Below are 52797 nucleotides of genomic sequence, written 5' to 3' on the forward strand. Positions count from 1 at the left end.
TTTCGACTTGAAACCAATGGTTGTGGACACGTGCAATGCAGGCCCTTTTGACTTGAAACCCTGGTATGTTCTTGAAATGACCTTGATGTTGCTATGATTGTTGATTAGACTTCCCTTTGCTGGAATTCTTCTGGAATCGATGCCAAATCCAAACTTGACTTGCCTGCACTGGTTATTTCAACTGGAACCGTTGCCAATTGAACACTAATTGCTGTTTTCGGTACGACGGAACTTATCGCCACGTATTCTTCTGTGTGTTGAACAGGTGTTTTCCGTTCGCCCTTGCTTCTTGTTGATCTTGTACACGTAATCCGGCTCGAAGGACCAATGTTTTGTATGTGTAATAGTTTCTGCTCGAAGGACCAATGTTTTGTTTGTGCTGGACTAGTAAAACTGCCAAGTTTGTGATTTTTCTGTTTATTTTGCTCGGAGCATCTGAACGTTGTGTGTTGCTCTCGAGCTGACTTAAAAGTAAGTAACTTAAAGCTAATTCACCCTAACTAACTACGGGGAGGGGGTTGCGCATTAGACGTTGCCAATGTTGACAAATGCTCTAACAATGATGATATTTCAAAAACAAGAGTCACTAAAATTATTTTTTACACCTTGATCGCGATTTTTGATAATTATTTAAAATTATTATTAATATTTAAATAATAAATAACGTTTATTTAATTTTTAATATAGAAATATTTTTTTTTTTTGTGGTAAGTGCAGTAGCATCAAAATTAAAAAAGAAATAATGTTATTGGTCTTGGAAAAACCACAACACAAAATAACTAAACATTATTTGTAAACTTGATTTATAAAGCAAAAATGTTAATGGTAAAAAAACAAGTTAAATGTTGTACTTATTTATTTATATTTATGCTATATAGAATTTGAGTTTTCTTTAAGTACCTCCCTTTCAATGGCCGTAGCGAAGCAACGATTCCAAAATTGATCCATACTGTGATACAAATGATTTTTCACATGAGTCAATGAGTGGTTTTCGTCTGGATAGCTCTGAAATATTATAAAAATTATAATATTATATTTATGCAAATCTAAATGTTTATTTAATTCATAATGTAGCTTCTAGGTGATATTTCAATTAGATATTCTTTTTTTGATATGTATTTATAAGTTGTACCTGTTGTTGAAATAAAATATCAGCTTGTTCCAAAGCACTCGACAGTACCATGGACTGTTGATAATGAACATTATCGTCAGCATTTCCGTGAATCAAGTAAAACGTTTTGTTTCTAAAACCTTCCACTTGCTTTGTTAAATCTGTGTTATTGTAACCAACGGCGTTGTCATCTACTGGCAGTCCCATATATCTTTCTGTGTAAATTGAGTCTGCAAGATCAAAACCTTAAATATACATAGGTAAAATGTACTTTAAAATTACCATAGTATATAAAACTTGTAACTGGCGCTACTGATATACCACATTTAAAAACATTCTCTTTGTCTTTCACAAGTGTCCAAGCGGTGGCGAAACCTCCATAACTCCAACCCCAAATTGCAGTGTTATTTCTATCAATAAACGCATATTTCTCTTGCAAATATCTGAAATATTAAGTTTTTAGATAAATATATTTATTTACGTATAATAACTTACTTGGTTACTGCAATTTGATCCTCTATCTCAGCCGTGGCAAGATTTCTATATACTTGGAATAACTTATTTCTACCATCCTTACCAGATCCTCTACCATCAATATAAATATACAAATATTTTTTACCACTAACCAAATAATTTTGGAACCCAAAAGTCCAAGCATCAGAGATTTGATTCGAATTTGGACCTGCATAACTAAATATATAATTAAATAAATGTGCTCATAAATTTAGTATCTATACTTACACATTAACGATAGCTGGATACTTTTTATTTGAATCGAAATCTTCAGGTGTTAAAATTCTTACTCTAGCATTAAACCCATTTGCAACTGGAACTTCCAAATTTATGACTCCTAATGTTTCTTTTTGAGCTAATTTCTCCAATAGTTCAGAATTGTCTTCCCATATGTACTCCTTTAACTAAAACAAAACCAATTGTATCACTATTTATGGACAAATCATATTATTATTATTATTATTATTAAATATATTAAATACATATAAATAATTATTATAGCACTGATGCTCGAATAAAAGGCAAATGGATCATACTATATTAAAGTTATACGTACATCTTTCATATTTTTAACAACAACCTTTGTAGGATTAGGTCCTCTACATACAATTATCATGTATGATAGTTCTTTGCTAAATGCTGCAGCAGCGTAAGTACACTTTTCCCCATTTACTTCAACATCGCATGATAGGCATGTATCAGATGAACCATCTGTTTTAATAGAGTAAATCTGTTGTTGATACGGAAAATCTTCTACAGTTCCTCCGTAATATCTAAAGTATAATAATAATAAATAAATTTACAACATGTAATAAATTACTCACATTGTATCAGAATCTTCATCCCATCCGTAAATATCTGTAACAACTCTTCGCCCTTTTGTTAATCTCTTGGATGTTTTTTTGGCTATATCAGTAAGGACTAAATGATCAAAGAAATCATTACCCTCACTCTGAGGCAAAATTTCTATTTTTTTACTACCATCGATACTATATTCGGGTATTTCTGGATCCAGCCATCCATTTTCAGATTTATGAATTTCATCATCCTGAATCATATTTTGTCATAAAATTAATGAAATAAAAAACTGTGAAATATGTTAAATAACTAATATATCACCTCTTGTTCACACTTTCCATCCAGTTTGCATCTAGTTGTGACCGATTTGTTCTGTACCCTATTAGTTGAAATCAATGCTACCTCCGTGTCGGACACCCAAGTAACATCATACAAAATGTAATCATCTTCTTCGTTTTCTGGTTCGATTGCTGGTTTTATTAAAGTTGAAGATTCCAAATCATACAAGAACAATTTAACTGTAGGATTAATAGTGCCAACCTTAAATTAAAAATATTATTCTTGGTCTTGAACCTCAGGATAAGAAAGTACTTTAGGATACTTTATGGTGACCGGTTTAGGATACAAATCATTTCCATATATAATGTAAGTAAAGTCCTGAACTTTTTTATCACTAAATTGAGCAAATGCAATTTTATTTCCATCCGGAGAAAACCACAGAGCTGATCCAGAAGCCAACACTTCCTCTAAAATATGAATGAATGAATCTCACGATCTGTAAGTTATTTTAATTTTTCAGAAAACTACCTTCGTAAACCCAATCAGGAACTCCGTTGTAGACAATATTTGGCTCTCCATCTGTAGTGATCTGTTTTGGATTTGTTGCTTCAGTAGGATTTGCTAAGTAATATATATTATTTTTGTACACATAGGCTATTCCGTGACCAGAAGGATCAAACGTCGCGTATTGAAGAAGCTCTTCATTGTGTAGCTTGTAATCTAATCTATGAGAGTTATAATTATTATTCTAGTTATAAATCATATTTTATTACTTACTTTTCCGCAATATCATAGACAGCAAATTTAGATGTTGTTGAGTGTCTAAAGACCTAATTATTCAGTTTAATATTGTTTTTTTATTAAGGTAATTAGTATACTTACAGAACTTGTGTCGTATTCTATTAGAACATATTTATGATCCTCAGATAGTTTTATTGAGGCTCCATTATATTGATCCTAAAATACAGAATTAATTTAATTTTGATTAGTAGAGATGTATTATTCTTTAAAATGTATGTCAATAAATCGAAGTTATATCTCATTCATTATTAATTGCCAATTAATTTACAGGCTGTTATTACAGTATTATTCAATGTCTAAGAATTTTATAATAATATTTTCAATAAAAGCAATAATTTATCAACTCGCAGAAATACCACTTAAACATTTGTTTACTATCATGAATATTATTTTACTTTACAAAAGAAAACGTAAAACAAACACAATGAAACGTAATTTTAAGTCTCTGTTTAAATGAAAATGTTTTAGAAAATGCAGGATTTGTTTGATATATTTTTTAAATATATGTGTTGATACATACCAAAACTGCTTTCTCCAAAAAAATTTCATTTTTCTCAGATAAAGCGTCAAATTTCATGACATCGCCATCAATGCTTTTATAAAGGATTTCTGAATCTAAAAATTAAGAAAATTAACCTTAATTTATATGATAATCGGCATCTTTTTCTAGCAAGGCATTCCTTGGTATTTTATTTTAATCAGTAAAAAATCAAATATCTATGATGAAAATAAGCTGTTCACCTTTCATAAAACGTCAATAATCGTTTTCAAGGTAAATAATTATCATGTTTATATCATTCAAATTTATTACATTAAATCTGATAACTTATATGCACAAGTTTTTGTACATATAAATAATCCACGCTTTTTTATACTTATTAAGCACTTATTTTATAAAAAAATCAGATACCAATTAAAATAATTTAATTTATCATTTTATTGAAAATAGATATTTATATGTATATATGTTTATATAATTAATTCAAATATGTTAAAATAAAAATTATTTATTTGTTTACTATTTTCTATATACTATTTTTAAATAAATTAGAAAATAAAAATATTTGTAACAATTAATGTCAAAAATTCTTCGAATTTCATAAAAATTCTTTAGAATTTAATTTCGGTAACAGTGTTTTAATACTACTACTCTTTATATTTTACAGGAAATCTAAAATTTATAATTTATTATTTTTATTTTGTTTTATTTTGTTTTGATGATAATAATTCTTATTCAAAAATACTCATCTGATATAAAATATCTCCTGAATCATTTCAACTATGTATATGTGTGGGTACAGATAAATACATAGTTGTACATAATAAGAAGTCTCTATGATATCACCATCGATTTGTATACAAATAAATTACAAAATAATTTTTATCTTAATTTAATAGTTTCTCAATTTAGATAATAAATACAATAACTTTTTATCTCTATATGGTAGTCAAAAATCACATAATCCCTAATTGGATTATAAAAGGATAAGATATGCAATTTATTTGTAATAAATACTTTCTCTCTGTAATTAAAAATGTACAAATGAATATTTTACTTAATCTAAAAATCATATTTACATATTTAATATATATTACAATTATATTATTTAAAAACACTATTTGGATTTCACTGAAATTTTTGTGTGTAGTAAGTAGTACTTCACTATCTTTCTTCTGCGACATTTTTCATATGTTTTTACTAAACCTGTAAAAAAGCATAATCTTTTTAAAAACACAACGACTATTTCTTTATATTCTTTATATAACTCCGCCAAAAATTGACCAAATAAAACACTTTTTCCAAGCTATTCATTTTTGGAAAAACAAAAATTTTAAAATATATATAATTTCTTGAGAAAATTAATTCAAAAATTTACAAAATATTTTATTTGGTCTCTTTTTGATGTAATTATTTGAAGAAATAAATATCCTGCTTTAAGAAAATCATTTTTCGCGGTTTAGTGAAAAAAATTAAATAACACGAAAACATCTTTAGTTGGATTCTATAACACAAAAATTTCAGAAAAATCCAAAAGACGAAAGTGCTCAATTTTATATAAAAGATGTGTGTGGATATATGTACTTACATCTGATTTGTGAAAGGAACTTATACCCCATAAGTATCAAACATTTGTTGTACTTACCCGATATCCAAGAACCGTTAAAAGACTTCGCGGAATATGTAGAATTTAGAAAATCATCAAGTTCAAATCGGGTTTTAGTGTCTTCTTTTTTGACTGAATATGTATCTACCAATGTCACCACCAAAAGTGCAATCAATGCTATTCCCACCTAAAAATAATCATATACATGCATTAAATTAGAAAATTTTAATTTTTCTTTGAAAATAAACTGTGGGAATTACAAACTATAAATAATTATTTATAAGATTAGAAAAAACTATTATTTCATCATACTGCAATATTGTATTAAATTCCTAATCGTATTACACATAAATTAATAAATGTAAAAAAAACCTTGCTGGTTTACTACATTTCAAAATAAATATAAATAGCAAGGTTAACATTAATACAAAACAAATGCACCCAAATAATGTAATTCATTTTTAATTAATACCTGCACAAAATTTCTTAACGGCGCGGTTACGGTCAATAAAAACCTTAAATTAAACAATAAAAATAATATGCCAATGAACTTAAAATGAGCACAGGGACATTACATTAAAGCGAAACGTTACACTTAAAATAAAAAATCATACTTACACCACACATGATCACATAGCTAACAATACCAATAATCTTCGACTAAAAGAAGGAATCATATAGTTAATATGATTTGCGTAACTTTTATTCTTTTTTGTAAAAACACGTTTTTTATTCACTCGCATAAATTATAAATATAATTAGAGGTTATCACGTTAATCAATAATTTGAATACATTTTCTCATACCTTGGTCCATGACATCATGGTGACTGGCTCTTCATTACTAAGTAAATATTTTCCGTATTTTCAATTTATTTTAATAATCTATCTTATCTTTTACATAAGGCTAATTAAATATGATTAAAAATGATATTCTGATACTAGGCAATTACTGCAGATAAGAAAGAGGTAATCCCATACAATGTATCAAATATTTTCCTTTATTTTTATAATTTTTGTATATTTTATTTGTAGCTGCATAGTATAAGCAGTTTGAAGTTTAGACAAATTAGACAAAAATTACCGAGTTTAAATCCACTTACCGTTTTAATTTTTGCTTAAACTAACAGAGATAAACTACATAGAAATTCATATAAGTATTCCGAAAATTTAATAATCCCTGTTCCATTTTATTCTTATCAGACATTATTACATTGGATACTCACCTAGAATTAAATTGATTTCTACTAGAACATTATTTATTTGATATTTACTTTACAATTACAAAACTATATTTTTAAACATAATTTTCTTTTAACATACCTACTTAATTTAAATTATAGTAATAATATTTTAGAATATTCTCACAAAATTTAATTTTAGTAGTAAAAAGTTTAGTAAATTATCTGGAGAAGACACTTTTCTAAGGTACAATATTATTAAAATTTTTCCAACCATTTCTTTTTTCATTTCAAATTAAAATTAACAATAAAAACTTATGTAACCTTATTTATTTACGTTTTAAATTTCATAGCTTGAATGTTAGTGTAACTCTAGAATAAATACAAACCTTATTTAAATTCCATAATTCCATAATATAAAAATAAAGCACCGCAGCGCACCGTCACATACAAACAACTACCCTTGATATTGGCGATTTCAAAGTTCCCACCGCACAAAACCCAACCCGGACACCGGCTCAATGTGTTTACGAAAACACCACACTCGCAGTCTGAAACACTTTGTTTTGTTCCATTTGCTTTTACGTCCGTCAATTTCAAGTTTAATTCGCAATAGATTGATTGCATTAAATTTGTCTGAGGCTGAAACAATTACGATTTTAATCGAAATAGCAATTACATTACAATGCCAGCACGATTTGCATATGAATGTTAAGTTGAATAGCATCATCGCAATTCTGCAAACTTGCCAAAATTATATTTTTAAACATTGTGCAATGTCTTTTTGTGTAAAATTTAATATAAGAGTCAAAAATTTTAAAATAGATATTTTTTGATGTTCAATAGTATCGACGGAATTAATTCTAAGTGCAAGTTTATAAAAATGCAAATTGATTAGTGTAAATAAATTTTCACAGAATCTATTACTGATATAAGGTCTAATTGTGAATTGTGTGAAAAGTGAATGTGATAAAAATTAATGCAGATTTTTTTGTTCGATTCTAGAATATTTTAATGCAATTCAACAAAATTGTTATTCTAATAGTGAAATAAAACACACAATGCGTTATTGGAAAATATTTGAAAACGTTACTAAAAATTTTCAATCGTCAATTTTTTGTATATGTCTTTATCTGTTAATAAGGAATTTCAACTTTTTCATTAAAACGTTCTTCCCATCCAAATTTTTATTTTAAGAAGTTTTATTATTTATTTATTCCATTTTTACATAAAAATAGAGCTTATATTTGATACAAGTTTCACCATAAACATTAAATTTATATTAATCTGAATACAATATATCAAATACGTTTGATCGTTTGAATCTAGAGAGAGATATCATGTAATGCAGTGACAGTAGAAGTCTGTCCAATAGTCTGTCTCTGTCTGTGTTCTGTCTCTATCGTACATAATATAAGTACGTCTCTTTCAGGATTCAGATCATTCAAACTCTTTTCCTACTATATATGTACAAACTAATTTTCTTCGGGTACTTAGTAACATACTCATTGACAAAGAAATTGCAAAACCAAGAAGGGGGTATTCAAATTTTGGTAAAACATTGATGTTATAGCAAGGGGTAAACGATTAAAATTAGGAAACAAAATATCAAAGATTTTTTAAATAATTTAGTTAATAATGTGTTTGTCTATTGAGGTTATCTAAACCCTCTTCAACAATTCTTGGCATTGATTCAATAAGGTGATCTATTTCCTCTTGAGGTATAGTATTCCAAGCTAGTAGTACTTCATATCATAGAATCTCCAAAGTCCGTGAGAGTTGGGATAAATTTCCTAACTTTCTACTCAACATATCCCTAACATGTTCTATGGGTGAAAAGTCAGAGGATCTGGCTTAAGTGATCAGATTCACATAACCCTCTTCAAAAAAAATTAAACTAACCCTGGGCGGCGCATTATATTTTTGGAATATTGGATCCCTGGGCTGATTAAGGTAAGGAAGAACATACTGCTCCACTATTTCCTGAACATCATGAGAAATAGAGCCCCATACCATAACTCTTTTTCGTCCCTGATATCCACCCAAGCAGAATTGGAATTCATCAGAGAAGGCGACTGGATGCCATTCCACATTTCAATGGTGTCGTTCTCTACACCACTATACATCAGCCAAAGATGTTGTCGAAAATCGGTCTCTGAAAGCTATTAGCCTTAGACGACGATCTTGAACTACATCTGTGCCCCTTCGACATCCGGTGCTTACTCCTCTCCGATTTTGGGCACTATCAAACCACACTTGACAACATTTCAACAGAAGTTGGATTTGTGTTAGTACGATTACCGATTTATCGAAAAGAAAACTCCGCCACCAATAGACTAATGATTACCAAATTTTAATCGTTTACCCCTTACTAAAACATCTATGTTTTACAAAAAGAATATTAAATATCCCCCTTCTTTGTCAGTGTGTAGGTATATATATAATAATATAGACAGTGCTGGACTAAAATAATTATATACTCAATATTCATAAAATGACTTAAAAATTGTACCTCTGTTAAAAAACTAATTATTGCAATTTTTTGTGAAAGAAAACATTATTTATCAGATGCCTTATCATACTTAGCTCATGATATTCGATCAAATTTTATTAGTCTTTGTTTGCAATTGTATCACGTGCAATATTTGTAATCATATAATTATTTTGAACCATTATTTTCGTGTTAATATTATTATTATTACCAATATAATTATACAATATGTACTACTTATTATTAGAAAGTACTAACAAGTAAATCCGTTGTACGTTCATTACTATAAATTACATAAAAACAATAAGGTATATTCATAAATTTTAAAATTATGATCTATATTTTTTTTTATTAAAAAGATATACTTATGTGAAGACAAGGTATGCACAACTAGCTTCTGTTGCGTAATCCGGGTTGCCTATATTTATATTTTTATTTATATTGAATTAAGTATATAAAATAATTCTGTTTTCAAATAAATTAATCCAATTTAATAATTCTATTCTCATAAAAATGATGCCAGTATTTGATAAGTTTCACCTGTGGTAAAGTTACGACATTTACATTTGTTTACAAATAAAGGTTATCTTCTGTCCTATCGTCGTTTAGTTCGGTTCTTTTACAAATGATAAATAATGTAAAAAGGGTTATGAATATTACAAAGTATATGAATTAGTGTCAGAAGTGTCACAAAAATGGATAAAGTGGAATTAGATTTTGAAAAAATTTGTAGGATATGTTTAAATGAAGGAATAATGATGTCGATATTTAAAGTAAACGTATTCAAAAAGATGATGGCTTGTGCTTCTGTTCAGGTAAATTAGAAAACTTTTGTACTAAAAGCATGAAATAATAATATCATTTGTAGGTTTGGCAAAATGATGGTCTGCCAACGCAAATTTGTAATAAATGCTTGGCAAAATTACATATATCATTTCAATTCAAGAAACTATGTGAAAAGTCAGATTCTAAGTTGAGACAATATTTAGTCAACATGCCTCGACAAGAAAATATAGTTGAAATAGAACCTCACAATAATCAACCTCAAGTAGACAAAACATCTCAAATAGAACCACAGCCAGAAATACAATCTCAAAGTTGTGTTTTCATTGAATGTGAACCTGTTTTGGTACAAGAAGAAACCTATACAATAAATAATCAGACACAACCACCACTTACACAAATCAATTATAATATACCTGGACAAAATCATATGCAACTAAATTATAACATACCTAATCAAGTACAAGTTTACAGTACACACTATGGTGTCCCAGTAAATCAAGGTAAATGTAAACCAACTGCCCTATTGTATATTAACTTTTTTGAATTTCAGATGGAATTTTACACAACCTGTTAACAAATCCTGCCCCTATTCAACAACAACAACAACAGATTACACAACTTCAGCCTATTGTGCAGCAAACACAACAATTGCAAGATTATAGTAATGATGATAAAGACAAAGTGAAAAGTGAAATAAAAAATAAATCCAAACATGTAGAACTTGAAAAACAATGTCCCACATGTAGTAAAGTATTTTCTACAGGTACAAAATTATCTAGGCATATGAAAACTCACTCAACAGATTTGCCATATAAATGTAAAGTGTGTTGTAAAGCCTTCTCTCACAGTGGAAATTATAAAATTCATCTTAGAATGCACACTGATGAAAGGCCTTTTCGTTGCACTGTGTGTAATAAAGGGTGTCGACAGGCACAGGATTTGGAAAAACACATGAGAACACACACAGGTATGTTTAAATATTAATTGATTTGCTTATTACGTTTTATTTTAATCATTACATCCTATTATTTATCTTAACACACTATAGGCGGGCAGCAAAATAGTCCAAACTAAGTTGTTGAATTATAACAAAAATTAAGAGATAATTCTTTCAGTTCCGTATGTAAACCAATAGAGTAAAATTATCTCACTCCACTTTTAAAGTAAGTACATTCAAAAAGGTAAAAATTACCCGGTTCACTAACAATCAACAGTTCTCGATACGGGTATTTTTACCCGACCCGCTTATAGTGTGTTAATATATAATATAACATCTTATCTTTACATTCTTTGTTCTGCTAAGTCTTTCATGCCCTACTGGTTTATATAAGTATTAAAAATAAACAAGCAGAGACATCTGGTAGATTATAAAATAGTAAATTAATTATTTTTACTAATTATTGATAAAAAAGGTTTCAATGTCTTAAAAATTGTTATAATATATATTTGTAGTCAAAGGAAAATGTCTACCTGTGTATTTTATGTATCTTAAAACATCAATAATTTTGTTATTTTAAATGGAACACCATTCAATTAAATTGAATATTAAAAAAATGAATTTTATTAGAGATTTTACCAAACCATCAGTAGTTTAAATTAAGTTATAATTTCTATAAAATTTTAAAACTATTTGACTGATCCTAATTTAATCCTGATAAATTATTTTAATATTTAAGAAATTAAATTAATAAAATTATATAACTAAAAATCATTTCATATTTTATTGTAATATTGTTTACTATATTATTACAGGAGAACGACCACACAAGTGTAACTTATGTCCCAGAGCTTTTTCGACTGGATCCAATTTAATAGCACACATACGAACGCATACGGGAGAAAAACCGTATGTATGTTGTGTGTGCCAAAAAGCGTTTTGCCAATCTAATGAACTAACGAAACATATGAGGACTCATACTGGAGAAAAAAGTCATATTTGCAATATTTGTCATAAAGGTACTGACTATCGATAATTTATTAAATTATTATATAAATCGTTTATAGGTTTTAACGGATCAAGTACACTGATCGTCCATAAAAGATCGCACACAGGAGAACGTCCGTATGTATGTCATATATGCAATAGAGCATTTGCACAATCCAGTTGTTTAACGATTCATTTGAAGAGGCACAGTGGTGAAAAGAAATTTACATGCACTCATTGTGATCGAGCATTTGTTACTAATGTTGAATTGAAAGAGCATATTTTAACTCATTCCAAAGATAAAGTGTTTAGTTGTAGACTGTGTAAGAAAAATTTTGGTTTATTGGTTGAATTTAATAAACATGTTGATGCTCATACGAATGGTGAGCAATTTAGTTAACAGTTAATATGTTAGTCAAATTTGATCTCATTTAAATTGGAATATAGTTTAACGTGCGTGCCAATACATATCTAAAAATATTAATTTGGTGTAAAATAGTAAGGGCAAATGGCAATTTGACTACTTAAACTATAATTTCTCTATAATTTGTATTTGATATAATCCAGTATTTGTATAATATAGTAACAAATGTATCAGGTACTAACAAGACAGCATTTCTTGATATAAAATTAATATATATTACCATTTAGTGCTTTATTTTTCCCTTTTCTCATGAATACGTTAAAATCAATGACATATCAACATTGACAAAAGTTAAAAATAGAAGTTATTGGATAAAATATAATAAAAGTGAGTCAAATATAATATTTATAACGCATACGTTCTGCTCTCTACCTAATTATTCTGCTCATTTCAACACAAAAGGAACTTAACAAAACATAGCCATCATATTGTTAAGCTTCTGTATTTTTGTGTGTTAACAAAGAATAATGATCATAATGTAGATATTTCCCAACGTCAAACTGCAATAAAAGTATTTAGATATTGCAAATCTAGATGTTCAACTAATAGGTGTGCTTTTCACAATAATAAATATCAATTAAATTCTAAATATACCTTTTGGATTACACAAATAAGTAAGAAAGCAATATAATATTTTTATGATATGTATCAGTCTACTCAGTTAAGGCAGGTGAACAGTTCCTTAACTATCAAAATGATTTTGTTGACATAACTTATTATTAAAAAATACATTTTTTATATTTTTATTCTTTAAAATATAAAATAACTTTTTGTTTAAACTAGGGTAGAAGGGTAATATGTTATAAAAACGGACAATTGAACACACAATAAGTGGGAAGCTGAGGGGGGCCTCTAGCCAGTGACATAACTCCACTGGTGGATTCAATTATGGAAAGGTTTTCAATATTGCATCTCAACTTATCAGATGGCGTCAACCAGTAGTAACTTGATTTGCTAATATTATTGTTAATACAGAAAAAATTAAAATCATTCATCAACTTGAGATTTAGTTTTGTTGAAAATATTTTATGTCGAATATACCAATCCTAGTAAATTAGTAAAACCAGTTAATTATCGTCGTCTCCTTTTATTTAAAATATCAATCTCTTTTTCGATTATATATCGTATATTGTCAAAAGAGGTTACATTGTTTAGAAATCTAACGCATGAAGAGTATGCTCAAATTGTTTTATAAGTGACACGACAGCCTACAGGTAGCAATTTCTCGAATGTTGCAACGGTTCTTGGTGAATAGTGAGCACACCAGAAGATGGTTTTTTGAAGTTTTCAACTTTAAGACAACGGGTGTAACAACAAGATTATTGAAATCGTAATTACAAAACATAAAATGCGTTCTTTAAGTATTGAATTATTTCAACAACGTTAATTTACAACCCCCTTTTCTTGGCCGAGAGCTGACATTTACCGTGGATAAGTAAGTAATGCTGAGCGTAGTTATATTTTAGATATTCTGGAAAAATATGTCATACCATATGCCAACTTTTTTTATAAATGTAGGATAATAATAGACCACCCCTTGAGGCTGTAATTTAAAATAAAGGTGGATAACCCAAGATTAAATAAAGTAACTAACTTATATAAAAAAGAACGGAATATATTAATATTCCATTTTTAAAATTAAATTGTTTTCATATTTTCTTTGTATAATAAAGTTCAATTTTTCACTAAGAGTGTATATTTTACTAAAAGATAAACTCCAAACTTATTCGTTTGTCTGTTTTCTTTTGTTATGAATGATTATTTGCATATTATTGAACAAAATAAATGATAAATGATTTTTGTAATTTTATTAAGCAACATTAGTATGAAATTAAAACATATTTAAAAACTAAAAATTAACTTACATAACACCTTATATTCTATATTATATAAACAAAACACAACTTAAACATTATGCCACAATGAACTTAAATTTTATTATAATATCGATCCTTATATTAAGTTTGTATTTAAAGCGTATTTAACAATATGAACTTGGTGATTTTGCTTCAACACTACACAAATGCTACAAATATACAATATTAGCTCAATATTTGTTTTTCTTTTCTATAATTTATAAGGAAAACTCATCACATAAGCTAGTATAGATAATAAACGGTTTAGCCTGTTCAACATATATGAGTGCAATCCCATAAATAATAGTTGAATAAACCTAAACTATTAATGATTATCTCACAGCATGAAGCACAATTTCATCAGTCATACCAAATGCGTTCATACAAAAAGGCAGCATTATGCGGTAAAATTTAATAATCTTAGCTGCAAATAATCAAATTCTTATATTATATACAGTTGTGTAAACAGAAAGCAAACCTTATACGAGTATCGAGTTTGGTAAATATGTAAAACACTCTTATGTAGTGATTTACAAGCAACGGCAGTATTGAAAATCGATTACTATACTAGTCCAGCATTATCAAAAATAAATGAATGACGATTTGCATTAAAGTCGACATTTATTTATTCCTGATATGCATGAGGACAAAATATAAACGGCAGCTCGGTTATAACAAATTTAAGTAACGTCAAAATCTACAAATTTTAAAAAACGTATTAACTCTAACACCACATGTCCCAATATGAATATTAAACAGATGTTTACTTTCAACTTACAAATATTTTTCTTAGCCACATCTCTTTGTAACTATAATTACACATATGGCGGTAGAACTTGCTGACTTTTTGTTATTACTTACTTACTTCCGTGTCCGACAATTCGTCAATCATAGAAACCTTGTACATCTTTAAAAAATAAAGTTATCTTACAATTTTTTATTTTCCTAGCTACATGTGAAAAAAGGTGCGCAACATTAGTAATATTTAATTCACTTCAAAGCCTTATATTTATATAAATATCTCACACTTGGCTAAGCTAGCTGGTCAATTTCAAAATATATAACACTTTTCTTAATTCACTAATATTAGAACGTTTCAAATCGTGTGACATAAACGCAAAATGAAATAAAATCAAGTTCATGAGCATTTTTATAATAAACATACAATACATATAAAAATACAAACTAAATATTAAAAGAATAGTGGTAAAAAATCACAACTTCTTCAGTCTAAAAAGCAATAATTTAAGAAGGAAGATATAACTACTGATAATTCCTTCTTATATGATATTTGTATAATATTGATTCGGGTAAGATTTTTGTTATATTTAAAGCGGATAATATACTGTTAATAAAATGAACTATACACTAATTGTGGTAAACACTCCTTAACCAGACGAAGGAGTCATTTTATTAGCGATGATATTGGCCTTGTTCTGGCGAACAGTTTCAGCTCGTTTTTCCTGAAAATAAAACGCAATTAATGCATGCAAATTTTAAATCGTGTGTCTGTTCTAAAACAATAAATAAATATAAAAGTATTTTAAAATATTAACTGAAAAAAGATTCTACAATTTTGTAAATATTCACTATTTTTTTATATTTCAATATAAAAACGTTTAAAAAACAACAACAATTAGATACATACATTCTTTTTGATGGTTTCCATTTTACGTTGCATCTCTTTCTCTCTGTTTTGTTCGGCAGTAACCAATTTAGTCTCTATCTTGGTTACTTGTTCAGTCTTACGGCTCTCTTCGTTGGTCTCAATGCTTTGTTTGACTTCGACCATGTGCTCGTGCTGGATGAGACAATGATAGTGTGATTGTGTGGTGGGATAAAAGTAATGAAGAAATACATAAATAAGATTGTGAAAAATAAAAATACAAAATAAATGTTTTTGATTGAATTAAAATTAATTGAAAAAGTGAATAAATTAAATTAATATTGATTAATTTATTTTCAATCAAATCAATGTGTATATGAAAATTTATATTTTTATTGTCTTTTAATGATTTCTTTAATATTTGTATTAAAATAATTATTTTACAAGAGCATAAAATCAATAATCGAATTAAAAAATCAAATTTCCAATTCCAATAAAATATTTAAGTGAGATGTAATGGATGATTTACTCACGTGTTTCTTTGCAATCTCGAGTTTCCTCTGGATTTCTTTTTCACGATTTTGTTCCGCAATGGTCAATTTGGTCTCTAATTGAGCGGTTACCTCAGTTTTGCGTTCCTCCTCTGTTGTACTAATAGAGTGTTTCAGCTCGACGGGGCGGATATTCTAATTAAATTATGAGGACAAAAAAAAACAAGCAAAACGTTAACTACTGCTACATGAAGCTAAAAGCTAAATTTATAAACAAATTAACTAAGGAGTCGACTACAATAAGTACTTATGTAATAATTCATATATTATATAACGTAAACAACATGATGATGTATACAAAAGCTAACTCACGTGGTTCCTAAGTTTTTCTTTCTGTTCCTGTTCAAGCATTTCCTTTCTGCTCTTGGCCAATTCCAGTTTCTCTTGGATAGAAGCGTCCAACTGCTGGAACTTGACCGTGTTGGTTTGCCGCACCTTTTGGACTTGTTCTTCCTGCGATGCCGCAACGCACAGACACATGCAAAAGCATGATGATATTGATGAAAGTGATCAACGAGAAAAAGAGACCATCATTTTTCAGAGCATCGATTTGATAAAATTTTAAGATCTAAGCAGGATTAGCATAAATGATGATCTCTCTTCGTGTAACAACGTGAAAAGTGGCTACAATGAGTATGAATTGTGCCAAAAATTTTGAAAAGAATTAAACTAATCAAAAAATATACTCACGTGCTCCTTAAGACGTTCCAGCATCTTTTTAATGTTCTCGTCCCTTTGAGCAGATGCCGTCTTCAACTTATCTTCAATGGCTGACCGAACCTCATCTGTTTGCTGTTCAAGGGACAAACGAGTCTTTTCTACGTTTTCAATGTGATCCTTAAAATATCCAATTAAAATTCTGTCAAAACAAAGATATAAGGGGACTTACTTTAAGCTTTGTTTTTAAATCAGAAATATACGCTTCTCTTTTCTCAGTGTGATTTTCTATTTTCTTTTCTAGAGCCTCCTTCGTTTGCGATATGAAGAGGTTCGTTTGTTCATCCTTCTTACGTGACGCTTCCTCGATTTTACTCATTTTCGCTGTGATTGCGGCCAATTTATTGGATTCTAATTGCTAAAATAAAAATTTGCAAGACATAAACTTAAGGAATGTTGATGGTTTGAGTTATTGTACCTGTCGGCGTTCTTCCGCTGCCTTCAGCTTATCTTCAATGTCTTGTACCGACATACTGCTTTTCGGTGACAATTGTTTCTTCGGAGGAATTGCCTTAACATCGGGCTCGCCGAGAATAACTTCATAGCGTAAACCTCCTCTGGTCTTCTCCTGACATCTAACTTCAGTAGCTGAAATAATGAATATTCTTTTTAAAAAGTGAAAGCAAAACCATTACGAGAAAGTCCTTTTAACTAAAACTGTCTTATGTAAAAAATTTTTTATTCGAATTTATTTTTAAAGATTGCCTATTCCGTAGATATCCGACGGTTATTTTCAATTAAACTTTATTTAATCCAGTGCCTCAGGTGTACTAAAAAGAATTTTATTGTTTTGCTTTGCCACCGCATGCCATGAAATCCGTTCTAGCTCCAGTACGGTAGACTTTGAGGCGTCGTGGGCACGTATAGACATTACGGCCTCGATGCTGGCGGGCCGACGGCGTCGGGATCGATAAGGCCTAAGCAACAGACGGGCAAGTCACCCCTGACGTACTCGTCAATTGTTTATGAGGAAGTCAATTGGACGCTATTCCCCCGTGAATGGGGGGAATCGTTTTCTAAGCAAAATAAAGTAAATTGTAAAGTTTGTGGCGACTATTTATTGTTTTAACTTATATAAGTCTAATAAAATATTATTTCTGAAGAATATTATTTATTAATAAAACAAAATTATTACTTATATAGGACATTATTATTTGTACCCGTATACAAATTTTTAAACGTCCTATGTAAGATTATCCGCATTGCGGTCTCCTACAAAAACTTATGCAAGATGGCAAGATGCCAATTTAATGCCAGCTTATAAATCATCAAGTGATCTACACATACCGAAAATTTAACTTTTTTATGTTAAAGGATTTATAAGGAAAAACTCAAGATTAAAATGGGAAACTTACAGAAATAATACATCTAAATAACTTATTCACAGAATATGTTCATAGGAACTACTTTTTATTTATATGGAAAGATGAAATTTTGTAATATTTTTGAAATATTTAAGTTCAGGATGGCTTACAACAAAGTGCTTTAATGTCACTGTGAATTAAACAAGGCGGTGGCAGCATCGCTGAATCACATTGCCTTTGAGGGTAAGAACAACCCGCAGGATCAAGTATTTCAGACACCCACGTCATAAACCCTAGTCTCGCAGCGTAAAAAAAATCGATGCTGTTCTGTCGTTTTACGACACCCTGCCGTCTGTCGAGTTTCACTTTTGCAAGCGTCGCGGCGCCACGCATCCCCACAAGATTTATCCGCACAGTAGTCTTCGTTGTTTCCCATATATGTCTTTAATTTTGAAACGTAAAAGTCAATTGAAGAGGTAACTAATAACTTGTAGAATAATACATATGGGTATGGGAATATTTTAATACTATAAACTAAATAATTACAAATTTGTTGTTAAATTGTACCATGTAAAATTTATGAAAGAAGTAATAATTATGCTATTACTGAAAACAAAATAAATTTTTAATGTTATATGTCCGTGAGCTTCAACCCATTATGCAGGAGTCGCCCTCAATGGTTGCCTCATTCAAAGGCTGCATCTCTCCCTCCCTTAGGTTTCTCCACTTCCTTTTGTTTCTCATTCCACACTCTCGGATTCGGAAAAGGGAAACAAGTGGTTGCGATAGTTCATTGCCTAAAGACAATTTTTCGATTCATGTTTTTCATGTTATCATTTTATTCTCAAAAATTGAAATCGACTAAAATACTACTACAATATTACTATTGCATTGAAATGTATCCAGTCAGATTTCCACCACAAAATCAATAACAAACCATAAGCATAGATTACTGTACTTACGGTCAAACAGTTTCATGTAAATATACCAAGACAGAAAGATATCTTCAAGTCTACAAGAACATGTTTCCTCTTATGGGCACGACCAGCCCACGAAAATGAAAGTAATTTAATATTTGCTTTGTTCTGAACGATAAAATTTATTGAGATGTAGTACAATCAATAATGTAGTACAGGAAAACTTCCAGAATAATAATGGTTTTTTAAAACACTTATGTTCTTACCGTCAAATTTAGATGAAATAATAGAAACATATAGTTGTATAATAATATAATACCTGCCATATGGACAACAGCATAAAGAGATCCACGACATACTTCTCATATTTATAAATAGAAGGTACACATTACGAGAACACTAACCTGTATCAGAAATTATTGTAAACAGCATAAAATCACTTAAGTACACACATGACTATAATTATCACCTATTGTTAATTAGCATCACGTAATTTGTTCACAAATAGATCAATCTCAGTTTCCAAAACTAAACAACAGTACAGAAATAAACAAAAATAAAAGGTTCAATATTAAAAAAAATAATAATTACATTAAATAAAAAACTTTACTAATACACATTCAGTCTGTTCACTTACTGACAAATTGTACTCTCCTAGGTTGGATGGTTTTTGGTTTCGTTTTCACCTTAGTAATAGGAATTTGTCTCCTAGATACTGAAAAACATATTAATTTATTATCAAAATATAAGATATAAAACTCAGCGTTGGACAAACTTATGATGTTTTGTTTTTCACAATCTTTTTAACAGCAACCTTTTAAGTATTAGATAATCTCTTTTTGTGGTCTAAGGTGGATCCCATTTCAAGAAGCCATATTTAACTAAACTAAATTTGACGAGTAGTTTCATTTCAATCATGACAAATTTTAAAACGTTTTTAAAAGATCGTATATTCACTTTTATTTCCGATATATTCAGTTATTTATAGTTAATCCTATCAAAATACATAACATATATACAATATTTTCATGGCTTCACTAGTTTAAATATATATTTTTTAAAATATTTCCAATTAGTTCTGTTCTCAATCAATATTTTGTGACATTTAGAATTATAGAGGAAAGTTTAGCGTCTACTTAATAGTTCTATCTTTTATACACTCTTCAGTAGGTGCCTCAAATATGCCCAAGTCTGATCTCATAGATTTAATTGTATTAAATGAACTTAGTGAATATATTTTTTTTAAAAGTGAATCAGAAAATGAATAACAGATAAATGAGATTATTTGATCATCCCTATTCAGCAGTAAATCAGTAATCTATATTTAAACTTGTTAAATGAATAAAGTAGACAGCACCGACGGGGCGTCTTAAAGGGTCTTAAAACACATCAGACAGTGAACGAAATGGGGGATTCCGGGTTAGCAGGTTCCCGGATCGTTGGTCCATCTGTTACCGTTCCCCTACACTCTGTTCCTCCAATATACAGCCGGGAGACCAACGTGAACTTTGGAGAGGGTACAATAACCCCCCTCTCTACCCCCACGCAATGCGACTAGCCTGTATCCATCTTGTGTCTCGTTCCCGTCGCGCATTTCGATCGACTTCCACGGTCCTTCGTCTGGTACGTGTCTGGTCTAAATAAGGGTGAAGGTAATTTTCGAGAGACGGAAACTGCAGATGGAGACCCAAATAATTGATAATTTGATTTCCATATTGATTGTGAATTTTTTTACGTATCGATCAATACTGAAAGATTTCCTTGATAAATGTCACTATTTTCCTCTTATATCCGCAACCAACCTGGATGTATACACTGCTCGGTATAACCATATTAAGATAAATTGGATAACATTAAAATTCAGATAGTCCTACACGGAATCTCAAAATAAATCTAAAACGGGTAACCTTTAATTTATATCAATAACATCTCAGATAAGCCAATTTCATGGCCTTTCAGAAACTTTATATGCTGGTCATTCTACCGACCTCTCAAGGTCGGATACACGTCCTTTAGAGAACGCAAAATGGGTCCTCGCCGCCGATTCCTGTTTTCCCCTCCCAGAGGCCACCCCTCCCGGTTTCACTCTCACTCCGGGATGAGTCATCGGCCCCGGGCGCTGTTGCTGGGCGCGCGAGAGAGAAACGACATCCGTAAACGGAAGTCTAGCGGCTGGATCGGGTAGTGGTTCCAATTGAGCGTGGCCCACGAAGGTGGGACGAAAGGGATAAATTTCTTTGATGTTAAAATTTACTGGGGTCTCCTTTTTGACTGTTTTAAAATTACACCGACCAAGTCATAACAAAAATAGCATAACTGTACACCAATAAAACTCCGTATACTTCATGAAATAATGTTCGTAGGATTTATGGTGATGACTAAGTTCGCAAGTGTGAAGCAGATAAAAGTGGTATAGGTCGTCAAAATTTCAGACAGCACATTCACAGCAGCATTTTGTGGAGCAAAATAGGAACATGAAGAATTAAAATCCAAATTTACGAAAACGTTTAGTTCCTGTGTCCCATTTACGGTAATGTCATACATGTGGAATTTTAATTAATTCAAAACACTTAATAAGGGGCGGAATTCTGCAGAGAATAAAATTTGAGTCACGTGGTAAAAATGGTTAAAACCCATTAACAATTGTGGAGACACAAAGCTGCCTCGTTAAAGCGAATAAAAGGACTTAGTGGCAGTAGTGATACATTGCGTTGATGTTTATTAAATTTGAGAATTATACGCTAAAACAATGAAGGTGGTAAACCATTTATAAAATCCTAATAAAAACTTTTCTCCATTTAGAAATAATGAATTTGTTGCAGAGACTTTATTAAAGGAGATAAATAAACAACTTTGTTAGGAATTTATTAAGGTGCAAATGAATATGATGTATGATGTAATGAACGAAATTTTTAAATTCCTGAATGTATCATTTATCAAATGAATCTACAGACAGAAGTCTGGCGCCAAACAGTCATAAAAGTTCTATATTCAAGACTTAAATCTACTCACACATAACCAACAGCTGATTAGATTGCCCACTTTAGTTGTAATTCTGTTTTGAAAAATAGAATTATGGAAATTTGTCACGCAATTTTCCCCAATATAATTCCCTTGACATTGGTGCAACAAGCGTATTGATGATGTAAATTACTGATTAATAAAACTCAAATATAAGTAAAAAGTCGAAAGAAGTGAAATCAACAGATATTAATTATTTCTACGTTATTCTTTAAGTGTTTAATCACTTTTACAAATTGTCTTTTTTTCATTTTACCATACAGAGCAACTGGTTAAAAAATTATCCAAGAAAGAAGTGAAAATTTATCAATTAGTTTATCCACATATAGAATACTGCAATTTGTTGGGAATTCCACCTGATCAATAATTTCACTTTTATCAAATCAATTCGATACGTATGCCATTTAAAGTAAATTAAACGTTGTTCAAGAACTATAGACCATACTGAAAAACTCTAATACTTAAAAGATTCTAAAAATTATACTGAATGAAGATTTATTTTCAATGCTAACGTCTAAAATTAATACAAACAAATATTAGTAACGCGTACACCTAATATTGGCTTTTATTGAATGCCATTATGTGATTACGTTAAAAATAAACCGACACCCTAATGGAAAATCGATTGGGTTCATATTTGTCGTATAATCAAGCCAAGGCAATTATAACAAATGCAAGGTAAAACATCCAAAAAAATTATAAAACGAATAAAAATTTAATAAAAATGCTAAAGAAGAAGAGTATACGAAAAGTTCTTAGTTTCAAAGTGAAGAAAGTTAACGTTTGGATAAACCGTGGATGGCAAGAAAGTACAAATAAAAGAAAGGAAAATTTCTTTTTTTAATAAATTATAAACGTATTTATATATTTCTACATACCAAAGGGGAAAAATAAATCTTCATTACAATCATAAGTTTGTAATAGTCACTTGAGAAGTTTTTATGCAGTTCACACTTCCAAACATAAAACAAATATGTTTTTTAATTTAAAATATATCTTAAGATATGTACTTACTGTGAAAGCATGTTTTTCATCACGTGGTTACTTACCTGCAGGTGGTAGCGGCGCCCTGCACGTATGACAGAAGCATTGCAGAACAGACTCCCTGACGATGCCGATCAACATGTTCCCGGTATGTTAAGGTCAAACGTTCACAAAAAAATCGTTTTCGCTAATACAAAATAACGCAGCGACGTTCGTAATCGCTTCCGACCAGGTAAGAGGACAACAAATTCTATTGGCTCTAACTAAAAAAATCAAATTTCCGTCTCGTACGACGCCGGCTCTATATATGCGGACCGGCAAAATCAGTCTGCGATGTGCAGGTGTGGTGGACACAAGGCGCACGACAGAAACGCGCGCCGCCCCCAAATCGATCCGGAATAAAGCGGTGGCGGCGTCGACTCCGAATATCACGTTGACCAAGACGCCGCCGACATAGCGGCGCCTTCGAACCCCGTTCCGCGTGCACAAGGAACGAGGAAGAGAAGTACGGGAGGCCAGGGCGTAGACGCGCCATGACTAATTACAATCGACGCATATTAGACTAGGTTATCACATTTTTATAAACAATTTATTATTAATTATTCAATCTTTCTTATGCATAAATATGAATAGATTGTGATATCTGAAATAAAAGACAAAGATGTGTAGAGTCACAATGTTTTAATGAGTGAGTATCAAATAATTATTTTATGATTTATAAAAGTAAAGGTTGAATCTTTCCTATCTCTATGTTTTTATACCTTAAAAACGAACTACTTAGATTAAAAAAATAGAATGATTATATTTAACTCCCTGGATTTGAAATACAGGAAAATTAGCCGACTCAACAGATTTATGGGGCCATCGTCACAATTGAGCTAGCTTATGACCAACCCCACAGTAAATTTTACAAAGATTTCGTTTAAGTAATTCCACGTTGGTTCACTTAATTTATATAAGCATTCAGCTTTTCCTTTTGATTTGTTGCTTCCTCATAAGTTTTAATGGATTTCTTTTTTGTGTATTTCTTAACGGAAACTTCTATACTCTCCGTGGTTACTTTTCACACCTTCATAACTTTTTAATTTACATAAATAAGACATTTCACTATTGATCAACATAAAGTAACATATATTTTCATATTTGTTATCTCTTTTTCGTTTAACCTTTGCTTTGTGAATCTGTTTCCACACTCTCTATGGGTATTTTTTAAATGGATCTTAGTTCTTTTAAATAATAAATGAAATAATTAAATAGATAGAATAAGATATATAATCTAAAGAACTTTTTCACAATAAAGGTGGATGCGCTAAAATTCACTCCTGCAACGAGGTGCCAACTTATTCATTCATATCACACATGAAATTAACACAATTCGTCCATCAACTGTTGATTAAATTAATGTATAAAACATTACATTGTATAAGTGGAAATAGTAGTAAATGGATGAAATAGAGCGACTTTTTAATGCGATACCGTCGAGAACAAGGGGACCTTTACCTACATGAGTCAGTATGTCTCGTTTCCTTCGTTTCCCCCACGCACATGAGGAAGGGCTTCAGACTGAAAGACGACGGTTCACACCCAATTCCGTCTACGATCTACATATGTCGCCACAACACCGGATCAGCGTGATGGATGGGCCGTTCCCAAAGATTGGTATATGAGAACAATGATTCGTATCACAAAAAATTGTCTCAAAATCAGCGACCATGAATTTAAAACGCATAATAAGGTATAAAAAAATTGGTGTAATATGTTCCTAATTAATTGTTTGAATTTAGCTGTTACCAGTATTTCCAGAGAAGGCAGAACCGTCGGAAATATCTACAAATAACAGATATTTGGCAGTACAATTTTTTTAACTCCTTTAAATTGATGAACAAATCGAGCTTTTCAATAAAATATAATTTGAAACATATAAAATTAATTTTATAATGAATATTGTTGATCATGAAGTAATTTGGCTATACTTATGGAATAAAAGATATTTCCTTAAAAAATATATATATTTAAAATTTCAAGATATAATACTTTCATTATTTTAAACGAAAATCATAATTTAATGTTCCTTTAAATTGTCGGAAATTTCATATAAATTTCGTTATAATGAATATTGTTATCTATAACATAATATGACAGATTAAGAAATGTATAATATTTATTTTATTCAATATTTGTGGTCAAACGGTGCAAACTCTCCACAGACTCTTTACGGAGTAAGATACATTCTTAAAAAATATAATGATGAAATCAAATTTTACAAAAATATATAATTTGTGATATATTAAATGATCTTTGGTTAAGATATAATGATAATTGTGGTAAATTCCGGGATAATTAATAATGTCTATCTATGAAATATATTGACAAATTATGTATTTTTTATGGAAATAAATAAAACCTTTTACAGATAATTTAAGAAAACCTTCCTGTCACTTCCTTTCGGGCTTACTTTTATTTCGTAAAGTATTTGTTCTTCGATTTAATGAGTAAACTGTCCCACCTCACAAATTTGAATCTGTTTATTTTATAATAATAATAATACAAAGATAAGTAAATTATAACAATCATGGAATATCTGAGAACCATAGCCTCAAACAAGTGTTCTGATGATGTCCTCATTTGTACAATTATGACATAGTCTAAATAAAACACAATTCATATACGTAAATAATCATAATTACTAATTTTCAAACAAATTATCAGTGGTTAAAATATGTTAATAATAATTTTATCAAATATTGATTGTGTAACTTTATCATAATCACCTCCGAAAAAACTATTTTCCATAAGTTTAATAGATGGCAATATCATATATCTAAAAAAAAATGATTTTTTTAAAGATTTTAAAGACAAATTTAATTATGGTTCTTATTTGTAATAAAGAAGTTGCATATTATAACGATATTTTAAAGAGATGTATATTCTTTTTTTCAATTCCAATAAAATTAAAAAAAACATTCCGAAATAATTTGCAGAAGCATATTTCATAAAACCTAAACAGCAGTTACTTAAATCACGAAATCGTCCACAGAAACAGCGTTTCGGAATGGCGCGAATGATCAAACACGATCTTAATCCATCATGCGGCACGCTAAATTCGTATGGAAAAGTTTAGCATTGTTTTAGAGCCAGATTCGTTTTGTCTGGCAAGTGTCGAGAAATGACGTATTATTAAAACCCGTGACATGTCGACAAGCTATTACTTCCCCGCTCTGTGCGACGCCATATTTTCCGACCCCAGGATCTGCTGAACCACTCGATATGTCTGAAATGTTCACGCAATTTCGCTTGATTAGGTTATTTATCCGGGAAAAATGTTTAGGTTTAATTAAATTATCTTGTTGATTTTTTTTAGAGTTACGTGTTTCATTATTTATAACTAGATAAATAAAATACATTTATTAATAAAGACTAGATCACTAGTTCCTACAGATTTTTAATAAAATTGATTCACGATAAGTTCCTTCCAATATGTCAAAAAGAACTAAATCGAATTAAGAGAACTTATAAAACAAGTAATTTTAAAAGAACTTAAAAGTTTCTCAACAAATAAAAAAAAACAAATTGTAAGTAAATTGAAAAAAATTCCAAATATTTCTAGTGGATTTTTTTTTAATTTTATTAGACGATACGAAATTCAAGTTATTGAAGAAACGCAGACAATTTATTTATATTTTATTATTTGTATTTTATTTATATTAAACAATTATGTGATGAGTCTTCTTAAAAATGAAGTAATTCCACTTCAACGGCCTTTAGATTGTCTATATTAATGATTTAATTGAACCTAAGAAAGAAATCAAGGCGACAACCTTTATTTTGATACATTAGGGGCTTAACAAAAGAGGAATTTTTTTTAAAAAACCTTTCCAACCGAAAATCAAATTAAAAAGAATAAGTTATAAAGTGAATTGAACTAAGACATTAAATACTAATTGATTTTATTAGGGGGTACCAAATTAAATTCGACATTTCAACTATTTAGAAAAATATTCAAGGAACACATTAAATCGGAATTAATTTATTTATTTATTATTAATAAAAAAGTTACCGAACAATTAAACAATGAAATTTATCTGTAGATCATTATGTACAACTACCACTTATGGTTCTAACTGTAAAGATTTTTTCCAGTTGTAAAAACTTTTTTAAGAAAGCTACTATAAATGACACTTATTAACTTGAATTAAATAAATAAAAGAAAAACTAATGTTCATTCATTTATTATCACAGTCCTATGGTAGTAGTTAACCTGGTGAGAAAAGTATATTTTTTCATTCATCGATTTGTCGTAGTCTTCGTAGAAAAATCTACTAATTAACTAATAATCAATATTTGAAAATCTTAAGATTTCGTTTGGGGTTTACTTCTATTTGGTCAAGTATCTATCCAGGTTTTCTGTTTAATGTGTAATTGTTTCTGGGTACCATCAGTTTATATGTGAACATTATTTATCACACGATGAAACAAAGTAAGATGTATGTACATATGTAGTAATCCCGGTCTTAATAGAAATGTATTTCGGATATGTCACAATTTATATAGTTACGTATTGTTGTAAGACAAATATGTACTTAATTTAAAATATTTACTTGACTGTTGAAACGGAGAATTGAAGATACCTAGAAACAATTTCATATAAAAAATATTGAATTTTTTATTAAAAAATCATTATTAATAAAATATTAATTGGTTTCGATTCGACTTGACTTGATAATGTCAATGCTGGTAAATGATTAAATAGTCATTAATCACACTGTTGCACCAGTAAATAAACAACTAAAAGTAAATTTATCATCTAACCTTTTTAAAGAGCTTTCTAGATACGAGAAATTTTTACATATAAATAATTTTTTGACTAGTAAAGATCACTTAATCACAGTAAGAAAGCCACATTATTCATTATATGTTAGATATACACATACAGCTATGAATAATTACAAAATGGTATATACTGTCTTTATATACTTAAACAATATATTTTTAATGAATTAATTCTCATAAATAGTTTTATTCTTAGTGCTCAGAAGATCAAGCTCTGATAAATTATATCTAGTAATAATATCATTCATTATTATATTTTTCTTTTAAATATTTTAGTAAGCACTATCTGATTGTGACAACTAATATTTGATATTCTCAAATAACTTTAAAATTTTATTCTATGATTTAGTCGACTCGAATAAGTAAGTAATTAGTTAAAATAAAATACAATATAACAATAAGATAAGAGCAATTTTTTCTCACATACTTGCATACTTCAAAACCTCATACAAAAATTAATAATACGTATTAAATAATTTAATATTAATAAGTCAGGAACAAAATTAATTTCAAATTGTCGATCTTCAAAAAAAATCTAAAATAATTTTTCGTTAAATTGACTCATTTAAAAGTTATTAAAGATTAAAGTTCAACTTATACGTATGGCTCAAAAACATTAATTATTATATTTTGCCTAAAGTTTTTTGTTTCCATTCCAGGAACTTACAAAGAAAAACTAATGTTATTTTGCACGAGAGTAGCAGAGATTTTTAATTTTATTATGACGAATATTTTTTAATTCATTATTGAAAATCTTGATGAATTTCACGATCAAGCTGTACGTCTTAGGGTGAGCAAAAAACCGGAAGTGACCGAAAAGTGAATAACGAAAACTCTCCTCTGTCCGTACCATTTACCTAAACCACATCTCATTTTGATATGCATATACAGGGTGTTTCATAACTCATTCGAAATTTTTAAACCGATAAATACTTCTAAATTATAAATCGATTTCTTAAAAAAATTCTAATAAAAGTCCAACAGAAAACGAGATCAAAAATATTAAAGTTTCAGTTATTGTAACCCAAACAATTTTTATCTGTCTATCTATATAGTGCAACGAAATTGGATAAGACGGACCCAAGTTTGCTTGCAGGTCAATGGAGAAAATTTTGAACGGTTTGTGAAGAGTAAGGTTTGTTACAAACTAACGTTTTTTATCTTGATTTCTGTTGGACTAATAGGTAGAATCTACTAAAGAGGTGTCAATAGATTCATTATACATACACAGTGATTTAAAAAATAATAAGGACAATTTTCGGTATACAGAAAAAATGTAAATTAAACCAATGTTATTAATAAGTTTTGAAAGGTGTACTTATTTTTAAGTACTCTTATGTTCTAGTGGAATATTAGAAATTTAAGAAAATAAAATAAAAATAATTAATTTATAAAGATCTTTAAATTTTCACGTAAAAAAAATAAGGACAATTTACTTGTAATTATATGTAGAATTTAACAAAACAGGGCGTTATATTGAAAATAAAAAAGTTACATAACTACTGGAGAAATCAGAAATTAAATTTTGTTCAAAAACAGAAAAGTAAATCAAGTCAAGTTATATATGCTATAAAAATTTCCATAAATACGTAACATACGTTAGGTGAATCAGCCTGTACTATATGGAATTTATATTTTCTGCACTTTACCTAGTCATTCCACTCATTAAAGATCAAACGTTGCTTTTAGTGTATATTTAGAATAACAAAACAATAGTTCTGATATTGATATTCCATCAAACATCAAACTACAGAAAAAAGTATTTAAATAATCGTCGGAATTTTAGGAAATGTGACTGCTAATTTAGATATGAAATCAAGTCCCATCTCAAATGTCAGAACCAAAACAATTTGTTGCACTTTAACATACTCGGTTATATAATAGTAGTAAATTAATTAACTACATAGTTAATCTGCACTCTAGCTAATTTCCGTACTTTAACGAGAGCATGTTATTTTCATCAGGCATTCGAACTTCCTTTTTATTGAATAGCTTCCATTAAATTGACAATTTGTCACGCACCAATTAGAATACATGCGAGTGTGCAAGTTTACATCCAACAATTACATCTAATACGTGTCCAGCGTTCACCGCCCCAGAGATGTGCGAATTGACCTGCACCAAGGCTGTAATGAGCCGTAGCGCCTGCCATGGAGTCACCAGCCAGAATTAATAGCCGCGTGAAATTAAACGTGTCATTGTTGACCCTTCCCCGTTCGTATCCCCAAATACTCCATTGTTAGTTGCATTTTACAAGGTTCAACAGACTGACGAACGCATGTTGGAGAGAAACACCCAACAATGCTGCAGTGCACTTGCAAAACTATTTCGGCGTCAGTACAATGTATCGACCGAATGTCGACGGGCCTATTACAGGCACGAAACGAAATAATCGATATCAAACGATTAATTACGTCAGTTATCAAATCTATTATTTAATTTTACATAATGTACAATTCCATGGAATTGTACAAAGTTATTTATGGGTATTTTCTAGTTTTCTAAACACTACCATTAAAGACGGTTAGAATTAGTAATATTTGATAAAACGATGTAGGTTAATCATTATGAAATCTTCCTTTGGAAAGATTACTAGTTCCCTAAATGGTACTGATTTAAAAAAAGGAATAAGAAATTTTTTATTAAATTAGTCTAATGAATAATAGATTGAACAGGATTGAACTTAAATGACCCATATAGCCAAATTAAGATGAACATCTGTGATGACGAAGTAAAATTATAAGATTGATATCCGGCAGGCAATATTGTATTCTTTTTTAATTACATTGTCTATAAATATTCTATTTCATTCATAATAATAATAATAAAATTGAACAAAAACTTGCAACATTATCTTTTGATAATTAATTTATACATATACAGCCTGGGCTTGTATCATCGGTTATGAGTTTCTAAAATTATTCATATAGATAAATGTTGAAATAAAGAAATGCTTAATCTGTATATTCATATTTTTCCATGCTATAATTAATCCAAGACAACATTAACAATCACCAGTGGCAGCTACTCAAATGAGGCAGGTGAGGTGGTGCCTCACCTATGAAATTGATTCTATTTACATAAGGTTAACATTAAAAATATTATGTTTTTATTCTTTAGAGTAGAATAAAAGATAATATTCAAACAAAGGTAGAACGGTAATACGTTGTAAAACCGATAAATTGAACAAGCAATAACAGTTCTACATTAAATTTCAATGAATATTTTGTTCTCCATAGCCACTTTTAAATAAGCCTTTTCGCGCTAATTCATTTCATTAGTAAATCTTGAATATTTCTATTCCGGTTCCGCGCCTGCGCTTTAAGTCCGGACTATTGTTTCAATTGTAAGGAAGCTGCAGCGTGCCTCTAACCAATAAGATATCACCAAATACCGACACAAAGTTCACGAATATTATCGGTTTTTAATTTCAAAAACTACATGGTCGTATGAGTATCGGGTGAATTCAATACCGTGTCTCTTTTTCATTAAGATATGGCGTCAACCGGTAACAACACAAAAGAAATTATTAACACAAAAAACGTCGTTGTCGTGATGGATTTTGTATCAAATTATTATGACGAAATGTTTGTAATTAAAGAATTAAACCACCCAATTCCTAATTTGAATACTTGCACAACTAAATAAAATATTGCTTTTGTTTTATTTTTATTCTATATATAATATGTGTCATCAGACTCAAACTACATAAGCCGCCACTGTTTGTCACCCACTAAAATAAATAATATTTAAATTTATTGTTAAAACGTTCCACACACACGTACCACTAATTGCTTTTTTAATAGGAATAAAATTGTCAAACCACAAACCTCTTCACAAAGGCACACATGACCTATTTTTCATTCTCTTTATTCTTATTTGTTTATGCCCAAGTTTAATTTACATAGAAAAAAAACTGTATAGCGTAGGATCAAAACATATGCGGCAGTGCTTAACTTCCTGAATATACAATGAAGTTGGAAAGTGAGGTTTTCATGAAGAAATGACATTTGACGCATTTTCCTTTATAAGCGAATCGGAGGCCATGTCAACGACTCTGAAGAATACTTACATTCGGATGTTTGAGCTGTAGCGACTTCAGCCATTTTTCTCTTGGGAAAATAAAAACCTGTGAAATAGAGATATTCAATTTTAATGTAGAACAATTCATAATAAATCGCAACGTTTATTATCAGTGTGTCAATAATCTCACTATTTCACACTTACGTAGATAATTAGTAAATAAAAACTGTGCAATTATTAAAGCAAAACAAACAATCGAATTTAAAACTATATTTTCTTTGCTAAATTTTTTAATTATTATTAGCACAAATTAGTAATGTATTAGTATATTTTTTAGTACATCCATTTTCAGTTTCAACCAAAAAGTTACTTTTTACCACAAAAGTAATATATGACGATAATATTTGATGATTTGAAATGGATTAAAGCTTAACTCTTTATTACAAAATTTATAGTACACGAGGAAAATAGTAATCTAAAACTAATAAAAATTAAAGACATGATTTAACCAATCCAGTAAAAAAATCAAAAATGTAACCCATTCTTAAGAATAAATAATCTAGTTAGATATCAGTCTAACTTGAATTTATTATTTTTATATGTTTTATGTCATTCATTTGAAAAACATACTTTTTAATGCCAATTTATAAATAATTTAGCGAATGAAAATAATAGAAAAAATAAATTATACTTAAAAACTTGGCTATTGTTTGGGTCTGGTGTTTTTTCTTCACTGGCATTTTCCTATTCATGTTGACAACTAGTATCATAATGATAAATATTAATCGTCCATTCGTGTCATTAAACAAATCATTTTTATTGTGATCAAACCAAATGACATATGAACATAAAAACGTTATTGTTCGTTAAAAACTTGAATTTGAATAAGCCAACCGTCGTTGTCACTTAAATCCTAAATATTATAGAAAATTTCTTTGCAAAATATTATTTGTAGTTGTTATTAAAAATAGGCACAAAGTTATTTATTCTGTGACGAGTCTAGTTCATGGCAGCACAAAGAACTATCATATAAACGTACGTTCTTTGTGTATATTTCAAGGAGATATGCAACAGGTTTGCACATACTATGCATATATATGTTTGTCAGTCAATTATGGTATATGAAACCATCAAAAATATGCAACTATAACTAAGAAATTAAAAAATCTAATATTAATAAATTGATCTAATATAAAACTTACACAAGTAGTAACTCCGACGTTGGTAAAAACACGGCTAAACACCAGACACTACTTTAAAAACCAGTGCACAACGGCTGAAGAAAGGATACCTAAAGTGGAACCAAAGAACTGAATGGCAGTTAATGTTGTTGTTCTTTTATAAACATCTGACAAAACAGCTATATTATTTTTCTAGTGGGGAAGACGGCCTGTGCATTGGTCACAAGTTCTGCATATCGTACTGTGATTGGACTGCATATGTGATCGTTCCAAATTTAAAATTTTAAATTTGTAACAACAACAAAGAGAATCCTTCCGATGAATCAGTTTACTTAGTTAAGCACTAGTCACCTATGGATAATCTAAATATTTAGATTCATTAATTGATATCACCAGCATATACTGAACAGGGTAATACTAATAACATGTTTGTAAAAAGCATTTAAATAAATTAAATTATAATGTTTACCGAAATGACGTTTCAACCGTCTTAAAATATTTGAATAGTGAAACAATCCTCTGATTTCCAAGGATTGGTTCAACCGTTTTCGGTACAATTCCATTAAATCTTTGAGGAGAAAAGGTTGCCTGCTCATGCTTCACTAAAAGTTGTTTTGCCATATTCGGATGATGCAGTTTCTTTGACCTTAGAGATGAATCATTTTTAACGATCATTAACAGACAGTCAATGAACTAAAAACGAACAATAATAACCTAACAATTAAATTAACTTAATTTAAATAAATAACAACAAAGTGTTACTAGAGTAATTTACTAATTACTAAATGTATATCATATTTAAATTTCGCGGCAAAATATCTGATACTCGTAACCTAACCTATAATTTAGCCGCGTCTTTGGCAGCGTATGTGATTTAAAACTTTTGTTTACATTCCACAACTGAACATGTTTTATCACGTATGTATAATGGAATAACAAAACGCAGTGTTAAATTGATTTATTCGTAGATATCTCTGGAGCATGAAATATTACTGCATCCACAATATTTCGGACCACAACTCTTAGAAAAAGTTAAAACTAAGTTGTACACAGAAGTTGAGGGTACCTGCACAGGAAAGTATGTGAAAAAATATTTAGTTTGCACTGATAAAAAGACTGGTTTTGTTTTAGATATGGTTTTGTTATTGCTGTTACAACAATTGATAATATTGGTGCTGGATTAATATTACCTGGCCAAGGTTATGTTGTCTATCCAGTTAAATATAAAGCTATTGTATTCAGACCTTTTAAAGGAGAAGTCTTAGACGCTGTAGTGAGACAAGTTAATAAAGTATGTAAAGATGTGTTTGGTATTGATATTAATATATTTATTGTAATAAAATTGTATTGGGTGAATCTCAATTTTCTAAATGAGTTGATTTTACTGACAACTATTATGTCAAAAAAAGGAATTTAAAAAGTCAACGGCTTTATTAATGCACTGAGACAATTCAACATTACCAGTATACTTGAATAATTGTAAAGTGATAAATTGAATGAACATAATTTATACATTGTTTTAAGGTGGGAATGTTTGCTGACATTGGTCCACTCTCTTGCTTTATTTCTCATCATGTAAGTAAATTTTGTTCATTTTGAATATTTTATTAATATTATATTTCCATAGTCAATCCCAGCTGAAATGGAATTTTGTCCAAATCCAAGTCCACCATGCTACAAAACAAAGGATGAAGATGTTGTGATAGCAGGAGAAGCAGAAATAAGACTTAAGATTGTTGGTACGAGAGTGGATGCTTCAGGAATTGTAAGTTATTGTATTTTTTTATAAAATATCAATTAATTTGTTTTTAGTTTGCAATTGGTACACTAATGGATGATTATCTGGGTCTGATTAGTAATTAATATCAATGGTATATAAAAATTTATTTTTAAGAAATTGTTAAATGTGTGATTTTAATAAAACTCTAAATATTTTCTGTGATTTATTGATTTGTTTAGACCATTTTGTACAAAAACCAATATACATAATAAATATACATTTACAATAAACTATATACCTAAATAGGAACAAAATACAAATGTCATAAATAGTGTTAAAATTAATATTAAGATACCAATCCAAGCCGGCATTGTTTCTGTAACAATAAATTTTATTAAATCAGGCAAAACTCAAATATTGGATAATTATACAAAACTAAACAATGTTCAGAGACTTACCCTTAAAAAATATTAATTATTAATAAATAAATTTAATTTTTTATAAAATCACAAATCTTAATAGATGGGACATAAATTTTTGAAAATTGATACTTACTTCTATATGGCAATGTGTGTATACACACATGATTATCTACAGATATTGATAATACAGCTGCTTCTGCCACACTACTAGCAGTATGGTTATCAGATGATACAGGCAGAAATTCCAAACCCGTAACAAACATGGAATGTGCTCCAGAAATATTCAAAACTTTCTACAACAAAAAAGAATTAAATGTATTTTTTATCACAAATATTGAAAATATATATTTACTTTTAACTGTGACATACCTGTAAACTAAAGGCTGCATGAATGGATACTGAACCACTGAACATTGTTCCAACAGCAACAAATCGTCCGTCATCTCTGACAGCAAGAGCACTTAGACTTTCATCAAATGGCAGCACCCTTCTAAGTTTGTACCCATCTTGGGACAACCACAATTGCAAATAGGACTTCTGCTTTCCAGCAACTCCAGTTGGATTAGCCAACATGAAAAGTGCTACTTCTTTTGCTTCAGTTCCTTCCACAATGCCAAACCTACAAATATGTTTGATCTAGGATATTCATGATGGAGATTTAATTAATCAACAAAAAATAGAAATATCTTTGAATCTTCATATATTCTAGAATGGTTAAATATTTCTTCTTTTTTATTAATTACTTTTTTAACATGAAATTAAGTATAATTATTAAATAAGTGATTGTACCTGCATCTTTTGTATAAATATTTAGAACCCTCAGGTTGTTTCCACTGCAACTTGCTAAGTTCTTTGCCTTTAAGACAGTCCCATAATACTGCTATACCATCCTTAGCAATAGTGATCAGTGTATAACCATATGGACTGAAGTCTATGTCATCTATTTCCTTCTTGTGTACTTTTAAAGTAGTTAGAGGTTCTAATGTTGGAAATTTCCATAATCTGATATTGTTATCAGTTCCACCTGCAAATTTATATTTAAAAAGTTTAACACATTTACTGAATAATATTTAGCTATAATACCCCCTAACTAATATTTTAATTACTGTTATACATTATAATTAAGAAACCCAGTTGAGAAAAAAATGATATTATCTATCAATAACATGTTTAAAAAATCTATACATTATGATTGAAAATAAATATATTAAAAATGTAGTTAAAAAACCAAAATGGATATACATTGTATCCTAGATGAATCAGAATGTTGAAACATAATTTCATTTTAATTATAGGACAATTAAATAGAAAAATGCATGTTATTTAAAACATGTTAATACCTATTTTATGTAATTTATTGTTAAAAAGAAAGTATCTTATAAGAATCTACTAAATGATACTATAAACTTTTAGCATTACCTGAATGCAGTAGATGTGTAAAATTAAAAGAAATCTTTAAAAGTAATAACATGTATAAGTATTTTTCATTAAATTCAAAGAGATTTATTTCTAAAAATATTTCAAAATTTTTATCTGCACTTTCAAAATTTTACCTTTTACCATTCCACCAGAAAATCATTAAATTAATAAAATACTGTCCTTTTGAAATATACATTTACTAATGCAAAATTTAAAAAACTAACCTGTAGCTAACATTTTCCCATTCAGTCCTATCCTCATTACCCGTAACAGTGGTTCTTGTCCTATTGAATCAGTCTGTACACTATCCATAGGCTTAATTTTAAACTTAAGTTTCTTTTTAACATTTTTGTTATTATCTGTCTTTTGTTTTGCTTTGGGTTTTCTTTCCCTAACATCATGGTTATCACCAACATTCTCCACTTTATCCTCCTCTGTGACTAGAATACTTTCAACACTGTAAAGTTGACAATGACTTTCTTGTCCTGCCACTAAGAACGAACGTTTACTATCACTATATGCTGAACAATTCATAACAACACTTGGGCCTGTTTCATGTCTTGTAACTTCTTCAGCAATAAATTTTTTTCCGTCGTGAGACAATTCAAATATTTCCTGTAATATTAACTATAAATTGACCATATTTTACCAGTATGAATTACTTACGAAACCATTTGCAACACCTGTTTTTGATGAACCACCACCTCCACCAACAATTACATGCCTATTAGACAGCATTTGTATTGTATACAAAGGAAAATTAACCCTGGCTAGGATGTGATCTATGTTTTTACGTGTGGGAGCCATTTTTCAGTTTGAATGTTATGAAAACTTCAATAAATTGAAAAGCTCCACGTATATAACCTCAACAACATAACAACAAACTAGTACAGCCAACTGCAAGATATAAAAGTACAGGTAATACACGTCATGCTTGTTTATTAATTTAATAAATGGTACCGCAATACATTTAAAAATATGTTTGTTACTTTCATAAAATGACTACATAATGATCAACGGTTAAAGTAGATACAAAAGGTTATATTTTGAAACTACATATTTGGAAATGTTACCTACGAGGGATGAACATTTTTAAATAGATATAAATACATTTTGTTATAATGTTAAATCGTAGAATACATATGTCACAACTGTATTGTTCAGGTTAATTTTGAGAGACGTTGAGGAAGACCATCATTTTCACGTAGTGTTGATAGTTTCAATAAGTTTAAAGTTCATAAAAAATATGCTGTTACACGTTATTTCAAAATGAGCGTAGAATCTAGTTGTTGGTATGAGATATTTCGTCATTTATAATCGATCACTCGATTATTTGTCTATTATTTCTAATCATTCTATTATTGAAATAGATCGATTATGCCTTACATGATAACTTTAGTATAATTGTTTATTTATTTTTATATACGTACCTTTTACTCGAAATGAAAAAAAAGATTGTCCAGATGACACCAATAAAAAAGTGAATGTTTATGCATATTAAATAAGGGATAAACAAAATAATATGTTTCTTACTTTCAATTAAAACGTGGACATCAAACTCTTTTCGATCAGAATATGATTAAAACAGAGATATTTGAAACATAAAACGTAACTTCAAAAATGACATTACCTGGCGTTCAGATGTATTTTCTGATGTGAATATAATAATTTAATAATTGTAATATTGAAATAACCGTTTTTTACTACATGCATATGAATATAAATACGGTACATACACCAAAATAACATTTTTTACAATTTTTGTCTCTCTGTCTGTCTGTCTGTTTGTTCCGGCTAATCTCTGAAATGGCTGCTTTTATTTTAGAAAAATAAAGTAATGTTGCAATGTCCAAGTACTGTCCAGTACCACGCGCAGCTCTCACGCAGCTCACGCGCATGCCACCACTGGGCCGTCATGTCGGGCGCCTCCCACCACTTCTCCCACCAACGATTGATGGATAGGTATCTTTTATAATTCCACCGATCCGTTCTTCCTATCTTATCTTAATTCAAAATATTTTGTTACATTTTTACTGCTTTCCTTTTTTACCTTTAAGTAATAATTATAATTATAAATAATTATAAATTAAGTACATTTGTGTTCAATATTCAGATTTACATTGAAATTGATAAATTATTTATAGGTTATTTTATTTAGTTAGTAACGTAGATAGTTCTAATATTTAGTTATGCCTAAAAGAAAGTCAAATCTGTCTAAAAACATGAAAAAGGCCAAAAGCCAAAGATTGCCACGTGAAAATAAATCTGAACAAAGTCGTCTTACAAATTGTAGATTACGGATGTCCATGTCTAGGTCGAATGATAGAACGCGTCATTCATTGTTAAGGGTTCAAGAATCTTTGGATTCTCGAGATTACCGTCTAGAAAACGATCATATTCAACACGCTATCGGACAAAGTCGCGAGTACAGCTAGTTATTTTTATAAATGTACTTACCAATTAAACAATCTTAATTTGACATCTTTTATTTGAGTGATATATTGATGACAGTAATAAAAAACTGAAAGTTAACAATGCATCTCATGTTCTATGTTAATTATAGATTTATACTGTTTATAGAGTTTGTTTCGCAGATAAAAATAAAATTATAAGAGGTGGTTTGGTTTTAATTTAATTTAAGCTTAGAAAAAATGTGACACATTTTACATAACCTCAAAACCTTGTGCATGGATGTAAATTTAAATTTAACAATATCTATTTTTGAATCTTCAATATCATATCCATATTTGGAAAAAAGTTTAATTAATTTTAATTTTAATCACAATTTAAAAGGATGGTTTAAACGAAATTTTTAATTTATATTTAAGCAAAATATTATGTAATCTTAAGTTAAGTATAATAATCACTTCTGTAAAAAAGTATACTTAAATTTAAATTTAAACAAAAAAGATAATATAATTTAATAAAAAATATTCGTTTGATTAAATATCAGTTCAAAAGTGAAACGATTTTGTCATTAAAATGTAAAACGATAACCATGGTTTCATTATTTATCTATTTTAATTCAGGGGGATTAAAAGGATTTTTATTTAATTGGTGGTGCTTAATAAGAGAAAATTGGTTTTAAAATTAAAAAAATTAATCTCGTAGTTTTTGAGTGTATAATTAATTATACATTTTTTGCACATCCCTCGTATGTGGAGCCATCTGATTCCTAATACGCATGTGTAAGATTAGTAATTTTTTAACAGTTGGTGTCCCTGGATTTGTACCTGGCCGGTGGAGATATATAAATAATAGCCATATTTATATGAGCAATGTTGTTGTGTTTAGTGTTGTTAATATTAGATATTTCTCACATCAAAACTGCTGTTGCCTGAGATACCCAAACTAGATTTCATCATTACAAAAAATTAGTGAAATTTATGCACAAGAGGGTATTGCTCAGTAATTCTTTGATAATGTTCTTTCGCCATTGACTGTGTATTCAAAGAATATACTATCTGAAGAACGTGCAAGTTCAGTTGTTCCATTAATCTAACCTATTTTAAGAAATTAATTTTGTGTTTAAGTTTAAATAAAAATGGCTTCTGAAGACACATCTTGGACTACTTCAGCTTTTAGGCAAAGTGTTGTTGCAAAAATGTTAGTAGATTTTGTTATAATTATAGAGGAATTCTTAAAAAACTTCTTAATTTTTAGTGATGAAGCAATTCGCTCTTCTGGCATGAATACATCAAGGAACAGTATGGACATGGAAAATCATGTGTATCTTAAGGCAAAGAATAAAGAGGAATATTTAGGATTTGTTGCAAGATTAATTTTGCACATCCGTGAAATGAGTAAGTTCCAAATTAAAATATATTAGTTTTGTTAAAAAACAACTGAATATAGTATTTATTACTAGAAAATCATGGTTAACTATTCAAAACAAAAAATTAAACTTGACAAGATAATTTGACTTGATCAAACTAAATGATTAGTCTATGAATCTAAACATATTTTTAATATGATACAGTTATAACTCCACAGCAAAATTATTTACAAAATTCTTTGTACCAAATCCTCTCTGTGTAAAAAGAAACAATCCCAAGGATAATTTGAAATGCATATATTTCATTTGTATTTGTAATGCATATATTTTAATATCTTATACTTATTTCTATTAAAAAATGTGGTTAAATACTATGACACCATAACCTATTTTAAGGAAATGTCAAATTTATTATGCATATCTAATATTTTGCTAATCTATTTTATTTTTCAAATATAAATTATTGGTCATGTTGCAAGTTACTAATATTTTTTTATTTTATTGTCAAATTTGTAAGTGTTGCACATAATGAATCATTCAAGAAATACAGTTATCAAGAGTATTACTCATTTAGTTGATATAAGAGAGAGCTTTTTATGATTTTTTTCTTCTTGGAAAATCCCGTTATCAGTGCAATTTTTTTACTCCATTCTATAACTATCACACATCGATCCATAAAACAGATTACAGTGCATATCTAAATTGTGAAACTACACTTTTTTTTAAATGAACCTTGTGCTAGTTCTAAGTTTTCTTTTTGATTTAAAAATTTTTAGAAATAAAATATATACTATAAAATAAATATCTTCTAATATTAGGACAAATGTAAAACTGGATTTGCAAAGAAAACAAAAGAATAAATAATAGTTACTCAAAATTGTGTCCAATTGCTAATTGATTTTTTTTCTTTAATGTGGTCATAATTATTTCACCCTATAAAATTATAATTATACTTTTAAAATATTGATTAATATCGTAAAACAATTTTTTACGTAAATACATAATTAATTTTCGTCTTAGATACTTATAATTGGATCTCCTCTTTCTATTTAGATAGCAAAAAGGCAAATGGCATGAATACTGGACAGCAGCAAGGGGGACCTGGCATGCCAGATCCAATCAATGCTTTACAAAATTTGGCCAGTCAAGGTACAAGGAATCCTATAATGAATGGAATGAGAGGACAAACTCAAATGGGTGGACCACAACAACCCTCTGCCACCAACCTAATACAAACCTTAAACAGAGGCGGACCTGGATGCCAGCAAATGATGCTGGGAAATATGCCAATGCAGGTACTAAATATGTTAGTTATTAATATGTTATATTACCATATACTTAAGTAAATCAGTGTTTGTTGAATGTTTCCTTATACATATTATGAGGGAGGATGTCAATATTCTATTAAATGAAAATGGCCTTTCATTAAATTCTTATGGTAATCTTGAATTCAACTAATTTATTCTAGAAATTATTGTGATCATTACAACTAAGGATACAAAAAAGTTTATCAAATAATTTACTACTGAATTTTTTTATTATCATTAAAAATACAGCATGCCCTATATCATATATTTATTTTCCTTAGTTTCTGGTAGGCATGCACCATTGAATTTATCTACTTTTTGGAAAACCTTCTACTACTCTACAATTTCTCTACTTTGTAGTCATGCTGTGCTATCTACTACTCACTAGTGTAATTACAGTAATGAATGTAAATAATATAATGAATAATTATATTTATATTACATATAAAACACATTATTTTATTAGATTTAATATATTAACTATAATATCATTAAAATTGATTTAGGGTGGACCAAATATGAATCAAAACACAGGTCCTATGGGCAATCAAATGGGCACTCAACAAATGGGCCAACAGATACAAACACAATTGCCAATGCCTATGTCCAATACGAATGTAAATCAACTACAGAATCAAATCAACAATCAACTTGGAAATCAAATGCAAAATCAAGTTCAAAATCAGATGGGCAATCAAATGATTGGCCAAATGCCTGTACAAATTCAGATGGGGGGAAATCTAAATATGCAAGGGAATATGGCCAATCAAATGATGGGTAAGCACTTTTATTTACTGAAATAAATAACATTCCATATTTTAAAACATCTATTTTATTTTGATTTTTTTTAAATATTTTCTTTATTATAGGCAATACGAATCAGATGAATCAGTCGCGACCTCCGAACATGATGTTAATACCGGGAGCCTCGCCGAACTTCCGTCCTCAAAATCCCCAACAGATATTCAATCAGTCGCCGTCGCCATCGGTGCAATCTCCTGCCGGACTGGTCGGACAACCACCAGTCGCTTCACCCGCACTTGCCCCCAGTCCTGGTTCTCAGATGTGTATCGGTCCCCCACGATCCGTTGGCATGGCACCGAGTCCTGGTGGTTCGTTGAACACGCCTGGTTAGTACAAAAAGAGTAATTAAATCGCATAATTATACATACACAATTGGTGTATAACAGCATATAACATAATTTAATGTTAAAAATGATTCGATTATTCGGAATGTAACAGTCTTTTTCAGTATTAAATTATTGATTTTTTGTGTAATGTGTAAATTCATTATTTATCTTGACTTGTTTCTTAAAAAAACGATTAGTATTTTTTTTAGTTCTTATTCTCCAACTAAAAAAGGAAATCATGATAAATGAAAAAGAATATAAATTATAATGTTTCTAATTGTTTTAGACCAGGGGTCAGCAACCTTTTAGTAGGCAAGGGCCTCTTACTGTCAAAGTGAAGTAAAGATGGGCCACATTTCTCCATAATGTTGATCAATCCTTGTATCCCTTATATACTTTCATTTACAAAACGGTGCCGCGGGTCGAAAGACTGGGATGACGGGCCGCTGGTTGCCGGCCGCTGTTTTACACTATTTCGTAACGTTTATAGATAATTGTTCACGTCCAGCGCCGTTGTGGAGCAGAATAACATAACAAGGATTTTATGTGATTGTTGGGTATTTTTGTATCAAATTTTTGTCCGAAAGTTGTTTCATTTGTTCATTATAACTTTGAGGCATTAACAGTTTGATTTTGCTAATTTTTAGTTTTAGAGACTATCTAGATAAGTTAATCATTTTTTCAAATCATTGAGTAAAGGTATTAACGATAAACGATGTTCCCCACATTTAAATTTTTCATTGTCAAAGACACACTATACCATCAAATATTTAGACTTACCTCTGAATTTTAGGTCAGCCTAACCCAAGCCCCATGGGCGTGATTGGTCAAGATGAACAGGCCTATAGGGACAAGGTCAGGCAACTTAGCAAGTACATCGAACCACTTCGAAAGATGATCGCGAGGATTGGGAGCGATGGTAAGGGTAAGAGTACATTTCTTATTTTTATATTGTAGTTTAGAAATTGGCTATTTTAATTTTACTAAATTTCATACGACAATAAAAAGAGTTTTAATTAATACATAAAATATTTTATTGGAATATATGTAATCAAATTAGTACATTTATTCCTCAATTTGCACAAATCTGAATATTTTATTTTAATAATTAATTTTTTAATCATTGTGTTTAATTCAACTAAAATCAATTTATTGTTAATTGTTTAGATTTGGAGAAAATGAGTAAAATGAAAAAACTCCTCGAAATCCTCTCGAATCCAAGTCAACGTATGCCACTCGATACCTTGTTGAAGTGCGAGGTTGTGTTGGAGAAGATCGATTTTAAACGAGGTGATAGCAGTGTACCGGCTGCAACAACGCATTTGCCGTTCAAAGAATTGAATCCATTGTTGGAAGCTGTGAGTAACAATCTCAGTAGTCCAGTTATCAACCACACATTGCATAGGACTTTTGGACCTACATTAGATGCTTTGTTTGGACCTGAAATTAAGTAAGTATTTAAATATTTTATGTATATATGTATATTTAAATACTTTCTCTGTTTAAGGTTGGTTCCTCCATTAAAGAAAGTAAAACTTGAAGAGCCTACAAGTGATATCCCTGACGTTCTTCAAGGGGAAATTGCTCGACTAGACCAAAGATTTAAAGTTTCTTTGGACCCCAATCAACAACCTGGATCAAAATCCATTCATCTGACATGTTGGCTTGATGACAAACATTTGCCATGTGTACCACCAGTTTCACTTATCGTACCAGAAGATTATCCTAAGACGGCACCGTCATGTAATATGGCTGCACATGAATACAATGCCACTCATTTTTTATCTACTGTTCAGAACGCATTGTTGGCGAGAATTAAAAAATTGCCGAAACATTTTTCCGTTTCACAGCTGCTGGACACATGGGAAATGAGTGTTAGACAAGCGTCTTCACCTAATGCTTCTACGCAAGTTTCTTCCACTGCCATTCTTATGGGACTGTAATTTTTATTATGTGTTTTAAATTACATTATTTGTATTCAATGTTATTAATTAAGTTTGTAAATATTATTAAATATCTATTTTAATTTAGTTTTTTAAATAAATAAACACTTATAGAACCAATACATTTGTTTTTTATTGTTTTGTTACCTAAAGAATAGTATATATAATATATTATGATAATTATTTAAAAAACATTTTTCTTTACATGTGAGTAATGTAATATAACTTGAGTTATTTGTTTAATATTTGTTATTGCTTACTTAATAAACTATCGAGAATTTTAACTATTTGTCAGTACTAAGGAAAAGTGATATTCTTGAGAAATTAACTTTATTTCTAATCACTTGTGTACATCCCCATTTTTGTGTAAAACGTATAAATCTGGCAACTGAGGAATTCAAGGCAACAATGTTTATTATTTATTTCCCGCGTATTGAGCGAGGTTAGTTCACAAACTGTGAGTGAGGTTCTAATGTTTTGTGTTATATGATTGAGTTATTAAAATGTCCAAACGACAGAGCAATACATTGTTAAACTACTTTTCTTCTCCTAAAGGGAAGTTAACACCTAAAAAAGAAGAAACAGTATCATCTAAAGCAAAGCCAACTCCTAAGAAAGCCCAAATAGTTTCACCTAAACCAAAAGCAACTCCCAACAAAGAGCAACATGCCTTTGTTAAATCTGAAGATTCAGAAGATATTACTAAAAGGAAGTTAAAGCAAGGTAATCCAAATAATAAATAATAAACTTTTAGGTTATTCTTGTATATTATTTAACTGTAACTGCAAAAATCGTTTTGAATATACAAAGAATACATACATATACATACATATATACAAACAAAAGTACTATAGTTCTGAAAACATGTCAAAGTATATAATATTTTAATTTTACCATAATTGCTATGAAAAATATCACTAATAAAATTCATTTTTAAATGTTGACAAATTGAAGATTGAGATAGTTAAAGGTACAAGAAATTTTTAAAATCATTTTGAAGACTATAATAAATCTATATATGACAGAAATTTTATTATCCACTATTAAAGTAAAAACACCAAAAATGATCAGTAACAGTATTTTAGAAGAAATAAATTAATTGTCATGTGCTTTACAAAAAATATTTTGAACATGTGAATATTAAAATAAACATTTATTATTTTAATTTCTGAAAATACAGAAATAAATTATGTGCCAAATAACAAATATTTCAATTTTCTATACTCAAGGATAAAATGTAACATGCCTAGTGAACCTTAGAAATATTTCAGTCACATTTTTTAATAAACTATGTTTTCATCATATAGTATTGTTTCTAAAAGTAAATATGCTGTACGAAATGTTCCTATTATAAGTTGTAAAAAGATATTGAGCGTGACTTAATTTAAATTTTAATTATTTGATTATGTTTAATTATATTAATCATATAATACTTTAGATATGTATAAAGAAATAGAAAAACAAAAATAAATATTACATAAAATTTTGCATACAGTAATAATGCTTTTGTTATAGTAACTTTTTAAAATTAATTATTTAATGTGAACTGTTAAAATAATATTAATTAGTTAGTTTTATCACTATAAATATAATACACTTATTAAATTTATTTTTAAATAAATTAAATTTGAAATAATCAGTAAAAACTACCTATTCTATCTACTATTACAGGCGACTAGTGTACCTGATGGGTGTTATTTCTTTCACTTTAATTTTAAGTTTAATTGATGGTAACATTTTCTTCGAGGTTTTTCGAAGATATCTAATAAGTCTTCCAGTTTTAATATACGTTTCCTTTAAAATTTCCTTCATTCTTTCAAGCATTAGTATTATATCAAAAATTACCATAGGAAATGAATTTCAACTTGGGAAAAAGTCAAATAATTCTGTAAAACGTATTTAATTTCTTTATGCTTCATTCAAAACATTAATTGTTTTCATATTAAGAAGTATTAATTTGCTTAGGTAATTAATTTTCTTCGTAATGAATTAGAATTTTTATGTACACAGCAAATAATTTTAATAACTGAATTTTTTATTAGAATATTTATTTAGAATGTAAGACATTAAATTTTGACATATCTTAACTAACTTTGTACACTATTGTTTACTTTTATTCAATTTTGAATTTTTTACAACTCAAGCTTCCAGAGGGAGAACAATCAGAATGAATAGTAATTCTAGTGTACTATAAATTGCATGGCATATCTATATCTATCTATACTTAACAAATCTAAAAACTTCTTCTCTAAAAACATATATTTGACAGATAACTTCTTTAGCACGTGTTTTACGCGTATAATATTCACAGCTTTCATATTAATAATAATAATAAATTTATATATTATATAAATATCTGTATATCATTATTATTATCAATATTAAAAAAGTCAAAGGGGTTTTTTAAATAATACTTCTATAAGCATTAAAATGCCTTTATTACAGAAGTACATTCTGATGGAAATGAAAGTGAGGAAGAGCAGCTAATATCTAAACCAAGAAAACGTATAAGGGTTTTGTCTGACGACTCATCCGGAACTGAAAATGAATCACCTAATAAGCCAACGACAAAAAAGACAAAACTGGATTCATTTCAATTTAAACGTCGAAATTCAGATTCTGATGAATCAAACAAGAAACAGAGAATTAAAAGTCCAGTTTCAGAATCTAAGTTGCCAAAGCCAGCTGAATCTATTTCACACATTGAGGGAGACATTCATTCTAATTGGACCCACAATAAATTAGAGTTCTTGAAGCCCGGCAAGATAAAGGACAAATCCGGCCACAAAATGGATCATCCAGATTATGATCCTCACACTCTTTATGTTCCAGAAGACTTTCTGAACAAACAAACACCGGCAATGCGGCAATGGTGGGTTCTCAAAAGTGAGCATTTCGATTCTGTTTTATTTTTCAAAGTTGGCAAATTCTATGAACTGTACCACATGGATGCTGTAGTTGGAGTTCAACAATTAGGATTCACTTATATGAAGGTAAACGCAAAATTACATATGTTATGCTTTTTGAAGTGTGTTTTTATTCTTTTTTTGTAAAATTATAATTCTTTAAGGGTGAATTTGCACACTCCGGATTTCCTGAAACAGCATATGCAAAAATGGCTAGTACTTTGATAGATCTGGGATTTAAAGTAGCAAGAGTTGAACAAACTGAGACACCAGAAATGATGAATGAAAGAATTAAGACCACTGGTAAAAAAAGTAAATTTGACAAAGTTGTTTCAAGAGAAATTTGCCAAGTAACTACAAAAGCAACCACAATTTTTAGTGCTCAAATGCCTGAAGCTAGGAGCAGTTCAGCTTGTAATCTATTTGCCATTTGTGAAGTTGTAAGTAAAATTATTTATTCAAAATATTTTACTGATTTATTCTATAAATTTACTTTTCCTTAAAATTAACAAATCAAGTTAAACGTTATTGAAAAATGTAAAACGAAAATAAAATCATATATCATGTTTAATAAAATTCGATTGGTTGTTTTAGCCTCAAGGAAATGGAACGTCTAGATTTGGAGTTTGCTTTATAGACACTTCTATTGGAATATTTCATTTGACTGAATTTCAAGACGATAAACACTGTTCTAAACTATTAAGTTTGTTTGCAGAAAATCCTCCAACCTCTGTAGGTTATTGTAATATGGTACACTTTAGTTTTTTTTAACTTTTGTTATTTTTAGATCCTCACTGAAAGGAACAAACACAAGTCATACTTTAATGAACTTTTAACCACTTATTTCAAAGATATCCGCAAAGAAAGTTTATTGCCAAAATCTCAGTTCTACACAGCAACTTCAACTTTAGAAAAATTATCTGAATCCTGCTATTTTCGAAATAAAGACGGAAAGTTTGAATGGCCAGCACTTTTCCAAGAAATAGCAGATGGATGTCAACCAAAACCAGAGTATGAACTGGCTTTAAGGGCACTTGGTGCCTGTCATTGGTACTTAAAAGACTCGGAATTAGACATTCAAGTATTTTCATTAGCGAAATTCGAAAAGTATCATTCTCTGGATTTAAATACTAAGAATAAATCTATAGCACAGGACTATATGGTTCTAGATTCGACTACTATTCGAAATCTGGATCTTCTTGGTGGGAAAGGTTCACTGCAGAAAACTTTGGATCATTGCCAAACTGCGTTTGGTAAAAGGTATATTTTCCTATTTTATTCTTATCAATGTTCTTTAAATATATTTTAAAGGTTGTTGTCACAATGGATTTGTCGTCCTTTATGTGATATTAATAAAATTCAAGAACGACAGAAGGCCGTGTCAGAACTAGTAAACAATCCGTCTGTCTTGAAATCAACTCAAGAAATTTTGAAGAAGTTGCCGGATTTGGAACGTCAAATAGCTAAGTAAATAAACCTAGAACTTGTTTTGTAAATATTTCATAAATAATATTGCAGGATCCATATTTATGGGAACAAATTTTGTGCACAGAATCATCCAGATGGTAGAGCTATATTTTATGAAGCAGTTACATACTCCAAAACAAAAATAAAAGATTTATTAAAAACATTAAGGGCCTTTGAACAAGTACAAGAGTTACCAACTATTTTTAAAAACTGTGAATCAAGACTATTAAGAAAAATAACACAGAACAAACCTGACGGCCTCTTCTTGGACCTGAGTGAAACTTTAAACTTCTTCAAAAATTCATTTGATCATCAATCTGCTGAAAAAGAAGGCAAAATCATTCCACAAAAGGGCCTTGACGCTGATTATGACAAGAGTGAAGATCGAATTGATGAAATAAACAAACAATTGGCTGATTATTTAAAAGAACAAAGTAAAAAATTCGGATGTTCTTTAAGTTACTTCGGCAACGATAAAAAAAGATATCAACTTGATATACCAGAGAAAAAGACTCATTTGGTAGATTCTGGGTATTACTTAGAGGGTGCGAGGAAAGGTAAATCAAAACGATATCATACAGATACAACAAAGGTATATGAATTTTGCAGATTATTCCAAATTTCTTATCATATTCAATTCTAGAAATTCCTGTCTGATATGATGAGGGCAGAATCTGACAAGGCAAAAATTCTCTTGGATTTGAATAGAAGAATCTTTGAAAAGTTTGGTGACCGGAGAGATGAGTGGGATCAGGTTATTCACTGTTTAACAATTTTGGATGTTATCTGCTCTTTGGCCGAGTATGCGGCATCCTTTTCTCATGACATTTGTCAGCCTAAACTTAAATCTATGGATGAAGATGTAAGTGATCTATTTTTTTTATTTTTGAATCAATTTTACTAATATCTTTTAAACGTAGGCGAGTATTTCTATTGAAAATGGTCGACATCCATGTGTCTTGAATATAAACACATTTGTACCAAATGATGTCAAAATGGGGGTGGATGATCATGCAAAGATTTTACTTCTTACTGGGCCAAATATGGGTGGTAAATCTACTCTTATGAGACAAGTGGCCATAATTTCAGTTATGGCACAAATGGTTAGTAATTTAATTATAATTATATTTCCAAATTTTTATATTTTGATTTTATTTATTTAGGGCTGTTTTGTTCCCGCCTCTTATTGTGAGATGAATTTGGTAGACAGAATCTTTACAAGGCTGGGGGCATATGATGATATTGTACAGGGCCAGTCCACATTCTTCGTTGAATTGTCAGAAGCTTCTTCTATTCTACAACATGCCACAAAATATTCACTGGTTCTTTTGGATGAATTGGGCAGGGGAACTTCAACACATGATGGTAATGCTGTTGCAACGGCTTACGTCAAAAAATTGAGGGAGATTCAGTGTCGGACCTTCTTCTCTACTCACTATCACACTTTGGTTGATCACTTCATTGATGATAAGGATATACAACTAGGCCACATGGTAAACTTAATTGATATTCAACAAATTGATAAATTAGTAATAAATCTGTTTTAGGCTTGCGTTGTTGAGAATGATGAAGATCCCACAGAGGAATCGGTCACATTCTTGTATAAGATTGCGGAAGGCAAGTGCCCGAAATCGTATGGTTTCAATGCTGCACGTTTGGCTGGTTTAAAACACGAAATAATTGCCAGAGGACGCGAAGTTGCTAAACAGTTGGAGTCTGAGAGTACCAACCGTACAGTGTTCTCCAAAATATTTACGGAAATCAACACTTGTTCTATAGCTGATATTCGTAAAACGCTTGCCAGTTTAGTTTTATAAATAAAGTGTTACGATTTATATCATTCCAGTTTAGCTTTTCTTGTAATAGTGTATTATAATTTTTTTTTTCTTACAAGAAGATGTCTGTTTGTTATATGTAAAAAGCTAAATATATATAGGAAGCAATTTTGTTTTATGTATTTTGTTTAATAATAAACTGACGCTTGACATATGTGAATTTTAATTTTTATTTATATATTAAAATCTTCCATTTTTTATTTAAATAAAAAATATATTATTCTTTAAACTAATATTGTTAACATTTCATTTGTGGAGTATTTGTGGGTTAATTCGTTGGAATTGAGAGGTCTCCTCATTTTCGAAATTTCAGCATTTTAATGCTGCTACACATTTAATGTAGTTGAAAAAGCATTTTGTGATACTGGGTTTCTCAGGCGTCTACGGCATCCGTCACAGAAATCAGACCCATTCAAAGGATTTATAATATTATCGACTTGATTAATAAATCTTATTGCTCATAACTCTGTTACTATACAAGAGACTAAAAATTTTTCTAATATTGATAATAATAATTATAATAACTATAACAAAATTCAGTCATGGCCTTTTTAAAACTTTTTTATATATTATTATAAATGTAACATTAAAGAAAGCATTATATATTTTAAAGCTGCTTGACTCCTAGAGTCTTTCTTATACAAAACATGTCAGGTGTCAATTTTATGTATTTTTTATAGTAAATAATAAACTGAATTTAATAGTTACAGTTAATGTAACTGATAATGTTTTTTAGGAAGTTAGAACAAAATGTTAACGATAAACTCTTGTTGATGGTGACGATAATAGTTCATCATTTTTTGTTGAATACTGTTGAATATTGAATCTATTACATATATTTTATTTTTTTAATGAAATATAAAATGCAATTCAATAGAAATAGTCTATTTTGATTTTTTAGATATTTTTTACATTAATCATAAGTTGAAATTAATATTTTCATATATACTTTATATGACTTATACAGTTAAAATTTGGGGTGACACAATAATATTTCATTATTTTAATATTTACGAATACTAATATGCGTGAAAACATCATAAACAATATTTTATAATTTTTAAAAAATTTATGCTTTTACTAAGATTTACAATTTTTAATAAAATTAATTTTTTGCATGGTCTATGTTCTTAACTTTGACAGCCTTTATTTTTATTAGACATTCAGTCCAAGAATATATTTATAAGTACACAAGCACACACTGTTACAAGTTATATTACGTCAACAATAAAAACTTGGATATTAAAAAGATCTTACAGGACAGTAGCCTTACCTTTTATTAAATATCGAATAGCCTGTATACAATTAATGTGCTTATACAAAAAAATATTTTTTCAGCTGTCAGTAATTGGACTTGATTTACTTGATATCTAATAAAAGTCGTCGCTGAAACGGACTGCAGCACAACAACTGTGATAAAATTTTGAAAAAAAAATATATAATAAGTCCACGCTTAAATATGAATGTCCCAG

The 52797-nt window shown here is 29.5% G+C and overlaps 7 protein-coding genes across 12 annotated transcripts; 4 read left to right on the top strand and 3 right to left on the bottom strand.

The window, feature by feature from the left end:
• Nucleotides 1-838: 838 nt before the first annotated feature.
• On the bottom strand, nucleotides 839-7451 carry LOC109596136 (venom dipeptidyl peptidase 4). 2 transcript variants are annotated; one of them, XM_049966599.1, is made up of 16 exons: nucleotides 6413-6445; nucleotides 6226-6267; nucleotides 5647-5794; nucleotides 4023-4117; nucleotides 3584-3658; nucleotides 3479-3531; nucleotides 3230-3426; nucleotides 3014-3168; nucleotides 2744-2962; nucleotides 2449-2672; nucleotides 2181-2397; nucleotides 1853-2028; nucleotides 1607-1801; nucleotides 1394-1554; nucleotides 1133-1341; nucleotides 839-1005 (listed from the first exon to the last, which is right to left on the bottom strand). In XM_049966599.1, the coding sequence occupies exons 1-16, from the start codon at nucleotides 6428-6430 to the stop codon at nucleotides 871-873; spliced, it is 2319 nt and encodes a 772-aa protein (XP_049822556.1). In that variant the 5' UTR covers nucleotides 6431-6445; the 3' UTR covers nucleotides 839-870. The 2 variants fall into 2 exon arrangements, with proteins under 2 accessions (XP_049822556.1, XP_019867181.1); XM_020011622.2 differs by lacking the exons at nucleotides 6226-6267; nucleotides 6413-6445 and adding an exon at nucleotides 7176-7451.
• Nucleotides 7452-9747: 2296 nt separating this feature from the next.
• On the top strand, nucleotides 9748-12633 carry LOC109596462 (zinc finger protein 501). The gene is made up of 5 exons (XM_049966600.1): nucleotides 9748-10092; nucleotides 10146-10563; nucleotides 10614-11030; nucleotides 11816-12019; nucleotides 12068-12633. Exons 1-5 carry the CDS (start codon nucleotides 9973-9975, stop codon nucleotides 12385-12387), a joined length of 1479 nt encoding a protein of 492 aa, XP_049822557.1. The 5' UTR covers nucleotides 9748-9972; the 3' UTR covers nucleotides 12388-12633.
• A 1571-nt stretch (nucleotides 12634-14204) lies between these two features.
• On the bottom strand, nucleotides 14205-33773 carry LOC109596774 (trichohyalin). Of its 4 annotated transcripts, none has more exons than XM_020012365.2 (9): nucleotides 33423-33773; nucleotides 32270-32326; nucleotides 17560-17729; nucleotides 17314-17499; nucleotides 17115-17261; nucleotides 16737-16877; nucleotides 16407-16559; nucleotides 15916-16068; nucleotides 14205-15730 (listed from the first exon to the last, which is right to left on the bottom strand). In XM_020012365.2, the coding sequence occupies exons 2-9, from the start codon at nucleotides 32301-32303 to the stop codon at nucleotides 15656-15658; spliced, it is 1059 nt and encodes a 352-aa protein (XP_019867924.1). In that variant the 5' UTR covers nucleotides 32304-32326; nucleotides 33423-33773; the 3' UTR covers nucleotides 14205-15655. The 4 variants fall into 4 exon arrangements, with proteins under 4 accessions (XP_019867924.1, XP_019867916.1, XP_049822558.1 ...); XM_020012357.2 differs by lacking the exons at nucleotides 32270-32326; nucleotides 33423-33773 and adding exons at nucleotides 20000-20077; nucleotides 23433-23676; XM_049966601.1 differs by lacking the exons at nucleotides 16737-16877; nucleotides 32270-32326; nucleotides 33423-33773 and adding exons at nucleotides 20000-20077; nucleotides 23433-23677.
• Nucleotides 33774-34147: 374 nt separating this feature from the next.
• On the top strand, nucleotides 34148-35336 carry LOC109596735 (DNA-directed RNA polymerase II subunit RPB7). The gene is made up of 6 exons (XM_020012317.2): nucleotides 34148-34319; nucleotides 34370-34479; nucleotides 34533-34692; nucleotides 34926-34976; nucleotides 35029-35166; nucleotides 35214-35336. Exons 1-6 carry the CDS (start codon nucleotides 34308-34310, stop codon nucleotides 35262-35264), a joined length of 522 nt encoding a protein of 173 aa, XP_019867876.1. The 5' UTR covers nucleotides 34148-34307; the 3' UTR covers nucleotides 35265-35336.
• On the bottom strand, nucleotides 35332-37866 carry LOC109596726 (prolactin regulatory element-binding protein). Its single transcript, XM_020012306.2, has 6 exons — nucleotides 37629-37866; nucleotides 37187-37577; nucleotides 36333-36567; nucleotides 35913-36162; nucleotides 35677-35836; nucleotides 35332-35497 (listed from the first exon to the last, which is right to left on the bottom strand). The coding sequence occupies exons 1-6, from the start codon at nucleotides 37767-37769 to the stop codon at nucleotides 35412-35414; spliced, it is 1263 nt and encodes a 420-aa protein (XP_019867865.1). The 5' UTR covers nucleotides 37770-37866; the 3' UTR covers nucleotides 35332-35411.
• Nucleotides 37867-40251: 2385 nt separating this feature from the next.
• Nucleotides 40252-45239, top strand: LOC109596745 (mediator of RNA polymerase II transcription subunit 15). Of its 2 annotated transcripts, none has more exons than XM_020012328.2 (8): nucleotides 40252-40568; nucleotides 40626-40765; nucleotides 41791-42032; nucleotides 42551-42821; nucleotides 42914-43174; nucleotides 43968-44099; nucleotides 44342-44624; nucleotides 44682-45239. In XM_020012328.2, the coding sequence occupies exons 1-8, from the start codon at nucleotides 40507-40509 to the stop codon at nucleotides 45115-45117; spliced, it is 1827 nt and encodes a 608-aa protein (XP_019867887.2). In that variant the 5' UTR covers nucleotides 40252-40506; the 3' UTR covers nucleotides 45118-45239. The 2 variants fall into 2 exon arrangements, with proteins under 2 accessions (XP_019867887.2, XP_049822504.1); XM_049966547.1 differs by having other exon boundaries at nucleotides 43968-44093.
• A 337-nt stretch (nucleotides 45240-45576) lies between these two features.
• Nucleotides 45577-51485, top strand: LOC109596295 (probable DNA mismatch repair protein Msh6). The gene is made up of 11 exons (XM_020011812.2): nucleotides 45577-45840; nucleotides 47563-48110; nucleotides 48188-48463; nucleotides 48618-48755; nucleotides 48811-49283; nucleotides 49335-49490; nucleotides 49542-50082; nucleotides 50134-50352; nucleotides 50411-50593; nucleotides 50654-50983; nucleotides 51038-51485. The coding sequence occupies exons 1-11, from the start codon at nucleotides 45621-45623 to the stop codon at nucleotides 51305-51307; spliced, it is 3354 nt and encodes a 1117-aa protein (XP_019867371.2). The 5' UTR covers nucleotides 45577-45620; the 3' UTR covers nucleotides 51308-51485.
• The last annotated feature ends 1312 nt before the right edge of the window (nucleotides 51486-52797 follow it).

The sequence above is a fragment of the Aethina tumida genome, chromosome 4 (assembly GCF_024364675.1).
Source record: "Aethina tumida isolate Nest 87 chromosome 4, icAetTumi1.1, whole genome shotgun sequence".
Classification (NCBI taxonomy): domain Eukaryota; kingdom Metazoa; phylum Arthropoda; class Insecta; order Coleoptera; family Nitidulidae; genus Aethina; species Aethina tumida.

Excerpts from the sequence above, each read along its gene's own strand:
- LOC109596136 (XM_049966599.1), bottom strand. Across the intron at positions 3,659-4,022 it reads TTTTGGAGAAAGCAGTTTTG|GATCAATATAATGGAGCCTC; the intron begins GTATGTATCAAC and ends TCTGTATTTTAG. Across the intron at positions 2,673-2,743 it reads ATGGAAAGTGTGAACAAGAG|GATGATGAAATTCATAAATC; the intron begins GTGATATATTAG and ends AATATGATTCAG.
- LOC109596462 (XM_049966600.1), top strand. The coding sequence starts at position 9,973 with ATGGATAAAGTGGAATTAGATTTTGAAAAAATTTGTAGGATATGTTTA. Across the intron at positions 10,093-10,145 it reads TGGCTTGTGCTTCTGTTCAG|GTTTGGCAAAATGATGGTCT; the intron begins GTAAATTAGAAA and ends TATCATTTGTAG. Across the intron at positions 10,564-10,613 it reads TGGTGTCCCAGTAAATCAAG|ATGGAATTTTACACAACCTG; the intron begins GTAAATGTAAAC and ends TTTGAATTTCAG.
- LOC109596774 (XM_020012357.2), bottom strand. The coding sequence starts at position 23,508 with ATGTTGATCGGCATCGTCAGGGAGTCTGTTCTGCAATGCTTCTGTCAT. Across the intron at positions 20,078-23,432 it reads GGCGCCGCTACCACCTGCAG|TATCTAGGAGACAAATTCCT; the intron begins GTAAGTAACCAC and ends TATGTTTTTCAG. Across the intron at positions 17,500-17,559 it reads CAGCGGAAGAACGCCGACAG|CAATTAGAATCCAATAAATT; the intron begins GTACAATAACTC and ends TTTTTATTTTAG.
- LOC109596735 (XM_020012317.2), top strand. Across the intron at positions 34,480-34,532 it reads GAGGGTACCTGCACAGGAAA|ATATGGTTTTGTTATTGCTG; the intron begins GTATGTGAAAAA and ends GTTTTGTTTTAG. Across the intron at positions 34,693-34,925 it reads TAGTGAGACAAGTTAATAAA|GTGGGAATGTTTGCTGACAT; the intron begins GTATGTAAAGAT and ends CATTGTTTTAAG.
- LOC109596726 (XM_020012306.2), bottom strand. The coding sequence starts at position 37,769 with ATGGCTCCCACACGTAAAAACATAGATCACATCCTAGCCAGGGTTAAT. Across the intron at positions 37,578-37,628 it reads CAGGTGTTGCAAATGGTTTC|GAAATATTTGAATTGTCTCA; the intron begins GTAAGTAATTCA and ends TTAATATTACAG. Across the intron at positions 36,163-36,332 it reads TATTTATACAAAAGATGCAG|GTTTGGCATTGTGGAAGGAA; the intron begins GTACAATCACTT and ends ACATATTTGTAG.
- LOC109596745 (XM_020012328.2), top strand. The coding sequence starts at position 40,507 with ATGGCTTCTGAAGACACATCTTGGACTACTTCAGCTTTTAGGCAAAGT. Across the intron at positions 40,766-41,790 it reads TTTGCACATCCGTGAAATGA|ATAGCAAAAAGGCAAATGGC; the intron begins GTAAGTTCCAAA and ends CTTTCTATTTAG. Across the intron at positions 42,033-42,550 it reads TGGGAAATATGCCAATGCAG|GGTGGACCAAATATGAATCA; the intron begins GTACTAAATATG and ends AAATTGATTTAG.
- LOC109596295 (XM_020011812.2), top strand. The coding sequence starts at position 45,621 with ATGTCCAAACGACAGAGCAATACATTGTTAAACTACTTTTCTTCTCCT. Across the intron at positions 45,841-47,562 it reads TAAAAGGAAGTTAAAGCAAG|AAGTACATTCTGATGGAAAT; the intron begins GTAATCCAAATA and ends CCTTTATTACAG. Across the intron at positions 48,756-48,810 it reads CAGAAAATCCTCCAACCTCT|ATCCTCACTGAAAGGAACAA; the intron begins GTAGGTTATTGT and ends TGTTATTTTTAG.